The sequence below is a fragment of the Lactuca virosa genome, chromosome 3 (genome assembly GCF_052849685.1).
Source record: "Lactuca virosa cultivar CGN04683 chromosome 3, Lactuca_virosa_CGN04683_v6, whole genome shotgun sequence".
NCBI classification, from domain to species: domain Eukaryota; kingdom Viridiplantae; phylum Streptophyta; class Magnoliopsida; order Asterales; family Asteraceae; genus Lactuca; species Lactuca virosa.
In genome coordinates, this window is record NC_136428.1 from 307,210,108 (window position 1) to 307,282,196 (window position 72,089).

The 72,089-nt window shown below is 39.8% G+C and overlaps 2 long non-coding RNA genes across 2 annotated transcripts; one reads left to right on the forward strand and one right to left on the reverse strand.

Annotated features, from left to right (window-relative positions):
* Positions 1-10,886: 10,886 nt before the first annotated feature.
* Positions 10,887-13,134, reverse strand: LOC145167316 (uncharacterized). The gene is made up of 3 exons (XR_013741056.1): positions 12,578-13,134; positions 11,401-12,484; positions 10,887-11,033 (listed from the first exon to the last, which is right to left on the reverse strand). It is a non-coding gene; the product is annotated as an uncharacterized LOC145167316 (long non-coding RNA).
* Positions 13,135-13,165: 31 nt separating this feature from the next.
* Positions 13,166-33,565, forward strand: LOC145167317 (uncharacterized). Its single transcript, XR_013741057.1, has 2 exons — positions 13,166-13,474; positions 33,410-33,565. It is a non-coding gene; the product is annotated as an uncharacterized LOC145167317 (long non-coding RNA).
* Positions 33,566-72,089: the final 38,524 nt, after the last annotated feature.

The following is a 72,089-nucleotide window of genomic DNA, read 5'->3' on the forward strand; positions in this document are numbered from 1 at the left end:
ATTATTATTACTACAACTAATCTGTCTTTTAGAACTCATTAACACGTATATTTAGATAAATTTCTTAAATAATTATCAAGATGTATATTAAAGGTTTTTAATACTGCTTTTATGTTATTAATTTCTTGTTCTAATTCCAATAGTTCTTTATCATTATTTATATTTTTTAATTCTAATATCTTTTCTTGCAAGAGTTTTTTAAATATTTTTATTGAATTTCTTAATCTCTTAATAGCAGTAACTCTATTTCTATTTAAAGAATTGCAATTTATTTGAACTTTATTAGTCATAATTGTTGTCTATAATTTTGAAGTTCATTAATAAAATCAGATTTAGTAGGACTTGGTAAACTTGTATCACTAGTTTGGTCTTCTTGATAAAGAGGTTTAGGAATAGGACTAGAATAGTCAACAGTTTTTAAATTTAAAGACTTTGATTTTGAAAGCGAAAATTTAGAAGTACCAATTTCAGGAATAGAACTAGTAGAAAATCTAGATGAAGAAAAATTTGTAGAAGAAAAGTTTATATCAACTGAGCCATCATTATGCTCAATTATATTTGAAATTTGTTTTGAAGAATCTAAAGATTTTGGTTCAATAACATTTTGTAAATTCCAATTACATGATTGAGTAATTTCTGACCATTTAAGTCGTTTAGGCATATGAACTTTTGTATGATTAGTATTTGCTTCGTAAATAATTGTTTCATTTCTTGGATTTGACAAACGGGTCTTTGGTTCTAAGGTAGTTGTCATGGTTTTATAACAAACACGATAAATAATTGCTAAAGGTTTAGAGTTATTTTTAAATTCTAAATTCTTTGTTTCAACAGTTAAAACCAAAGTGTCTAAAATATTTTTGTCAAATAATCCTACGGAAAAATTCGGATAACAATTAAAATAAATTGGTCCATTTGCGATATTTGTTTCTGCCATAGCTAAAATAGAATTTTGAAAATCTGTATGTCTTTTATCTCTTAATATTAAGAGAACAGGAGCATCAACACCAATTCTAAAAAGAGGTTTGATAGCAATTTGAACAAGACCTAAATGAAGAAATTTATATTTTTGTCTATGTTCGAAAATAGATCTTGATGATAACAAATTTATATTTTGTTGGTTTTGACCAATGGATAGGGTTTGTTCAGTCATTTTAATTGAGTAACTTTGAAAATAATCAAAAGTCCCTATTCTATAAATTGTGTTTATATTTGTTTTAGGTATAGTCCAATCATTTAAATTTTGTTCTATATTATCAATAGTTTCTTCAATAGAGTTTATATGATTATCATCATAATCTTGTTCTTTATTCATAATATTTTTACCAGTATCATATTTTTTAGATAATATGCGTGAAAATCTACTCATATTTGATTAATTTTTTAGTTTAAAGATTTTATAAGAAAACTTACTTGTTTTATCTAGGATGAACAGAGAGGGCATCGGCCCAACGATGATTGTGGTCCGGCTCCGTGACTTACCATACTTGCACGTCTTACGCTAATCCAACCAATCACTGGTCTGGTCTCTGTATCATTCTTAACAAAACTCATAATTTTCTTAAAATTCTTCAAACAAAAATTAACCAAATAACAAACAGAGTTATCATACATACTAATCTCTGGCCTAAAACCTGGCTCTGATACCATTTGCTAACTACTAGTTAGCAAATGGTATCAGAGCCACGTTTTAGACCAGAGATTAGTATGTATGATAACTCTGTTTGTTATTTGGTTAATTTTTGTTTGAAGAATTTTAAGAAAATTATGAGTTTTGTTAAGAATGATACAGAGACCAGACCAGTGATTGGTTGGATTAGCGTAAGACGTGCAAGTATGGTAAGTCACGGAGCCGGACCACAATCATCGTTGGGCCGATGCCCTCTCTGTTCATCCTAGATAAAACAAGTAAGTTTTCTTATAAAATCTTTAAACTAAAAAATTAATCAAATATGAGTAGATTTTCACGCATATTATCTAAAAAATATGATACTGGTAAAAATATTATGAATAAAGAACAAGATTATGATGATAATCATATAAACTCTATTGAAGAAACTATTGATAATATAGAACAAAATTTAAATGATTGGACTATACCTAAAACAAATATAAACACAATTTATAGAATAGGGACTTTTGATTATTTTCAAAGTTACTCAATTAAAATGACTGAACAAACCCTATCCATTGGTCAAAACCAACAAAATATAAATTTGTTATCATCAAGATCTATTTTCGAACATAGACAAAAATATAAATTTCTTCATTTAGGTCTTGTTCAAATTGCTATCAAACCTCTTTTTAGAATTGGTGTTGATGCTCCTAATATTAAGAGATAAAAGACATACAGATTTTCAAAATTCTATTTTAGCTATGGCAGAAACAAATATCGCAAATAGACCAATTTATTTTAATTGTTATCCGAATTTTTCCGTAGGATTATTTGACAAAAATATTTTAGACACTTTGGTTTTAACTGTTGAAACAAAGAATTTAGAATTTAAAAATAACTCTAAACCTTTAGCAATTATTTATCGTGTTTGTTATAAAACCATGACAACTACCTTAGAACCAAAGACCCGTTTGTCAAATCCAAGAAATGAAACAATTATTTACGAAGCAAATACTAATCATACAAAAGTTCATATGCCTAAACGACTTAAATGGTCAGAAATTACTCAATCATGTAATTGGAATTTACAAAATGTTATTGAACCAAAATCTTTAGATTCTTCAAAACAAATTTCAAATATAATTGAGCATAATGATGGCTCAGTTGATATAAACTTTTCTTCTACAAATTTTTCTTCATCTAGATTTTCTACTAGTTCTATTCCTGAAATTGGTACTTCTAAATTTTCGCTTTCAAAATCAAAGTCTTTAAATTTAAAAACTGTTGACTATTCTAGTCCTATTCCTAAACCTCTTTATCAAGAAGACCAAACTAGTGATACAAGTTTACCAAGTCCTACTAAATCTGATTTTATTAATGAACTTCAAAATTATAGACAACAATTATGACTAATAAAGTTCAAATAAATTGCAATTCTTTAAATAGAAATAGAGTTACTGCTATTAAGAGATTAAGAAATTCAATAAAAATATTTAAAAAACTCTTGCAAGAAAAGATATTAGAATTAAAAAATATAAATAATGATAAAGAACTATTGGAATTAGAACAAGAAATTAATAACATAAAAGCAGTATTAAAAACCTTTAATATACATCTTGATAATTATTTAAGAAATTTATCTAAATATACGTGTTAATGAGTTCTAAAAGACAGATTAGTTGTAGTAATAATAATAAATTTTGGAATAATTTATTAAAGACCAGATGGAAAATTATTGCAAGCATTTCTAAAGAAATAAATAGAATTAAACAACTTAAAAAAGACGAAGAAATTAAATTAATTAATACTGAAAAGGACACATATAATTATAATATTCAAAAGGAAATAATATATTGCTTATCAAAAATGATTAAAAATAAAACTATTGTTATTAGTGCTCAACTTAGTATTATTAAAAATATATCTTTTAGATTAAATCAATCAACTTGTTAAAATGAATATTAATATAGATATTTCTAAAATACCATCATATGTTAATTTTGATTATTTAAAAGAAGAAGAATATTATAAAGATTATAATAATATAAAAAGAATTTGGCATGAAGAAAACTTTTCATATTATATAAGATTTTTACATTTTGGACTTTGGGAAGATTATGTTTTATCAAATCAAATTCACTCTCCGTTTTTTCAATGGTTCGAATTAATTTATGCTCCTAAACATAATATAGATTATCCTTTTAAAATGCAAACTATTTTTCCTGTTTCTTCAAAAACATACAAGGATGTTATTACTAATCAAGAAATTATTTCTGAGTATCCGCCAAAAAAGGAAATCATTATTGATAATAATTTTATTGCAACTCCTTTAGTTAAAGTTCCGAGTCAGATAACAAATGAAAAATGTTTTCAAAACATTATTTATCAAAATAATTACTCAAATGAAACTCTTTTAACTATTTCAGAACAACTAAATAGGATTGAAGAAAATACTATAAATTTACAATTATCAAAAGAAAATAAAATTAAAACAAAAATTTTTTATAATAATATAGCAAGTTCTAGTAATGTCAGCTTTATTCCTCATCAAATAAATGGAAATTTTAATCTTGGAAATAAAGATTTAATTGATGAATTAGAAAAAAGACTTACTAATTTTCGTATTTCAAAAAATGTATCTATAAATATGTTAAGAACAAATAATGACTCTTTTGACGAATCTGATGAAAGTAATAATGAAAGTGAATTAAATTTAGACAATCTTACTCAACAATTCATAAATGACAATGATGATATAAATCAGCTTACAAATGATTTTTCAAGATTAAATAAGATTAATTATTTTGGTAATAATCCAAAACCAACTATTAAAAATTATTGGAATAGACCTTCTCTTCCTGATATTCAAATTGAAGAAAGAGCTTTTCAATATGATCGTTCAGCTTACGATGGTACTTCTGTTTACGAATGGAATATCGATGGTAACTCTGAACATCAAATTCTTAATATTGTTCAAGAAATGACCATGGCAGCTAATGCTTACAAGTCTCACAATAATACTCAACTTCAAATTGTTAATATTATTATTTCTGGGTTTACTGGTACTCTTAAAGGTTGGTGGGATTTCTATATTACACCAGAAGAAAAGAATTTTATTATGAATGCCAAGAAAACCGTTATAAAACAAGAAAATAATTTACCAATTCAAACTCAAGAGGATGATATGGTTAATACTTTAATTTTTGCTATAATCAAAAACTTTGTAGGAGATCCTACTACTTTTCAAGAAAGAACTTCTGAAATTCTAATGAACTTACATTGTAGAAAATTAACTGATTTCAGATGGTACAAAGATAATTATCTCGTTAAAGTTTTTTCAAGACCAGATTGTAAAGAATCTTATTGGAAAGAACGTTTTATTGCTGGACTTCCAAAACTTTTTGCCGAAAGAATTAGACAAAAATTAAGAGAAAATTTTAATAATACAATTCCTTATCAAAACTTAACTTATGGAGACTTAATTAATTATATTAATAAAGAAGGATTAGCTATTTGTGCTGACCTTAGATTTAAAGAAAAACTTAAAAAAGATAGAATTAATAGTAAGAATGAATTAGGAAATTTTTGTCAACAATATGGTTATCAACCATTAACAGGTCCGTCTACTTCAAAAACCAAAAAATATAATAAAAAATCTTCAAAATATTTCAAGAAAAAGAAATATAATAAATCAGAAAAATATAAGAATTATAAGAAAAATAAATTTTTAACATCAAAAAACCCTTATAAACGATCTAATAAAAATTCTAAAAGAAAATCAAAAGACATTATTATTTGCCATAAATGTGGTCGTAATGGTCATAATGCTAATAATTGTTATGCAAAAACAAAAATTAATGAATTAAATATTTCAGAAGAATTAAAAGAACAAATTAGAAAAATTATGTTAAATTCTGATTCCGATTCTGATTCTAGTTTTACCGATTTTCAAGAAAATGATTTAAACATCTTAGAACAAAATACTTCAAGTTCGGAAGATTCTGATACATGCAAATATGTTGGAAAATGTAATTGTAATTATTCAATTAATGTCCTTACAAACAATGACAAAGATCTTTTAAAAAATTTGGATTCAATTAAAGATAAAAATATCCAAGAACTGTTGATAAAACAAATGCTTAATAAGAATGAAAATTCTATTTCAAATAATACAAAAATTTTTAATTTAAAAGACATATATGAAAGATTTTCTGAAACAAAACCCATTTCCATACAAGAACTTCAAGAAGAATTAAAATTAGTTAAACAAGACATAAAAGAAATTAAAGGCAAAATTATAATTCTTGAAAAGGGAAAAAATATTATTAATTCACAAAATAATGATAATAAAGATGAAAAGGTTATCGAAAGAATTATAAATGATCAGATTTCTCAAAAATGGAATACTCAAATAACTCTAGTAAAAAATAATTTTAAAATGGATATTACTGCTCTAATTGATAGTGGTGCTGATATGAACTGTATACAAGAAGGTTTATTTCCCACTCAATTTTATGAAAAAACTTCTTCTAGGCTTACTGGAGCTGAAGGAACCAGTTTAAAAATAAATTATAAAATTTCCGATGTTCATATTTGCAACAATCAAGATTATTGTTATAAAACTCATTTAATTTTAGTAAAAAATCTTACTTCTCCTTTAATTTTAGGAACACCTTTTATTACTAAATTATATCCTTTTATGGTTCAAGATGATGGAATTATTACTAAAGTTTTTGGAAAAGAAATTATGTTTAAATTTTGTGAACCTCCGTCTTATTCAACTATTAATATTCTTAATTATAAAACAAAACAAGCAAATTACCTTATCAATGAAATTAATGATTTTCGTATACATAATCAATTACAAGATAAGTATATTCAAGACAAAATTATAGCTTTAAAACAAAAGTTTGAAAATAATGTTTGCTCAAATATTCCAAACGCCTTTTGGAACAGAAAACAACATATTGTCAAATTACCTTATATTAAAACTTTCAATGAAAAGGATATTCCTTCAAAATCAAGAGCTATTCATATGAATAATGAATTAGAAGCCCATTGTAAAAAAGAAATTCAAGATTTATTAGACAAAAAATTAATTAGACCTTCTAAATCTCCTTGGTCTTGTTCAGCTTTCTATGTTATGAATGCTGCTGAATTAGAAAGAGGATCACCAAGATTAATTATCAATTATAAACCTTTAAATAAAGTTTTAGATTGGATTAGATATCCTATTCCTAATAAAAGAGATTTATTGAAAAAACTTTATGATTCAAAAATATTTTCAAAATTTGATATGAAATCTGGTTTTTGGCAAATTCAAATTCATGAAGAAGATAAATACAAAACAGGTTTTAATGTTCCTTTTGGACATTATGAGTGGAACGTTATGCCCTTTGGTTTAAAAAATGCTCCTTCTGAATTTCAAAACATTATGAATGATATTATCATTCCTATAAACAGTTTTTCAATTGTTTATATTGATGATGTTCTTATTTTTTCAAAATCTATTGATCAACATTTCAAACATTTAAATCAGTTTTATGATTTAATTTATAAAAATGGCTTAGCTGTTTCAGCTAAGAAAATGCATTTATTTCAAAATGAAATTAGATTTTTAGGACATAACATTGTTAATAATACTATTAAACCTATTATAAGAAGTTTAGAATTTTCTAATAAATTTCCTGACGAAATTATAGATAAAAAACAACTTCAACGATTTCTAGGATGTCTAAATTATATTCATGATTTTTTCAAAGATTTAGGAACTCTTTGCAAACCTCTTTATAATAGATTAAAAAATAATCCACAACCTTGGACTCAAGAACATACTAATATTGTTAAACTTATAAAACAAAAAATTCCTTCTTTACCTTGTTTAAATTTACCACATCCTTATGCTAATATCATAGTCGAAACTGATGCTAGTGATATTGGATTTGGAGGTATTTTAAAACAAAAATTATCAAATTCTTCTGAAGAACAATTGGTTCGTTTTTATTCAGGTGCTTGGAATAATACTCAAAAGAATTATTCAACTGTTAAAAAGGAGATTTTAAGTATTGTTTTATGTATTACTAAATTTGAAGATGATTTATTTATGAAAACTTTTTTTATTAAGAATTGATTGTCAATCTGCAAAATCAATTTTAGAAAAAGATGTTAAAAATATAATTTCTAAACAAATCTTTGCTAGATGGCAAGCATTGTTGGGCAATTTTGATTTTGATATTGAATTTATAAAAGGAGAAAGCAATTCATTACCAGATTTTCTTTCTCGTGAATTTTTGCAGGGAAAATGAGTTCATCGTCTTCCTCTAAGATTGAAGACAAGAAACCAATTAATCAAAAGCTTGTTCCTTTCTCAAGTCAGAATCGTTTTTCTCCATTAACTCCAATTGCAAAAAATTCTCAACTTTATTCAAATATGCTTCAATCAAAATTAGTCAATCCAAACATTTCTCCAGTTCAATCAATTAGCCCTTTTTCAAAACCTATTCCTTCTGAAACACAACTTTCAACAACTTCTAAACCTACAAATAAAGCCCCTTATGTTCTCAATTCAAATCTCTTGAAAATCCAAATACTTGAAGATTCTCAAATTCTTAAGCTCAATCAAGGTTTTCATGTTCTTACTGAACACCTCTTTGGCCGAGGAAAAACCTTTCATGAAAACTCTTACAAATCTCGAGAATATTATCAAACCATTCTACAAGAATCTGGATCTGTTCAGATTGATCACCGTTCTAATAATAAAGAAGGATCTATTGATTTTAGCAAAGCCCGAATTCTTAAAATCATTTCTCCAGAAAATTGGTCATCCAATCTTTCTTTCGAAAAACCCCTTTATCAATTTCCTGCTTATCCAAGATATTCATATTATGATTATCAAGAAGCTTGGACTAAAGCATTTTTTCTTCGAAACTATTCTCATTCATGGTTCATTTTCTTTGATAAAAATTTTACCTGTGAATATCCCAGATGGTTTGTCAATTGGTATCGCTATATGGGACTTGTTCCTAGTTGTTTACCCACTGAAATTCTCAAAGGCTTTTCTAAATTCAAAGAGCTATTTATTCAACAAATCCCAGAATTTGAATATTTGTTACAATTCACCATGTTATTTAAAGTTCCATGGATTATGTCCTGGACATTCTCTTATCAAGAAGCAACAGACTTCAATCCCCCTTGGCTCAATAGACAATTTCGTCTAAAATGGTGGGATAAAGTCACAATTTCTCAAGCAAACGAGCAAGCTGTTTTCAATCATTATCAATCAATGTATAATCAAAAGCCAGAAATTGAAGCAAATCTTATCAAGAGTCTATCTTCTCCAGATGCTAATCTTATTAGCAAAATTCGTGCCGCTGCAAACTCTTCCCCTGAAGATCTACAACAATTACTTCAAGAAATTCGCAATTCTCCAACTAATTCAGAACATTCTCCCACATCTGTCAAAAATAATTTTCAAGATGCTCAAGATCCTTTTGATGATCCATTTGCAGATTAATTAAGTTTTTAATTTTGGTGTTATACCTTCAATGTAAGTGAGATGATGCTAAATTATTGCATGAAAACAAACAACTTTTATAAAGATGAAAGAAGATGCTCCATTATCGCCAAAGAAGATTTCCATTATCAAAAAATGACAAAATATGATGCCAATTTGTCAAAAGCTTTAAAGTTTTGTCTGCCACATCTACACTCTGACAAATGCAAGTTGATTCAATAATTCTCAAGATGATCCGGTAATCCTTCGGTTTCCCGTCTCAAGATGTTTCAAGACTCCAAGACTCCTATATATTGAAGGGACATGTTTTAATGAAGACCATCTCAAAGTTCTCCAAAAATCTCTCTCATAAAACTTCTGTCAAATGTTTAGTTCATGTCTAAGAAAAGAGTTCTCCTATCTACTTCTAGATGTTCAAAATCTTTAGATTTTCAAATCATACTTGCTCCAGACGGATGCTCTGATTGTAATTTAAAAGAAGGTAATATATAAAGAATTTTATTCAATTATTGTCTTAACTCTGTTATCGCTATGACAGTCTCTTTTCGAGTTATTCTAACTATTAATTCTACAAGATTTGAAATTTTTGTTAAAATAATACTTGCATTTAATAATAATCAAATTCATGCTTGAAATATTATGTCTGATTCAAAGATACAAGCTAATCGTCATTATTATTGTAATCAATTAAAAGCTTTACAAGTTCTAATCCATAATCATGAGTTTAGAAGCAAAGATAGAAAACAGTTTTATAAAATAATGTACGATTTTTATCATCAAAAAATATCTGAAACTATTATGACTAATAAAGTTCAAATAAATTGCAATTCTTTAAATAGAAATAGAGTTATTAAGAGATTAAGAAATTCAATAAAAATATTTAAAAAACTCTTGCAAGAAAAGATATTAGAATTAAAAAATATAAATAATGATAAAGAACTATTGGAATTAGAACAAGAAATTAATAACATAAAAGCAGTATTAAAAACCTTTAATATACATCTTGATAATTATTTAAGAAATTTATCTAAATATACGTGTTAATGAGTTCTAAAAGACAGATTAGTTGTAGTAATAATAATAAATTTTGGAATAATTTATTAAAGACCAGATGGAAAATTATTGCAAGCATTTCTAAAGAAATAAATAGAATTAAACAACTTAAAAAAGACGAAGAAATTAAATATATATACCATGGCATTTTGTAGATGCACCATATATATATATATATATATATATATATATATATATATATATATATATATATATATATATATATATATAACCTTATACCATGTTTATTATCATCTTTTGTTTAGAACAATGAGTTAATGATACATTCCCTTCCTAGGTTACTAGGAATTTATAGTATAAGTATGTAAATCATGATTTGTTCTTCTGTTATTGTTATAGTATGTTCCTCGCTGTACTAGTTATAGTATGTTCCTCCTTGTACTAGTTATAGTATGTTCCTCCCTGTACTAGCTATAGTATGTTCCTCCCTGTACTAGTTATAGTATGAACTGAACCCTAAACTATACCTATTATAGTTTACTCGTATGTTCACTTGAACTGTATTTGATTTGAAAAAGACTCATTTATCTACTGAGTTATGATTGTACTTTAAAAACGGAGTTTTATAAACTATAAAGTAACATAACTTTAAAAGAGTTTTTGAAATGATCTGATCACTTATAGCACATAAGAAATCCTTTAAAATGATGTTTATCACAGATAACATTTACACAATTATCATTGTGTTCAACTTGTATTCCCCCCTTAAAAGCATTTAAAACATTTAAAAGATTGATTATAGGGGTATAAACTCACCTTATGTGGGTGATTCAACTAAAGATTCGCGTAAGGATGAGAAGTTCCACGAATGAATTCCCGAGACACAAACGAGTCCTAAATGACATATAATGACATGTATATGCATGTAATTAGTGTTTAAAACAACTAACATGAAAGGAAACAACCTTAGGGACTAGGAAACACTTGGAATGAAGTGTTAAAATCACATGTGATTGATCAAATGGAGTTTACGGCCAAAGGGATGAGTTCACGACCCAATATGGATGAATGGTTCACGACCCTATGAACTCATGAAGGGTTCACGGACCAACATGATGAGTTCATGAAGGTTTCACGGCCCTATGAAGAGTTCACGGTCGTGAACACTTCAAACTCATGAAGATTATGATGATCTTTGAGGAATCAAGGCTTGGATCTAGTAGTCTTTCTAGTATAACAAGATTAGGGATGAAACACTTACATTTTTTAGGCTTTAGAGTGTTCACGGTTGAAGCAGTTTGAGAGAGAATGGGTTGTGTTCACGGTTGGGAGGAGGAGAAGTGAGGTGAAAATTAAGTCACTCTAACATATATGGGAGGTGGTTCACGGTCGTGAACCTAGTTTGCTGCCGTGAACACCTTGTGAGTGGCTTTCTGGTTCGAATTCATCCTCCCTATCTCAAGCTAACTCTTCCTAACACTCAATCCTTAAGTGTACTAGGCTTAGAACTCCTTAGAATGACCCTTAACAAGGCTAAAAGGCAACATAAACAAGGCTGACCTTTGATTGGATTGATTGGCTTTACCGGATCAAAATTTTCGGGTTGTCACATTATTGCCTTCAAAATCTAAAACAAATACACACATAATACATACATGCATAAGAAGTTAGAAGAACCAACAATACAAGAAGCATTAAACAAATACATAATCAATACATCACACACACAAACATCCACATGCATAAATGGAAACTAATACAATACATTGTACTCTCAAAATCACTCCTAAATCTTTTGGTACACAAAATTCTTTTAAAAATTTGCATTAGGGGGGGGGGGTGTTTGGCTTTCATTTTAAAACAACTTTTGGACTCTTAACTTTTCCAAAAAGTTAAAAAAGTCCAAAAGATATTTGGCAAAATAGAAAAGTCCTTTTAAATCAACTTTTAGCCATGACTAAAAAGGAGCCTTTTTAAAAGTCATAAAATCCCATCTTTTTGTGATTTTTAACTTTTATCTCTTAAAAGTCTTAAAATTCCACCCAAACACAATTTAAATCCCTCTTTTTAGAAAAAGTCCTTTTTACAAAAAGAACGTTTAACTTAAAAAAGGAATCCCAAACGCACCCTAGATCACAAATAGCTGGAACAAGTTGTCTTACCCTCCCTCGCACTCTTCCTTCTACAAGGATTCACTCCATTCTCTCCATCTCTCTCACGGTGGAAGAAGGCACCACCGAAATTGGAGTTTTCCTGCCATCAAAAATCATACTCCCTTTGTTCTTCTTTATTCCTTTTCCTATCTAACATCAAATTCACAACAGCGTGAATCCTTGCTTCCATTCCTTGATTAAACACCAAAACCCAAACATCAAAGTTCATTCTTGGTACCTATCAAACAAACCAGACAAACACCTCAAATTATTGATTGTTACTACCTGCCGGAGGTCAAAACAGTTTCGTCGGGGACCTACTCCATTGAAAGCAAGTACCGGCGAGCCAAGGCGCTATCACCACCATCTTCGGCCTCTCACCACCACAGACAACCGCAATAGCCGACTCTGCCTCTGTTTCTTCGCAAGTCGCTACAGGAGGACCGACTCTCTTCCTTTTTTACAGTCGACCGGAGCAAGCCCTAACTTCAACAGATCGAAGACGCCTCCAGGTTCCTCCTTCTCTTCTCGATCAGATACAACCGATGCCCCTCCTTGTTGCGGTCGTATTTCTTCCCTGTCATCGAATCAATCAAGCACCGGAGGTGCTTCCCTCTCCGATTTCCCTCCCTTCACATTTTTCTATTGACGAATCGAGGGAAGGGACCGACGGGAATCTGCCAGAACCCCTCGCCATTGGAGCCAGCAACAACCATCTATCGATGTCCCTACCTGTGACTCACTTGATCATCGCTGGAGATCGAACCCTCATTTCCCACCGTTTCGTTGCCTCTGCTGTTCCCGATCAACTAAGGAGGGAGACATGTTTCCCCTTTTCCTTAAATACCCGATCAGACAAAAGAAACGAGACTTAAAAGCCCTAACTTTGATAAGTTGGACCACTTAGACGCAATCATTCCCTCCATGTGATTCTTTTTTCATAAAAGCCCTAATTTCATTTAACTTTGAGGAAATAACCATTTCAGCCCCTCCCTTGAATTATTTTAACCAAAGCAGTCTTATTTTTGGTTTATGAAATTGCCAAACAAACCCTAATAGTTTATATTTGTTACGAAATGGTCCCGAGAATACTTCAAAGTTCAAGGATTATGGATTTGCAGTTCACACAACAAGTTTCACAACAAAAACCGAATTCGAACAACTTGAACTCACGCTTCAAGGGTGAGTTTCTACGGCCCCTCTTTTACGGTTTTAATATTTGGGGGAGAATATATGTGTGTCTATTAAAGTTTGATGATTTTCAAGTTTTATATACAAAACAACATCTTACTTTGTTATTGGTCAAACGTTTATGAAATAACAATCTAAAAATGTGATAAATCACAAGCAAATCTATTAAGTTAAAGCAGATTGTTATAAGTTGATATAATTATACTTTATGTGAAATATGAATATAATTATTAAGAAAAATCACAAGATTATAAGTAGATTGCTATAATTACACAAGTGAATATTATGAGTCATAACAATGATGAATTTACATGTATAAGATAAAGTATCTCATGGAAGCATGGAACAATATAATAATGACCAAAACTATTATCCATGTATAAAATGAAAGTATATTGCCATAATTGATGGAAGACTAAATTCATGAAATTATATAATTATTAGTTAAAATTATAAGATTTAACTTTTAATATATATAAGGTTATGTAAAAATCAATTGAAAATTTATTAATATTTTTTATATTAATTATAATAATATAAGTTCATTATACTAGTTATTTATTCTTATCGCAATAAATAACATGATCGACTTCAGGACTTAAGAGTCGTTATATACGAAATAAATACTTGTCGAGTATTGTATTTAAATACTTTATCTTTATTCCAAATTAAATGTATTAAAAATATTCTCACATAATTTATATAAAATATGGGGAATGTAGATTTATGGTCGATCCAAACCTGGATAAATTCAAAATTAGCTATTATGCTAACACGACATCGAAACCGTATCTAGTATGATAAATTATTGAAATTATAAGAATTTTAGTTATCGACCGTATCTAGTATGATAAAATATTCATCTCCCTGTTAGAAGGAATTTTGTCCCGAAATTAGCACTCCGGGTTGAAACCGTATCTAGTATGATAAAATATTCATCTCCCTGTTAGAAGGAATTTCGTCCCAAAATTAGCACTCCGGGTGGGTTCTCAAGAGCTAAGGAAAAGATGTGGGTATTTCTGTTTCATTTGGTCATCACGTTCCCAGGTAAATTCAGGTCCTCGCTTGGCGTTCCAATGAACCTTTACTATTAGTATGCGACTTTGCTTCGTTCTCTTGACTTCCCTGTCCATGATTTCCACAGGTTCCTTAACAAAGTGGAGACTCTCGTTTACTTTGATTTCGTCAAGTGGAATGACGAGAGTCTCATCAGACAGACATTTCTTCAAGTTGGACACATGGAAAGCGGGGTGCACGTTACTGAGTTCTTGCGGTAGCCGAAGTCTGTAAGCTACCGGGCCAATCCTGGAAAGGATCTCGAATGACCCTATATACCTTGGATTTAGTTTCCCACGTTTTCCAAAATGCATCATTCCCTTCCAGAGTGAGACCTTCAACGATATGTGATCACCAACCTGGAATTCCAAGAGTTTGCGTCGTTTATTCGTATAACTCTTTTGTCGGTCCCGAGATGCTTTTAGTCGTTCACGGATCTGAACGATCTTCTCTGTCGTTTCCCGTATGATCTCAGGGCCGGTAAGAGTGTTGTTAGGCACTTGTCCTCTAGCTAGCTGAGTGTCACCTACCTCAGCTCAACACAGAGGTGATCTACACTTGCGCCCATAGAGGTCTTCAAATGGAGCAGCTTTAATGCTAGTGTGATAATTGTTATTTTATGAGAATTCGATAAGCGGTAAGTGGGTATCCCAAGCTTTACTGAAGTCTATCATGCAAGTTCTCAACATGTCTTCCAGCGTTTGAATAGTTTTCTTGCTTTGCTCGTCGGTTTGTGGGTGATAGGTTGTACTCATGTCGAGTTTGGTTCCCAAGGACTCTTGTAGTGATTGCCAAAACCTTGAGGTAAACCTACTATCTCTGTTAGAGATAATGGATATTGGAACACCATGTAACCGTACAATCTCCTTGATTTACGTTCTTGTTAGTTTCTCCATTTTGTCTGTCTCCTTTATTTGTAGGAAGTGCGCGGATTTGGTTAACCTATCGACAATTACCCATATGGTGTCAAGTCCACCAGTTTTCTTGGGAAATTTAGTTATGAAGTCCATGGTTATGGTCTCCCACTTCCACTCAGGTATATCCGGTTGTTGTAGCAAACCCGAGGGCTTTTGGTACTCTACTTTGACCTTGGCGCAAGTCAAACACTTGCCTACATAAGTAGCGATTTCCGCCTTCATGTTTGGCCACCAATATAGTTTCTTGAGGTCTAGATACATCTTGTCTGACCCGGGATGAACGGATTACTTGGTCTTGTGAGCTTTGTTCATGATAATGTCTCCGTACCAGCCGAATCTCAGTATCCAGATCCGATTCATGAGGTAATGAGCTTTGTCACCCTTGACCTCAAGGTTTTTATCCATTCCTCGCAAGTCTTCACTTGCGACATTCTCAGGTTTCAAGGCTTCAAGGTGCGCCTCCTTGATCCGAGTGGACATATGTGAATGGATAGTCATTGTCAATGATTTTACTCGGCGGCCCGAGTACTCCTATCGACTTAGGGCATCTTCTACCACGTTGGTCTTGCCCGGATAATAACGAATTTTGTATTCGTAATCATTTAGTAACTCTACCCATCGTCGTTGCCTCATATTGAACTCCTTTTGATTGAGGATGTGCTGGAGACTCTTATGGTCAGTGAAGATCATACACTTTGTACCATAAAGGTAGTGTCTCCAGATCTTTAAGGCAAACACTACTGCCCCTAATTCAAGGTCGTGTGTGGTGTAGTTGACCTCGTGAGTCTTAAGTTGTCTTGAGGCATATGCAATGACCTTTCCCCGTTGCATGAGTACGCAACCTAGACCCTACTTGGACGCATCGCAGTAGACCATAAAGTCTTCCGTTCCTTCTGGAAGGGACAAGATCGGAGCACTGCATAAAGCTTGCTTTAGCGTCTGGAAGGCAGTTTCTTGTTTATCCTCCCAGTTGAAGGTCACTATTTTCTGGGACAGGGTAGTAAGTGGCTTTACGATGTTGGAAAAGTTCTGTATGAACCTTCGGTAGTAGCCAACAATGCCCAAAAATCGGTGGATTTCTGTCGGTGTTCTTCACGCTTCCCAGTTTTTAATTGCTTTGATTTTGGAGGGATCCACATGTATCCCTTCCTCGCAGACCACGTGTCCCAATAATTCCACCTTTCGAATCCAAAATTCACATTTTGAAAACTTTTCATACAGCTTTTCCACACTTAGCGTCTCCAAGACTTGTCACAAATGTTGACTATGCTCTTCCTTACTTCGCGAATAGATTAGTATGTTATCGATGAACACTATCACAAAATTATCTAGGTAAGGTCGGCATACGCAGTTCATTAGATCTATGAACATCGCGAATGCATTAGTTAATCCGAAGGGCATCACAACGAATTCGTAGTGGACGTAACGAGTCCTAAATGTCGTATTAGGAATATCTTCCTCCTGGACTCTGAGCTGATGGTACCTCGACCTTAGATCGATTTTCGAGAAGTAGCTCGATCCTCTCTCCTGTCATCCTCTTACAAAGAGTGTTTGTTAGCCATTAGAGGTGTCACATTTGAGGCACTTGCTTTCACGAGTCAAAGATCTTCAAGGTGTTCTTGTTATTACTACATAACAAGTAAGGTAAACATCTAAACCCTATTATTGTGTAATTTTCGAATTATATACTAGGTTCTAGGGTTTTTGCTTTGGTATTCAATTTTCCTGTTCAACTAGTGAAAAACTTAGATCCAAAGCAATTAGGGTTGCATGATCACATAGGTTTGTAGTTATGCCCAAAACCCATCAGTGGTATCAGAGTCTAGGATGTTTTTCAGTTGAATTTGATGCATATGTGAATTGTCCAAAGGAGGAGGGAACAGATTTGTCAATCTGTTCATTGAACTCGACGAGTTCATTGCCTGACTCGACGAGTTGACTCGTCAGATGCCTGATTTTTCCATTTTGATATCTTGATTTGATTAAGATAATTACCTTAATTCGTTGATATTGCTTAAAATTGAATTTTCTGAAAAGGTAATGGTATATCCTTATCAAATAAATGATTTGGTTAATTTTTTTAGATAAAGACAAAATTAATTAATTAATTTAATTATTTAAAATTTGATCTAGTATTTTTGAAAAGTTTTAAAAATACACCCTTTGGTTTTATAATTTAAAATTTAATTAAATAGTTTAATTTTGAAATCTTAAATTCTAGAACCCTAGTATTTTAAAGGTTTAAATTTAATCAAATTAAAAGTTTAATTTATTAAAATGTTAAACCCTAGTATTTTAAAAGTTTAAAATACACCCTTATACTATTATAGAATTAAAAGTTTAATCTCTCTCTCTCTCTTTCTATATATATATATATATATATATATATATATATATATATATATATATATATATATATATATATATATATATATAAGAAAAGTCAGTCTTACCGTTAGTAGGCCTCATTCACGAAGCTGGTCTATAAGGGGTGTTTAAGGAAGCGACCTGTAAAATGACTGTCATTGGGTATCCATTCTTACCCACCGCACTCTTGACTAGTGGATGGTCGTTAGTCGAACGGGCAGGATAGGACACTAAACTCTCATTAAAAGTATAATGACATAAAGTAACTGAACCTTTTCTAAAATCCCATTCTTAGTTACTTTAGGAAAAATGTGAATTTGATGATAACCCATGCAATTGCACATTGCACATTATTGGTCGTTAGTGAAGCGTATGTGGTTAACTGGCACACTAATATGTGACCAATATTATTATCAATGGGTGTCTTGTAAATTATCATTAATCAATGGAGCGTGTGTGGTTAACCGACACATTGATTAGGTGATAAATGACATCGAGAGTACCAAACTAATTTTCATGGTTATTCACATCTCGTTTGTGATCCTCGGCATCCCAGTCACAAAGTGAGAGCATAATCGAGATTAAACATGCCATTGAATAGTTCAATGAATCTCAAAATATCTAGGAGTTTCATTAGATTGAAACTGGTAAATGCTTACCTACCTAAAATAGATTCGAATTTGATTACGGCATCCCTCTTCAGAATTCGAATCGAAAATATGGATTCTAGCCTTAATTTAAAAATTTTGGGTTAACAATTAAGGATTAAATAAATCAACTAACTTGAATTCTTTTCTCCCTTTATAGATGTCAAGTTCATACAACTATGGTCTTCCTGGAAATGGTTTTCCATCTCTTTCTGAAGATGATCTTCCACAAGTTGATCAAGGTGAAAGAATCTTCCCTTTTTCAAATGGTGGAACACAAGTTGATCGGTCCCGTGGCATACAAACTTCATTTACCCGAAGAGCTTAGCAACATTCATCCTGTCTTCCACATGTCAAACCTTAAAAAGTGCCTATCCGACAAAACCCTTGTGATCCCTCTTGATGAGATCGATATCAACGAGAACCTCAATTTTGTGGAAGAACCAGTCGAAATCATGGATCGGGAAGTCAAACGAACAAAGCAAAGTCGCATACCGATAGTGAAGGTGTAGAGACAAAAGAACATGGTTTGGCATGCGGAATTAAAGATTGCACAATGAACATGGTGATTTGGGTGTTCAAGAGATGTATTGATTATGTATTGTGTTACAAAAAAGGACATAGATCTAGTCTACATAAATAACACACACTTACACACTCAACTTTTACACCTCTCAAGCACACCTCTACAAGTGGAATAAACCCACCTTATATAGAGGTGTTTACATGTCTCTCTCTCACTCTCTATCTCACGAGTCAAAAGGCTAATGCACCACATGCAAGTGGGTTTTACAAAAGTCAAACATTACAAAGTCATTCATGGAAAACTTTGTACCCTAACATTCTCCCCCTCAAAGTTAGGAATGAATGACCCACTTCAAATCTTCCAAAATCAAGCAACTACGCGATCCGAGCCTCACGGGTGACACACGTCGAAACGAACTTCAATCTTCAATTCTTCGATGATTCTTCAATTTGGGCTCTAGGATGTGAGACCATACAAACCGAGCATCAACGAATGATCACAAGCTTCTCAAACTCCAAATTGATCACCAAAAGTTGAGCATAAAAGCACACTCCAAAAATCTTCAATAAAACCAAACCCATTTTGAAATGAAATCACTTCCGAATCTCCAATTGCTTCATTTTGTATACTTTAAAAATTCAAGGTCACTTCGGTCGTCAAATCCGCGTAATATGAAAAATTCAAGTTCGAATTTCCATATAAATTTCTCCCCATTTTTATAATCGAAATTTGATTATAAAACCTTCAAGGAATGAGAACGTGCTCTATTCAGAATTTTTCGTGTCAAAACTCCCCCTTAACATGTGGCATAAACTTTGTGCTTCAATCCGGAAAAACAAAAAAAATTCAATTTTTTTAGCTTCGTTCACGGACCGCCTTTGACAAAATTTCTCAAAAATGGGTAGAAATTGTCAATTTCAAAATTCTACAGTGACCCGGTGCGCCCAAAACAACAAAATATGCAAAACTCTCCCCCTTTTCCAAATCTGGGTAAAAAGCGTCAATTTGCACAAACTGCAGGGGCCTGAAATGCATTTTCTTCAATTTTCAGCAAAAACAGTCCTTTTTCGAATGTGGGTACGAACAGCCAAACATTCGAAGCCTCAGGGACTATTTTCGAAAAATCTGCCCTTTTTGCTCAAATCATACGAAGAGTAATCCAATCATACGAAACCTCAAACAATTTTCGAAATTTGGTGAAAAGTGTCAAAAATTCGAAACTTCATTTAATTTTTGAAGTGCCAAATATTCGAAGGTTCAGGGGCTGAATTCAAAATTTTTTGCTTTTTGATCAAATCATACGAAACTTTGATCATTCATACGAAGGGTTTGGAAAAAGTGTCAAATTATCGAAATTTCAGGGACTATATTTGAAACTTTAATGAGACCCTTCGTATGAATCATTCACTAACCCTTTGTACGAATTCTTATTCTTTCCCAAACACCTTTCGTATGAAATCCAACTGCCTATTTTCTCTCTCCTCTTCGTATGAAACTTCATCTTCCCCAATCATAGGAAAAATTCTCAACATACGAAGCATACGAAGCCTTATCCAGTGAACAGTAACCTCTTAATCATCCAACCTCTGAATCGACTGTAGAATACCAACATCAACAATCGACCCATCGTATCTTCAAAATCCAAACACAGGGACCCTTCGTACATTAACATTCGTAGTCGACTATCTGCAAACAATTTCCATTGAACCATGGCTTCGTTCGTTTTCATGAAATTCGACCCCTAGATTCCATCGATTCCAAATCAGTAAACCACATCAACATCAACATCGTTTGCCAAGAATCGATTTCACAGCCTTCGTTCTTAACCTTTGTCTCATGTCGACTCCAAAATCCATTCATCTTAAACCCATCTATCGACTCCAAACATTCGATCATACGCCCCAATTCCAAAATCGTTGTCATCAACAACAGAGTCCAACCCTTCGTTTCGTTTCTCACTGTCTCCCAACTGATACAAAAGAACAAACCCAGTCGACTAATTCTCCAATTTTGAATCCATTCATCTTTATCAAGCTTTCGAAACAATCGACTTCACGTTTAGGACTCTAGTCATCGAACCAAAATTATTAATCAAACAAGATCGATTCCTTCATAAAATCAATTCCGTTACTGAATCATACGAACCCATCGACATCATAGCTTTCGTCATCAAGAACAAGATCCATCCAACTTCAAAATTAAATCCCAAATTGAACTTGATTTCGACACACACAGCGTCAAAACAACCTGTATCTATCGATTTCATCATACGATTCACCGATTATCTTTTGAATTCCAACTTTTTCACAGTTTGACTTTTCGAAGTCAAAGATAAAAAAAACATAAAATTGATGATTCTCACAACAAATTTCAGATCAAAAAGTGTTTGTTAAACTGTTCTTCATCTCCTTCAATTGTTCATGACCATATTCATCCAAATCAAGGAAGAAATTGACGATTTCTTAGCTTCAACTTGATCACAATCGATTTGTAATAGAACGAAACTAATTAAATCGATTCATAAGTTTTGAATCACAAGCAGAAATCGAATATTAGGAATGAAGAAACAAAAACGAAATGTTTGATCATTAGAATCGGAACTCGATTTATGAACATCTGTATGTTCGTGAGAGCTGATGACGAATAGATTCACTCAAACGTAACTTTTAATGATTTTTGGGCTTCAATCATATTGATATCGGATCGATTTGTTTATGGGCTCAAAAAGGTTCATAACAGTAACAAATTCAATAATTTTGGGCTCAAAATACAATCGATGAACATTTAAGCAACGAAAATTGTTTTGGGCTTCAAATATCAGATTTAATGAACAGTAACGAAAATTTGATTTTGTTTTTGGTTGGGCTTGATAAAAAAAAAATTTATTGGATCATCAATGGGGTTTGAAACAAATTTGATCCAATGAAACAAACTGATCAAAAATAAAAAACGCAACGCACGAATTCAATGAAATTGAGAGAGATCATAGAGAGAGACTCACCAAAATTGCTCCAATTGTGACAAATTTTGCCAAACCGAGAATCGTTCTTCAAAAATCACCTTAATCTTGAAGACCCGCTCTGATACCAATTGTAGAGACAAAAGAACATGGTTTGGCATTCGGAATTAAAGATTGCACAATGAACATGGTGATTTGGGTGTTCAAGAGATGTATTGATTATGTATTGTGTTACAAAAAAGGACATAGATCTAGTCTACATAAATAACACACACTTACACACTCAACTTTTACACCTCTCAAGCACACCTCTACAAGTGGAATAAACCCACCATATATATAGAGGTGTTTACATGTCTCTCTCTCACTCTCTATCTCATGAGTTAAAAGGCTAATGCACCACATGCAAGTGGGTTTTACAAAAGTCAAACATAACAAAGTCATTCATGGAAAACTTTGTACCCTAACAGAAGGTCAGCTGGAATGCCAAGCGGGGACCTGAATTCACTTGGGAGCGTGAAGATCAGATGAAATAGAAATACCCGCACCTATTTCCGAGTCCATGATTGTAGTCTACGTTTGAATTTCGGGACGAAATTCCTTCTATCGGGGGGATGATGTGACAACCCGAACTTTTTTCCGTTAAAGTTAGCCGCTTTCTGTTAAATAAATTTTAAATTTTATTTGTTCCGTTAAATTTCTATGGTTTGGAAAATCATTTAAGTTTTATATAATTAATTTTATATATGAGTCGGAACCAAAATCACGCGAAAACCCGAGTTTCCTTAAAAAATCATCGAAAATTGACCTAACTGGTGCTCACGGCCGTGAAACCGATCACTGCCGTAAACCTGTTCACGGCTGGCCCCACCACCGACCATGAAAACCCCCTATATAAATGAGTATAGGTCAAGTCCCCGATAGCACTCTCACAGGCCCATAAATCATCCGAGTAACCACTAGAAAAGATTGTACAAATCAGAGAACGACTAAAAGCTTCAAGAGATAGACAAAAGAGAAACGCTAATAAGAGACGAAAACCTTTGGAGTTCCAGGTTGGTGACCACGTCTTGTTGAAGGTCTCACCCTGGAAGGGCATGATACACTTTGGAAAGAGTGGAAAGCTAAATCCGAGATACATAGGACCATTCGAGATCCTCGCTAGGATCGGTCCCGTGGCATACAAACTTCATTTACCCCAAGAGCTTAGCAACATTCATCCTGTCTTCCACGTGTCAAACCTTAAAAAGTGCCTATCCGACAAAACCCTTGTGATCCCTCTTGATGGGATCGATATCAACGAGAACCTCAATTTCGTGGAAGAACCAGTCGAAATCATGGATCGGTAAGTCAAACGATCAAAGCAAAGTCGCATACTGATAGTGAAGATCCGCTGGAATGCCAAGCGGGGACCTGAATTCACTTGGGAGCGTGAAGATCAGATGAAACAGAAATACCCGCACCTATTTCCGAGTCCATGATTGTAGTCTACATTTGAATTTCGGGATGAAATTCCCTCTATCGGGGGGATGATGTGACAACCCGAACCTTTTTCCGTTAAATTTAGCCATTTTCTGTTAAATAAATTTTAAATTTTATTTGTTCCGTTAAATTTCTATGGTTTGGAAAATCATTTAAGTTTTATATAATTAATTTTATATATGAGTCGGAACCAAAATCACGCGAAAACCCGAGTTCCCTTCAAAAATCATCGAAAATCGACATGACTGGTGTTCACGGCCGTGAACCCAATCACGTCCGTAAACCTGTTCATGGCTGGCCCCACCACCGACCATGAAAACCCCCTATATATGAGCTCCTACCCTCATTTATACTTTTTGGCCATGAACACCCTCTCTCTCTCTAAAGATCATCACCCGAAAACACAAGAAAACACAAGATTTCTCTTCATCTATCACTCTATCCACCTTGGAACTCGTTTTGGGGCATCAAAACATCAGCTTTTCATCAAAATAAAGTGTTGTTGTTCTTGAGTTCACGGCCGTGAACCCTTCAAATCTTCATATTTCATCAAGAACAGGCCGTGAACTCTTCAAACCTTCAAATACCGCGAACCCTTCAAGGGCAGTAAACAGTCACGGCCGAGATCAGATCACGGCCGAGAACAGTTCACGGCCGTAATCCCCTTCACGGCTGCAAACCCTCCCTAAGTAGTGAACTTGGCTAAAAACCCGCTTTCTCCGATTCAATCGAGTCCCGGTAACATTCCTAAACCAAAAGCAAGTGTTTTTCCAACACTATAAATAATGGTTTCGCTAATAAAATGCATATGTGTACTTAATTGATATTAGGATTCCGTTAAGTGCCGCGTACATCAACCCGAGGGTCTTCACTCCCAGTTTCGTTGTCCGACATTTCACGCATCCAACATTGAGTTCATACCCCTACACTTTTAATGATTTTAACGTTTTTACGGGGAGGATACAATCAAGACATAAATAAATAATGTGACTTATATAAACAGGGTTAAAACTCATGCGATTGATTCAAACCAAAGATTTTTATATTTTATAAAACATTTAGATATTCATCCCTTTTTGTATAATGCTGAGCATAAGGGAACTTTTCAACATAATCGTAGAGTTTCAGTATAAAACATAAATGGAATACATTAACGAACATATAAACTATAATAGGTATAGTTTATGGAACAATGACTTTATCAATGCACGAAACATAAATTCAATGCGAACAATCATATAAACTATATAGGGTATAGTTTATGGGTCATAAAAATAGTCATTTAAATTCAATGGATTCATTTTATTCTACATTTAATCGTTAGTATAACATTTTATGAGTGAGCATTCTTTGCGTACTTACTTAAGTACTAACAAAAGTCCTGAGATTATAACCAGAGTCTCCTTGAAGGAGAACGTGAGTTTGTGTATAGATCTATACGGGATTGACAATCCCGCACCACAACTGTTAGCTACAGTTAGGCCGGCAGGCCTGGGTGACAAAGTCATTTCGATTCCGACACCTGAAGAATGTCGTTCAGGCCATTCACTGGTCAAGTATGGTTATAACAACTCATAAATTTGGTACTAAATAATTCGATTAATGTACGAATGGTAATAACTTCAATTGGTATATTTTAATTAATGAAACTACTATACATACTGGTAGTAACCAGAGTTTTCCAACAGAACATTCTATACATACTGGTGATAGCTAGGGTTTTCGTACTTATAGATCACTGTAACAAACTCATACATTAGAAAATATTGGATTTTCTTGGAAACATATAAACATTTTTACTGATTCATTAACAGGTTTTTATCACAAAAACATGCTTATGAACTCACCAGCTTTTATGCTGATACTCTATTTTCAAAATCGCTTGTATTCTCAGGAAATCAGTAGACAGGTACCTCAACAGACTTTTGAGAAGACGAAGCATTTAGAGTCACGTATTTATATTTTGTTATACTTTTGATGTATATGAATACGAATCAAACAGATGTAAATACTTTTTATAAATTCAATGTAATGGTTGTGTTTACTTTGATTACTATGATGCAATTGTTGTGATACTACATATGACGTCATCCACCCCTAACGTTTCCGCCGTTTCGGTTTGGGGGTGTGACAGATTGGTATCAGAGCTCTTGTTTATAGTGAACTAAGTATACCAAACCTTACATGGTATACAACTGTAAACAGTAAAGGGGCCGAAGTGCTCTGAAACTAAAAATATACTTTAAAATATAAGTATTTTACAAGAAGTATACAAGTATACATATATACGAGAAGCTATAACACAGTAAGAACTCCATAAAAGTATTTAGGGCGAGTTGGACACTACGGTTAAACCTGAATAGTCATGTAGTCATATGTGGGGCCAATATAACCTGATCAACTATATTTGTCCGAGATATGACCAACATGTGTTTGGGAGTGACTGTGGTGTAACAACAAGTCTAAAACTCACCAAAACCTATACAAATGAAGAACATAGTTAAAATACTATAGGAATATTTTTATGGTTCTATAACACTGCACAAATAGTACTAATCGTCACAAATGAAAGACCTGCGACTCCTTAGTTATATTAGTAAACTTTTATTGTAGGTCTCTGTTATTGTTGTAGGATTAAGATATATCTTGTTCGAAAGTATCCGAGTGATGATCATTATAGAAGGCTTATCGTCATTTTTCCCTCGTATCTTTTAGAGAAAAGATGCCTCCCAGAAAGAGACCCAACAAGAAGAACAACGATCCTCCGCCTCCACCACCCCCTCAGTTCGATCCTGCCATGTTCTAGGCAGCAGTTGCAGCCGCTGTGGCTGCTGCGATGACGCAAATAAATCCTGGTGGCTCTAGCGGATCAGGAAGTGGTACCCATCCCTAAAATATTGATGGTGGTCAGGGACATCAGAAGGAGTGTTCCTACAAAGATTTCATGAACGCTAAACCCAAATCATTCGACGACAATGGAGGTGTCATTGCCCTAACCCGCTGGTTCGAGAAGATCGAATCAATTTTCGAAATCTGTGCATGTTCCGAAGCAAGCAAGGTAAAGTTCGCCGCTTGCACCTTCACCGATAGAGCACTGACTTGGTGGAATAGCCAAGTCAAATCCCTAACTCTGCCGGTAGCCAATGCCATGGGCTGGGAGATTTTGAAAGAGTTAATGCTTGTAGAGTATTGCCCGAGGGGCGAGATGCAAAAGTTGGAACACGAGCTCTGGAACCTGAAGATGAAGGGTTCTGATATTGTTGCGTACACAACTAGGTTCTGTGATCTGGCTCTTCTATGTACGGGGATGGTCACCCCAGAAAGCAAGAAGATCGAGAGTCACATTTGGGGATTGACGCCCCCAACGCAAGGAAATGTTTTGGCTGCTAAACCTCTCACATTCGACAGCGCCCAGTGTCTGGCACAGATGCTGATAGATCATGGGGTTGATCATGAAACAGTAGCAGCTGTTCCCGAACCACCAAAGGAGAGTGGTGAGAAGAAAAAGTTCTAGAACAAACGCAAGGGCAAGTCTTCACAGGAGCCCTCCAAGAAGCAACAAACAGTGGCAGTCCACGCTGCTACTGTTCCTGATGCTGTTCCCACTACTCCAACAACTCCCAGTCGTTATGCTGGAAACCTGCCCTTGTGAAACAAATGCAACTTCCATCATTTGGGAGTTTGCAGAGAAATGTAATGTGACAAGTGTGGCAGAAAGGGGCACACAGCTCGTTTCTGCAGGACACCAGTCCAACCAACCAATCAAGCCTCTGGAGCTGAAGTAAGCCAAGCCTGCTGTGGTTGTGGAGAAACCGGGCAGTTCAAGAGGAATTGTCCCAAGCAACAACTGCTGGCAACACAGGGAGGGTACTAGCAATGGGACAGGAGGAAGCAGTCACTGATCCCACCGTATTTTCGGGTACGTTCCTTCTCGACAACTCTTATGCATGCATTCTTTTCGATTCTGGTGTGGAGAGAAGTTTTTTTAGTCATGCATTTAAACATCTTCTCAAACATAAACCCCAACCTTTAACTGAAACGTTTACCGTCGAGATGGCTAACGGAAAGCAAGAGAACACTTACAACGTATTCATAGACTGTACCCTTACCCTAATTGACCATTCTTTTCCAATCGACCTTATGCCAGTTTCCATAAAAAGCTTCGATGTCATCATTGGCATGGATTGGTTGAGCCCCAATCGTGCTGATATCCTTTGTTACGAAAAAGCCATACGCCTCAATCTGCCATCTGGCGAAGCACTTATTATATATGGTGATAAAATCAGCTCAAACCGTCGTATCATTTCATGCATCAAAGACCAGAAATATCTGCGAAAGGAGTGCCATGCATTCCTAGCCCATGTCGTCAATGAGAGGCAGGAAGTTAAAGACCTTAGGAGTATCCCTGAAGTCTGCAACTTTCCTGATGTCTTTCCCGAATATCTTCCTGGAATCCCTCCCGAGCGCCAAGTCGAGTTCCGAATCGACTTAATCCCCAGAGCTACCCTCGTAGCCAAATCCCCTTACCGTCTAGCGCTGGCAGAAATGCAAGAGTTATCCAGCCAGCTCAATGAGCTACTCAACAAGGGATTCATCAGACCAAGTTCCTCACCCTGGGGAGCCCCGGTCTTGTTTGTGAAAAAGAAAGATGGATCCTTTCGGATGTGTATAGATTATCGTGAACTGAACAAGCTTACGATAAAAAACCGTTAACCTCTTCGATCAACTCCAAGGAGCCGGCTATTTCTCAAAAATAGACCTGAGATCAGGGCACCACCAGTTGCGAGTCCATGAGAGTGATGTTCCCAAGACAGCATTCCGAACTCGCTATGGTCACTATGAGTTTGTAGTAATGCCCTTTGGTCTAACCAACGCACCCACAATATTCATGGATCTGATGAATCGGGTGTGCCGCCCTTTCTTAGACAAGTTTGTGATAGTGTTCATTGATGATATACTTGTCTACTCTCAGAGTGAGGAAGATCATAGACAACACTTGAGGATAGTACTGGAAACCCTAAGGGCGGAGAAACTGTATGCAAAATTCTCTAAGTGAGAATTCTAGATCAGAAAGGTAACTTTCCTCGGTCACGTGGTTAGCGAGGAAGGCATACATGTGGACCTTCCAAAATCAAGGCGATTGAGAATTGGTCAGCACCGAAGACGCCTACAGAAATCCGTCAATTCTTGGGTCTTGCTGGCTATTATCGCAGATTTATCCAGAATTTCTCCAGGATTGCTAAGCCTTTAACCACCCTAACTAAGAAAGGTGTACCCTTCAGTTGGGAAGAAAAACAAGACACTGCATTTCAAACATTGAAGCATACCCTATGTAGCGCACCTATCTTGTCTCTGCCTGAAGGGACGGATGACTTCGTATCTACTGCAATGCATCCAATAAGGGCCTAGGATGTGTGCTCATGCAGCGAGGAAAGGTTATTGCCTATGCCTCGAGACAGCTGAACGTACACGAAGTCAACTATATAACTTACGATTTGGAGTTGGGAGCAGTGGTCTTTGCGTTAAAGATTTGGAAACATTATCTCTACGGAACCAAGTGTACTGTCTTCACCGACCATAATATCCTACAGTATATCTTCGATCAAAAGGAGTTGAACATGAGGCAACGACGATGGGTAGAGCTACTCAGTGATTATGAGTGCGAAATACGCTATCATCCCGATAAGGCCAACGTGGTAGCGGATGCCCTCAGCCGGAAAGAGTATTCAGGTCGTAGAATGAAGGCACTTACAATGACCATCCATTCCCATCTGTCCGCTCAAATCATAGAGGCTCAGCTGGAAGCCTTAAAACCAGAGAACATGTCGGATGAAGCCTTGAGGGGAATGAAAAAGAACTTAGAGATCAAGGGAGACAAAGTTTATTATTTCATGAACCGGATCTGAACCCCGAAGTTCGGCGGTTACAGAGAAGTTGTTATGAGCGAAGCTCACATTACTCGATACTCCGTTCACCCAGGTTCGGATAAGATGTATCTGGATCTCAAAAAGTTATATTGGTGGCCAAATATGAAGGCAGAGATCGCTACCTTCATGGGCAAGTGTCTGACTTGCGCCAAGGTGAAAGTGGTATATCAAAAGCCCTCAGGTCTACTTCAGTAGCCAGAAATACCTGAGTGGAAGTGCGAACGAATCACAATGGACTTCATTACCAAACTGCCCAAGACCCCGAGTGGCCTTGATAGTATCTGGGTAATCGGCGACATATTGACTAAGTCTGCCCACTTCCTGCCAATTAAAGAAACATACAAAATGGAGAGACTGACCCGAATCTACATCCAAGAGATAGTTCGTCTACATGGCGTGCCTGTGTCCATTATCTCTGATCGGGATTGCAGATTCACCTCAAGATTTTGGCAGTCACTGCAGAAGGCTCTTGGAACTAAGCTGGATATGAGCACAACTTACCATCCAAAAACCGATGGGCAGAGTGAGAGGACCATTCAGACATTGGAAGACATGTTGAGATCATGTGTTATAGACTTTGGTAAGTCGTGGGACACCCATTTGCCCTTGGTCGAGTTCTCTTACAACAACAACTATCATACCAGCATCAAGGTTGCGCCGTTTGAAGCCCTCTATGGCCGTAAGTGCAGATCCCCTCTATGCTGTGCTGAGGTGGGTGAAACATAGCTAACTAAAGGTCAAGTCCCCGATAGCACTCTCACAGGCCCATAAATCATCCGAGAAACCACAGAAAAGATCGTACAAATCAGAGAACGACTAAAAGCTTCAAGAGATAGACAAAAGAGCTACGCCGATAAGAGACGAAAACCTTTGGAGTTCCAGGTTGGTGACCACGTCCTGTTGAAGGTATCACCCTGGAAGGGCATGATACGCTTTGGAAAGCGTGGAAAGCTAAATCCGAGATACATAGGACCATTCGAGATCCTCGCTAGGATCGGTCCCGTGGCATACAAACTTTATTTACCCCAAGACCTTAGCAACATTCATCCTGTCTTCCACGTGTCGAACCTTAAAAAGTGCCTATCCGACAAAACCCTTGTGATCCCTCTCAATGAGATCGATATCAACGAGAACCTCAATTTCGTGGAAGAACCAGTTGAAATCATGGATCGGGAAGTAAAACAAACAAAGCAAAGTCGCATACCGATAGTGAAGGTCCGCTGGAATGCCAAGCGGGGACCTGAATCCACTTGGGAGCACGAAGATCAGATGAAACAGAAATACCCGCACCTATTTCCGAGTCTATGATTGTAGTCTACGTTTGAATTTCGGGACGAAATTCCCTCTATCGGGGGGGGGGGGGGGATGATGTGACAACCCGAACTTTTTTCCGTTAAAGTTAGTCGTTTTCTGTTAAATAAATTTTAAATTTTATTTGTTCTGTTAAATTTCTATGGTTTGGAAAATCATTTAAGTTTTATATAATTAATTTTATATATGAGTCGAAACCAAAATCATGCGAAAACCCGAGTTTCCTTAAAAAATCATCGAAAATTGACCTGACTGGTGTTCACGGCCGTGAACCCGATCATGGCCGTAAACCTGTTCACGGCTGGCCCCACCACCAACCATGAAAACCCCTATATAAATAAGTAAAGGTCAGGTCTTCGATAGCACTCTCACAGGTCCATAAATCATCCGAGAAACCACAGAAAAGGTCGTATAAATCATAGAACGACTAAAAGCTTCAAGAGATAGACAAAAGAGCTACGTCGATAAGAGACGAAAACCTTTGGAGTTCCAGGTTGGTGGCCACGTCCTGTTGAAGGTCTCACCCTGGAAGGGCATGATACGCTTTGGAAAGAGTGGAAAGCTAAATCCGAGATACATAGGACCATTCGAGATCCTCGCTAGGATCGGTCCCGTGGCATACAAACTTCATTTACCCCAAGAGCTTAGCAACATTCATCCTGTCTTCCACGTGTCGAACCTTAAAAAAGTGCCTATCCGATAAAACCCTTGTGATCCCTCTTGATGAGATCGATATTAACGAGAACCTCAATTTCGTTGAAGAACCAGTCGAAATCATGGATCGGGAAGTAAAACGATCAAAGCAAAGTCGCATACCGATAGTGAAGGTGCACTGGAATGCCAAGCGGGGACCTGAATTCACTTGGGAGTGCGAAGATCAGATGAAACAGAAATAGCCGCACCTATTTTCGAGTCCATGATTGTAGTCTACGTTTGAATTTCGGGACGAAATTCCCTCTATCGGGGGGATGATCCTGAACCTTTTTCCGTTAAAGTTAGCCGTTTTCTGTTAAATAAAATTTAAATTTTATTTGTTCCGTTAAATTTCTATGGTTTGGAAAATCATTTAAGTTTTATATAATTAATTTTATATATGAGTCGGAACCAAAATCACGCGAAAACACGAGTTTCCTTCAAAAATCATCGAAAATCGACCTGATTGGTGTTCACGGCCGTGAACCCGATCACGGCTGTAAACCTGTTCACGGATGGCCCCACATGAAAACCCCTATATATGAGCTCCTACCCTCATTTATACTTTTTGGCCGCGAACACCCTCTCTCTCTCTAAATATCATCATCCGAAAACACAAGAAAACACAAGATTTCTCTTCATCTATCACTCTATGCACCTTGGAACTCGTTTTGGGGCATCAAAACATGAGCTTTTCATCAAAATCAAGTGTTGCTGTTTTTGAGTTCACGACCGTGAACCCTTCAAGGGCAGTAAATCATTCACGACCGAGATCAGATCACGACCGAGAATAGTTCACGGTCGTAATCCCCTTCACAGCCGTAAACCCTCCCTAAGTAGTGAACTTGGCTGAAAACCCGCTTTCTCCGATTCAATCGAGTCGCAGTAACATTCCTAAACCAAAAGCAAGTGTTTTTCCAACACTATAAATAATGGTTTCGCTAATAAAATGCATATGTGTATTTAATTGATATTAGGATTCCGTTAAGTGCTGCGTACATCAACCCGAGGGTCTTCACTCCCAGTTTCGTTGTCCGACATTTCACGCATCCAACAGTGACTTCATACCCCTACACTTTTAATGATTTTAACGTTTTTACGGGGAGGATACAAGCAAGACATAAATAAATATTGTGACTTATATAAACTGGGTTAAAACTCATGCGATTGATTCAAACCAAAGATTTTTATATTTTATAAAACATTTAGATATTCATTCCTTTTTGTATAATGCTGAGCATAAGGGAAGTTTTCAACATAATCGTAGAGTTTTAGTATAAAACATAAATGGAATACATTAACGAACATATAAACTATAATAGGTATAGTTTATGGAACAATGACTTTATCAATGCACGAAACATAAATTCAATGCGAACAATCAAATAAACTATATAGGGTATAGTTTATGGGTCATAAAAACAATCATTTAAATTCAATGGATTCATTTTATTCTACATTTAATCGTTAGTATAGCATTTTATGAGTGAGCATTCTTCACGTACTTACTTAAGTACTAACAAAAGTCCTGAGATTATAACCAGAGTCTCCTTGAGGGAGAACGTGAGTTTGTTTATAGATCTATACGGGATTGACAATCCCGCACCACAACTGTTAGCTACAGTTAGGCCGGCAGGCCTGGGTGACAAAGTCATTTCGATTCTGACACCTGAAGAACGTCGTTCAAGCAATTGAATGGTCAAGTATGGTTATAACAACTCATAAATTTGGTACTAAATAATTCGATTAATGTACGAATGGTAATAACTTCAATTGGTATATTTTAATTAATGAAACTACTATACATACTGGTAGTAACCAGAGTTTTCCAACAGAACATTCTATACATACTGGTGATAGCCAGGGTTTTCGTACTTATAGATCACTGTAACAAACTCATACATTAGAAAATATTGGATTTTCTTGGAAACATATAAACATTTTTACTTATTCATTAACAGGTTTTCATCACAAAAACATGCTTATGAACTCACCAGCTTTTATGCTGATACTCTATTTTCAAAATCGCTTGTATTCTCAGGAAATCAGTAGACAGTTACCTCAGCAGACTTTTGAGAAGACGTTGCATTTAGAGTCACGCCTTTATATTTTGTTATACTTTTGATGTATATGAATACGAATCAAACAGATGTAAATACTTTTTATAAATTCAATGTAATGGTTGTGTTTACTTTGATTACTATGATGCAATTGTTGTGATACTACATATGATGTCATCCACCCCGAACGTTTCTGCCGTTTCGGTTTGGGGGTGTGACAACGACCCACGTTTTCGTCAAATTTAAAAGTTCAAGATTACTCAAGCCTTGTTGGCATGCAAACACTTAGATGGAAATTCTGTGTGTGCACATGTTCTTAAAATGAAGTGACGCCTTGACAGATTGGGAATGTTGGGTGTCGTTTTCCCAAAGGAGCTGGCTGTTAACTTGGTTCTTCACTCGCTTCCTGAGTCATATAGTCATTTTGTTGAGAACTACTATTTCACTGACAACGACGTGACCCATATTGATCTGACATATTTGCTAATTGCTGCTAAAGCAGAAATGATAAAGTGCAATGGTCAAGCAAATGTGTTTGAAGGATCAATCTCCCAAATTTCCATTGACCTTGACAATGGTTACATTGGTGTAACCCCCCGACTCCCAGGTTTATAACTTTACAGTTTTGTATCTACCTCAGAAGATCTACTCGACAAGTTGGTGCCTAGAATTGTCGAGTAGGGACGCGTTTGGCCACGTGGCTTAAGTGACCAACTCGACGAGTCGGTGAACCCGACTCAACGAGTTGGAGCTGGAATGAGAAACCCTAATCCTCGGGGTTTTGTACCCTATTTAAGGGTCACTTGCCCCCTTAGCCTCCCTTACAGCCCGCTTGTGAGTCCAGAAACCCTAAATCGCTGCTTATACTTCATTTCGGTGTGATATTAAGCTTGGAAGGTAGATTTTGGTGGGAAGAGCTTGAAGTGCAAGAAGTTGGAGCAAAGAGAGGTTGTGGATCCGAGTTCTACTTCATCTCAGCATCACCTTGAAGGTAACAGGTTGTTACCTTGTCTCTCCATTAGATAGATCTCTGTTTCATGGGGTTAGAACCTTTTTTTAGGGTATTGTGGTGGTATTTCCGATTTGGGGCAAGATCTGAGGTTGCAACTTCAGATTTGGACCCCTTTAGCCCCTTATTGTCATAAAGTCTCAGCCTTTGTCAAGCTATGGCCCTTCCCTTGTCTTAAGCTTCTTCTTTAGCTTGGTTTTGACTCTTGAGACTTTGCTTGCACATAAATTTTGCAACTTTACGTGATAACTAGGACCTAGGTGGCTAGATCTACCATTTGGAGCTTTGGAATGGCTCAAAATCATCTGGTCAAGAAATGGACTTTATGAACCCGACGAGTCGGATAAGGGACTCGACGAGTTAGGAAGGATTTTCCCGTTGTTTGGTTTATGCATGGACTCGGCGAGTCAGCAGAGGACTTGACGAGTCAGTTAGGGTTTCCCCGACTTCTGGACACGCATAGACTCGACGAGTTGGTCGGAAACTCGGGCAGTCAGTAAGGGTTTTATGACCTTCTAAACTCTTGCGGAACTCGACGATTTGCTAGCTGTACTCGACGAGTTGGGTCAACATGTACTGTTGACTTGGACCGTTGACTTTGACTTGGACCAAGGGTTGACCTGTTTGACCTCTAGGGGGTATTTTGGTAATTTGGGAATTTATGGAAGTGAGTCATCGGTGGATGTAGGTGTTGGATTTGGAGCTGCATTTGGTTGAGTTGACTTTATCGATTCGAGCTACTTGAGAGGTGAATTCTCCTCACAATATCAACAGGGTCTACGACACCAAGGCCGGCCCTTTATGATTTGCATCCTGGTTTAGGATGGTTGCTATGCTATTGATCTGTTAGATTTCATCCTGGTTTTAGAATGGTTGCTATGTTAGTAACCTGTTAGATTGATATATTTGTTATAGGATGGTTGCTATGTTAGAGATCAGTTAGATCGGTATCCTGGTTATAGGATGGTTGCTATGTTAGAGATCGGTTAGATCGGTATCATGGTTATAGGATGGTTGCTATGTTAGAGATAAGTTAGATCGGTATCCTGGTTATAGGATGGTTGCCATGCTAGTGATCGGTTAGATTTGTATGACTATCTGTTATTGCATGCTAGCGTATGATATTTATGTGCGCATGTTTGTTGGTTTGGGGAATTGGGTTGAGACAGGTTTCGCTATGTGCAGTAGGCCAAGACACCCAGGGCGGACCGGATAGACTGCAGGCCCGAGCTGGGCAAATTAGTCAAAGGCGGAAGGCCCGAGGAGCGGTCCGGATAGGCTGTAGGCCCCAAGGAGGGCGGTCCAGACGTGCCGAGGGTTCGGAGAGCGGTCTAGATAGACTGAGGACCGGGAGGCGGTCCAGTCAGACTGATGGCTCATTATGCATGTTGTATTTGTTATATGTTATTGATATGTATCATGGCGTTGGTATTTTGGGGGTAACTCACTAAGCCTTCGAGCTTACATTTATCGATTATTGTTTCTGGTACTTCTGATGATCGCGGGAAGACGAAGGCGTGATCGTACCGCTCCTCACACTTTATGATTTTATGATTTGATTCTAGGATACTCTGACAATATACTATTTTGAAAACAAGTTATGTAATAATCATGGGTTTTGAAATGTTTTAAAAAGTTTAAATTTGGCATGATTTTTATGGGTGTTACAAGTTGGTATCAGAGCCTTGCTTTGAGTGAATTGGACGAAACACTCACATGTCTCTAGTATCAAACTGAGGACAAGATTTTAAAACGATTTTCTTAAAATGTTGTGAAAATATTAAAGGAGGATGCAAGTGTACGATCAACCGGAGCTCGCGGATAGACCCCAAAATACCTTACGAATTATTTGATTTATGTGATGTGTTAGAACTGCATGCTAGTACTAGGCTAGGGATCTTCAGGAATTGCATGATAGAATTTCCTGATTATATGATGCCTGATAGCCTAGGGTTTTCCTTATATGAAATTGACATCATTACTGTAGTTGCTTAGTGTATGCATTACGGCTGTACATAATTAAGATCTTATAGCCTGAAAATGTTTGGTTTTGCCTTATTTCATGTTCTTGTTTGATGAAGGGCTTAGGGTTAGGATCAGGTATTCGAAAGTCTATAGGGTCCAACGTTATGTACGGTTAGCATACACGAGTGGTACAGGGTTGGTGGAAGTTTCATGGATGGGTTATTTGGATGACTCCGCCGGCTATGAGATAATTAGCCTTCCTCTAGGAGTGAGGACTGAGCGCATGCCATGCTTATGTATAGTTTTAGGGTGTTGTGATGATACTTGAGACAAATATGGGTAGGTGTGGAAGGTAGTATGGGCCCGTACTACTGAAAGCACAGGACCTATACGCATAGCAAATTACTCACAACCCCTAGGGTTTTGGTTGGGAGTTGGTTCCCGGATTGTTATGTGGAATATCTGATATCTTTTTGGTATGTTTTCAGCATGGTGGTTACACGGCGATTCGTGACTGGATCCGGGTCAGGATTAGGAGAGGGCGGACAGGAGGCACCGACAGCGCCCGAGACTATTGGCCAGATGAGATGGATGACAGGATCCGAGAGATCCTGCATGATGAGGTTGCTGCTATGTTCCGGGCTCAGTTGTCGGAGATGTTTGGGTCTATCAAGACCGCTATAGTGGAGTATTTCGATGATTGCTATGTAGCCCTCACTGAGGCGGCTGCCACATCAGCTGTATCGGCGGTAGGGTTGGGAGCCAGTCGGGCTTTTCAGTATCGGGACTTCGACAACACGAAGCCCCCTACTTTTAATGGGACTCATGACTCCATCAAAGACACGAGGTGGCTGTCGGACGTGAAGGGATGTTGCTTCACGTGCTCATGTCCTACTGACCAGAAGGTCAGATGTGCCCCGAACCTGCTGAGTTCCGGGGCGAAGTACTGGTGGAGACCGATGACTGGATCCTATTTGGATGATCAGAGAGCTGCGGTTACTTGGGAGCAGTTCAGGGATATGTTCCGTGCTCGCTACATTCCGTGGGTCGAGTGGGAACGGTTGACTCAGGAGTTTCTGGATTTGAGACAGGATCGGGAGACGGTGGCGAAGATCACCCGCATGTTCACTGAGAGGGCGATGTTCTGCCCGGAGTTTGCTTCTGAGCAGGCCCAGATGACACGCTATCTGAGCATGATCAAGACTGATATTTGACAGTTTATAGCGACCCAACATTGTGATACGCTTTTGGATTTACAGGAGGCCGTCAGGCGGCGGGAACTTGAGATTGAGCTACAACTGAGAGAGCAGGGTCGGGCCCCGACACAGACACAGTCAGCACCGAAGCGGTCTAAGACCCCTAATTCTAGGTCAGGGGGACATCAGGGTCGCACTTGTGGCAAGTACGGGAATGGAAACTCGGGGGTTTGTAGATCTGGTAGCGGGTGCTGCAAATGCGGTGAGGAGGGGCATTTTGTGAGGGATTGTCGACAGACGGCCCCAGTTCAAGATATGAGGATCTGCTACCACTGTCATCAGGCTGGTCACGTGAAGACCAACTGTCCACAGCTCACAGCCAGGCCGGCGCAGGCTCCATCGCCAGCTACACTGAGGATTACTGACGGGAGTCAGGGTCGAGCAGCGCCCCTGAGGGCCCAGGGACGCACCTTCGGGCTTATAGCAGAGGAGGCCAGAGCACCACCGGATGTGGTTGCTGGTATGTTTCTATCCCTTATGTTACTGGTTATATCTGTTTTATGCTTATATGTTTGTACCTGTGATTAGGTACGTTTTTAGTGAACTCCTTACCTTCTTTGGTATTATTTGACTTGGGGGAGAGTCAGTCGTTTGTTTCTCAGTCTTTCAGTAGGGAGTTCGGGTTGCCAGTGGGAGAGTTAGAGTGTTCGTTGCGAGTATCCATCGCCAACGAACACAGGGTTTCCACTTCTTCGGTCTACGGGGGTTACGTATTGGAGATTTTCGGAATATCTTTTCCGATAGACCTGATTCTGATTCCCATGGGGGATGTATGTGTGATTGTGGGTAAGGACTGGTTTAGCCGTTTCGGTGCCATGATTGACTGCAAGGGGCAGCGGGTAGTAGCTCGAACCCCAAGTAGGGATGAACTGATTGTTTACGGAGAGGGCACCATATTGGGATCAGGGTTTTGTTTGGCTGTCAGGGCTCGACAGTACATTCAGTACGGGTGTGCGGGTTATCTAGCATATGTGGTGGATACGCGGGCCAGGGATCAGGTTTCAGTATCAGAGGTCCCAGTAGTCAGAGAGTTTGCTGATGTGTTCCTGGAGGAGTTACCTGGAGTGCCTCCGGAGAGGCAGGTTGAGTTTAGGATCGACCTAGTGCCAGGTGTGACCCCTATCACCAAGGTGCCGTACCGGTTGGCACCACCAGAGATGTAGGAGCTGTCATCACAGCTACAGGAACTGTTGGGCAAGCAGTTCATTCTTCCGAGCGGTTTCCCATGGGGAGCGCCGATACTCTTCTTCAGGAAGAAGGATGGTTCACACCGGATGTGCATTGATTACCGGGAGTTGAACAAGTTGACGGTGAAGAACCGTTATCTACTCCCGAGGATAGATGATCTTTTCGATCAGTTGTAGGGGCATCTTGGTTCTCCAAGATAGACCTGAGGTCCGGGTACCATCAGGTCAGGGTCAGGGAGGAGGACGTGGAGAAGACCGCGTTCCGAACTCGATATGGACATTACGAGTTCGTGGTGATGCCGTTTGGGCTCACCAACGCGCCATCAGTGTTTATGGACCAGGTGAATCGGGTTTGCAGACCGATGCTCGATTGCTCGGTCATAATATTCATGGACGATATCTTGGTGTATTCCAAGACCCGAGAGCAACATGAGGAGCATATGCGGGAGTTATTGGGAGTTCTGAGGCGGGAACGACTTTATGCCAAATTCTCGAAGTGCGAGTTTTGGTTACGAGAGGTTCAGTTTCTTGGACACCAAAATCGAGGCGGTTATGCAGTGGGAGGTTCCGAAATCTCCCTCAGACATCAGGATCTTTTTGGGATTGGCAGGGTACTACCGGAGATTCATACATGATTTCTTCAAGATTGCAGTACCCCTCACCCGTCTGACGAGGAAGGGGGTGGATTTTTGGTGGGGCCCCGAGCAACAGAGGGCGTTTGAGACCCTCTGACAGCGACTATGCGAGGCTCCAGTCTTGAATCTGCCGGAGAGAGTTGAGGATTTTGTGGTGTTTTGTGATGCATCCATCACGGGACTGGGAACGATCCTCATGCAGAGAGGATGGGTGATAGCCTACCCCTCGCGACAGTTGAAGCCGCACGAGACGAGATACCCTACTCATGATCTGGAATTGGGAGCGGTGGTATTCGCTCTCAAGATTTGGAGACATTACCTCAATGGGGTCTGCTGTACCATCTACACGGACCACACACAAGAGCCTGAGACACATCATGGATCAGCCGAACATGAACATGAGACAGAACAGATGGCTAGATGTAGTCAATGACTATGAGTGTGAGATCCTTTACCACCCGAGTAAAGCGAATGTGGTTGCGGATGCTCTGATCCGCAAGTCAGCTGGATCTTCTACTCAAGTGACATGTATGAGAATTTCAGTGGATTCTCCACTTGTGGGCTTGATCAGGGAAGCCCAGGCTAAGGGTATGAGTTAGGAGAACTGGAAACTTGAGAGGATCAGGGGTGAGAACACCCGGTTTGTGCGGGATAGCCGAGGATTATTGACCCGTTGCGGTCGGGTTTGGGTTCCGGTGTCTGGTGGGGTCAGGCAGACTATTTTGGAAGAGGCTCATAAGTCTCGCTTCTATATTCACCAAGATGTACCGGGACTTGCGATTGAGTTATTGGTGGCCGTGCATGAAGCGGGAGATCGCTTGGTATGTTGAGAGGTGCTTGACCTGCAGGATGGTCAAGGCCGAGCATCAGAGGCCGCATGACCAGATACAGCCTATGAAGATTCCCATATGGAAATGGGAGCAGATCACGATGGACTTCATCACCAAGCTGCCGAGAACGACGAAGGGGTTCGACACTATTTGGTTCATCGTGGATCGATTGACCAAGAGTGCTCATTTTCTGCCCATTCGGGAGAGCTCATCGGCCGAGAAGCTGGCCGATGTGTATATACGCGAGATTGTTGCTCGTCATGGGGTTCCGGTCTCTATCGTCTCAGACCGTGATGTTCGGTTTACCTCCTGATTTTGGCAGAAGTTCCACGAGGAACTGGGCACACGTCTGCACTTCAGTACAACCTATCATCCACAGACGGACGACCAGAGCGAGCAGACTATACAGACTCTTGAGGACATGTAGAGACCCTGTGTTATTGACTTTGGTGGGACCTGGGACTCCTACCTACCCCTTGCAGAGTTCTCCTACAACAACAACTTTCACTCCAGTATTGGAGCTCCACCATATGAGCTGTTCTATGGACGGAGATGTCGCACCCCAGTCTGTTGGTGTGAGGTGGGTCACAGGGTGATGGGTCGGACCGAGGTAGTCCTGCAGACTACCGATATGATTCAGTAGATTAGACAGCAGCTGCAGACCGCACAGAGTCGGCAGAAGAGCTACGCCGACCGGCGCCGATCCGAGTTGGAGTTTCAGGTCGGTGACATGGTACTCCTGAAGGTCTCACCCTGTAAGGGTGTAATCCGCTTCAGGAAGAGGGGGAAATTGGGTCCCCGATACATTGGACCGTTCTGGATCATAGCCAGGGTTGGCAAGGTGGCATATAGACTCGAGCTACCAGAAGAGCTTTGTCAGATCCACAACACTTTCCATGTTTCGCAGTTGCGAAAGTGCATTCTAGATGAGGAGGCAGTAGTATCACTAGATGATATTCAGGTCGATGAACGCCTTAATTATGTGGAGAGGCCCGTGGCCATTCTGGAGAGGAAGGTGAAGGTTCTACGAAACAAGGAGATACCTTTGGTAAAGGTGCAGTGGGAGCATCGAAGAGGATCCGAGTGGACTTGGGAGCCGGAGGTTGAAATGCAGGAGCATTACCCGGAGTTGTTTGCCGCAGCCGACTTCGGGGACGAAGTCTAGTTCAAGTGGGGGAGAGTTGTAACACCCCGACTCCCAGGTATATAACTTTATAGTTTTATGTCTACCTCAGAAGATCTACTCGACGAGTTGGTGCCTAGACTCGTCGAGTAGGGACGCGTTTGGCCACGTGGCTTAAGTGACCAACTCAACGAGTCGGTGAACCCGACTCGACGAGTTGGAGCTGGAATGAGAAACCCTAATCCTCGGGGTTTTACACCCTATTTAAGGGTCACTTGCACGCTTAGCCTCCCCTACAACCCCCTTGTGAGTCCACAAAACCCTTAATCACTACTTACACTTCATTTTGGTGTGATATTAAGCTTGGAAGGTAGATTGTGGTGGGAAGAGCTTGAAGTGCAAGAAGTTGGAGCAAAGAGAGGCTGTGGATCCAAGTTCTACTTCATCTCAGCATCACCTTGAAGGTAACAAGTTGTTACCTTGGCTCTCCATTAGATAGATCTCTGTTTCATGGGTTTAGAACCTTTTATTAGGGTATTGTGGTGGTATTTCGGATTTGGGGCAAGATCTGAGGTTGCAACTTCAGATCTGGACCCCTTTAGCCCCTTATTGTCATAAAGTCTCAGCCTTTGTCAAGCTATGGCCCTTCCCTTGTCTTAAGCTTGGTTTTGACTCTTTAGACTTTTCATGCACGTGGACTATATGAAGTCGACGAGTCGGATAAGGAACTCGACGAGTTAGGAAGGGTTTTCCCGTTGTTTGGTTTCTGCATGGACTCGGCGAGTCAGCAGAGGACTCGATGAGTTAGTTAGGGTTTCCCTGACTTCTGGACACGCATAGACTCAACGAGTTGGTCAGAAACTCGGCGAGTCAGTAAGGGTTTTATGACATTCTGAACTCTTACGGAACTCGACGAGTTGCTAGCTACACTCGACGATTTGGGTCAACATGGACTGTTGACTTGGACCGTTGACTTTGACTTGGACCAAAGGTTGACCAGTTTGACCTCTGGGGGTATTTTGGTAATTTGGGAATTTATGGAAGTTAGTCATCGGTGGATGTAGGTGTTGGATTTGGAGTTGCATTTGGTTGAGTTGACTTTATCGATTCGAGCTACTTGAGAGGTGAGTTCTCCTCACTATATCAACAGGGTCTACGACACCAAGGCCGGCCCTTTATGATTTGCATCCTGGTTTAGGATGGTTGCTATGCTATTGATCTGTTAGACTTCATCCTGGTTTTAGGATGGTTGCTATGTTAGTAATCTGTTAGATTGATATCCTGGTTATAGGATGGTTGCTATGTTAGAGACCGGTTAGATTGGTATCCTGGTTATAGGATGGTTGTTATGTTAGAGATCGGTTAGATCGATATCCTGGTTATAGGATGGTTGCTATGTTAGAGATCCGTTACATCGGTATCCTGGTTATAGGATGGTTGTCATGCTAGTGATCGGTTAGATCTGTATGACTATCTGTTATTGCATGCTAGCGTATGATATTTATGTGCACATGTTTGTTGGTTTGGGGAATTGGGTTGAGGCAGGCCCTGCTGTGTGCAATAGGCCAAGACACCGAGGGCGGACCGGATAGACTGCAGGCCCAGGCTGGGCAAATTAGTCAGAGGCCGAAGGACCGACGAGCAGTCCGGATAGGATGTAGGCCCCGAGGAGGGCGGTCCAGACGTGTCAATGGCTCGGAGAGTGGTCCAGATAGACTGAGGACCGGGAGGCGGTCTAGTCAGACTAATGGCTCATTATGCATGCTGTATTTGTTATATCTTATTGATATGTATTATAGCATTGGTATTTTGGGGGTAACTCACTAAGCCTTCGAGCTTACATTTATCGATTATTGTTTCAGGTACTTCTGATGATCGCGCGAAGGTGAAGGCGTGATCGTACCGCTCCTCAAACTTTATGATTTTATGATTTGATTCTGGGATACTCGGACAATATACTATTTTGAAAACAAGTTTTGTAATAATCATGGGTTTTGAAATGTTTTAAAAAGTTTAAATTTGGCACGATTTTTATGGGTGTTACAATTGGTAGTCCAGAAAAGGTTTCTCTTCCCAATGGAAAGGGATCGGACAAGGTCTAACCGTTTGACCATATGGTAAAGAGAAAGGCCAATTCTGAGATAGTCTCATGTGTTGTTCCTGAAGAGTCCATATGTTTCTATTGTCAATTGAAGGGACATTGGATGTGAAGCTGCCTTGTCTACCTAAAGGATCAGAAAGATAAGAAAGTCAAGTTGTATGACTCTACTTCAGGTACATCCACTATATAACTCTATTAAGTTCCTATTCATAGATAGTCATACAGATCTAACATATCACTAATCATAGCATCATCCTCTATACCAGGATAATGATCTAACATATCACTAAACATATCATCATCCTATAACCAGGCTACCGATCTAACAGATCACTAAACATAGCATCATCCTATAACCAGGATACAATCCAAAAATGGCCGACCTTGGTGCCTTAGACCCTGTTGATATAGTGAGAAGAACTCACCTCACAATGCCGAACTGTACTGAAATCTCCGACTGCTGACTCACCAAGAATCCCAAACTATCACAATAAATGAACACTAGGTCAACAGTTGAATACCAATCTTGGCTAAGAATCCAACATATGTTAATAGTTCATTCTATCCTTTCCTTAAGTTGGGCCAAGGCCCAACTCCAATTCCTTAATCCAAAAGCCCAATATACAAGGCCCATAATTGGCCCAATTTCCAAATTGGGCCCAACTCTCTAATTGGGCCTCATTCTAAGGTCCATTTCCATATTTGGCCCAAAACACATCTATTCAGAAAGTCTAATAAAGGTCCAAACCAACTGGCCCAAAGATGGCCCAATCCCGAAGCCCAAATCACAAAAGCCTAACAGAAGACGTACGATGGGCGTACTCTGAAGCTACGAGGGGCGTACGCGAGCCTCACGTTGACTGGAAAGCGGGGACGTTGACTGCGTACGCGGGGCGTATTGCCCTCTATGCGGAGGCGTACCCTCGTTGAGTCCAAAACCCTAATAAGTGCTTAATGGCTTAAGCACTTAAGCCCATATTTCAGATCCATCGACCAAATGTGTCTTAGAACCATAAAGTCTGAAACTTTAAGGCTTTGAACATTCAGAAAGTCCTTAATGCAAGGTCTTAATCTATTAAGACCTTTCTACCACTTGCATGAGACACTTCTAGCCATTGGGACCTCATTTTTATCACTTAGAACCCTTCCCAGGCATCGGCTTTTCCGGCATCGGGCGCTGCCCAACATCGAACCCTATTCGGCATCGGGCCCCGCCCGGCATCGATCAGATCTCGGAATAAATGTGAGCATAATCAAATAATACACATAACCCTAAGTATATATCATTAACATCTAGACATTTCCTCGGGCCCCGCCCGACATCGGACCGTAATCCAGAAACATACTAGTGTTCCTCGGGACCACCTCGGCATCGGACCGAAGTCCGGAAGCATACAAGCACAAACACATGCAAGAATCACAAAGACATCAAGCATACAAACATTCCTCGGGACCGCCCCGACATTGGATCGAAATCCAGAAAAGCATATAAACCTACATCAGGCCCCGTCCAGCATCAGACCGTAATCCGGAACTACTACTAACTAACGGGCCGACCTTGGTGCCTTAGACTCGTTCCTACTGGAGTAAACTCACCTCGAATGCTAGCTGTGAAATCTCGTGTGAGGAATCACTGACGGCTGCTCCAACGACTCTTCGACTATCAATTTCACAATAACACTTAATCAAAAATCTGAGGAATCTCTGGAAGAATACCCACTTGAGTCGACCATTCTCCAAAAGCTATCATTATTGGACCAAAAACCCACATAAAGAGGACATAAAGAGATCTAATGAACCAATAGCCAAGATAGAAACTTGATTACCAGAAAATGTAGCAAATGGAGTGTGGCTTCTGGATCTACTATTTCCCTCTTGAGCCCTCTATCTTCCTCTTCTTCCACAAGCTTCAAAAGCACACAAAGATCACTCAAAATGGCTCACACTCTCAAAGAAAGCTCTAGGGTTTCGTGGATTAGGTTTTGGGACAAGGAGGCTGGAAATGAGGCCAAAGGGTGGGGGTTAAGGAGCTTAAATAGGGTGCAAAACCCCAAAATTAGGGTGGCCGATCTACTCGCCGAGTCGAGGGCTTTTGACTCGTCGAGTAGATAGCTTAAACCCCGCGCATAATCTGCCCTCTACTCGATGAGTTAGGGCCACCAACTCGTCGAGTTCCTCTTTCAAAATAAATAAATAAATGAGTTTAATGCATACCAGGAACCAAGCGTTACACTATGGGCCTCTCGACATAGTTCAAGATCTCGTCCACCTGAATGTCATCTAACGACACGACCAAATCCTCATCTAATATGCACTTCTGTAACTGTGAAACGTGGAAAGTGCTGTGAATCTGACTGAGCTCCTCCGGAAGATCCAGTCTATACTCCACCTTGCCAACCCTAGCAATAATCCTGAATGGCCCAATGTATTAGGGACCTAATTTTCCCCTCTTCCTGAAACGGATCACACCCTTCCAGGGTGAGACCTTCTGTAACACCGTGTCACCGACCTGAAACTCCAACTCTGATTTGATGTATCATCTCGGTAGTCTGTAGAATTACCTCGGTCTGACCCATCACCCTATGACCAACCTCGCTTTAACGTACGGGGGTACGACATCTCCGTCCATACAACAACTCAAAAGGCGGAGCACCACTGCTGGAGTGATAGTTGTTGTTGTAGGAGAACTCTGCAAGGGATAGGTGGGAGTCCCAGCTCCCACCAAAATCAATGACGCAGACCCTCAACATATCCTCGAGGGTCTGAGTGGTCTGCTCGCTCTGGCAGTCTGTCTGTGGATGGTATGCGGTCCTAAAATGCAGTCTCGTGCCCAGTTCCTCATGGAACTTCTGCCAGAAACGGGAGGTGAATCGCACATCACGGTCTGAGGCAATAGAGACCGGCACCCCATGGCGAGAAACGATCTCGCAGATATATACATCGTCCAACTTCTCGGCCGATGAACTCTCCTGAATGGCCAGGAAATAGGCGCTCTTGGTCAATCGATCCACGACGACCCATATAGCATCATATCCCTTCGTCGTGCTTGGCAACTTGGTGATAAAGCTCCTATCTCTTCTCTAAAGGGGCGCACACTCGCTGTCTACTAAATGAGCTCACGAAACGATCTGCTTCCATTTCCATGCGGCCTCTTGTGCTCGGACTTGACCATCCTACATGTCAAGCACCTCTCGACGTACCAAGCGATCTCTCTCTTCATGCATGGCCACCAGTAGCTCAAACTCAGATCCCAATACATCTTGGTGGCTCCCGGGTGAATAGAGAAACGAGACTTATGAACCTCCTCCAATACAATCTGTCTGACCCCACTAGACATCGGAACCCACACCCGACCGCAACGGGTCAACAACCCACGACGTCCTGTACAAATCGGGCACATCTAATCCTCTCAAGCTTTCAGTTCTCCTGCCGTACACCCTCAGCCAAAGCTTCCCTAATCAAGCTCACAAGTGGAGAATCTACCGATATCCTCATACATGACGCAGGAACGGAACATCCATCCGACTTGCGGCTCAGGGCGTCCGCCACCACATTCGCTTTACCCGGATGGTAAAGGATCTCGCAGTCATAATCGTTGACTATGTCCAGCCACCTGTGCTATCTCATATTCAAGTTCGGTTGATCCATGATATGCCTCAAGCTCTTGTGGTCCGTGTATATGGTATAGCAGACCCCGTAGAGGTAATGTCTCCAGATCTTGAGGGCGAACACCACCGCTCCCAACTCAAGATCGTGTGTGGGATATCTCGTCTCATGAGGCTTCAACTGCCGTGACGCGTAGGCTATCACTTGTCCTCTCTGCATGAGGACCGCTCCCAAGCCTGTGATGGATGCATCACAGAACACTACAAAATCCTCAACTCCCTCTGGGAGATTCAAGACTGGAGCCTCGCAAAGTCGTTGTCTGAGGGTCTCAAATGGCATCTGCTGCTCAGGGCCCCATCGGAAATCCATCCCCTTCCTTGTCAGACGAGTGAGGGGTACTGTAATCTTGGAGAAATCCTGAATGAATCTCCGGTAGTACCCTGCTAGTCCCAGAAAACTCCTGATATTCGAGGGAGATTTAGAGACCTCCCACTGCATAACCGCCTCGATCTTGGCCGGATCGACCAAAATCCCCTTCTGGTTAACGAGGTGTACAACGAACTGAACCTCTCGCAACCAAAACTCACATTTCGAGAACTTGGCATAAAGCAGTTCTTGCCTCAAAACTCCCAGCAGCTCGCGGAGATGCTCCTCATGCTGCTCTCTGGTCTTGGAATACACCAATATGTCATCTATAAACACAATTACCGAGCGATCGAACATCGGTCTGCATACCTAATTCATTAGGTCCATAAACACGGCTGACGCATTGGTGAGCCCAGACGACATCACCACGAACTCGTAATGTCCATATCAAGTCCGAAACACGGTCTTCTCCACGTCCTCCTCCCTGACTCTGACCTGATGGTACTCGGACCTCAAGTCTATCTTAGAGAACCAAGACACTCCCTGTAGCTGATCAAAGAGATCATCAATCCGTGGTAGTGGATAATGGTTCTTGACCGTCAACTTGTTCAACTCCCTGTAATTAATGCACATCCAGTGTGAACCATCCTTCTTCTTGACGAAGAGAATCGGTGCTCCCCACAGAGAACTGCTCGGACGAATGAACTGCTTGCCTAGAAGCTCCTGCAGCTGAGATGACAGCTCCTGCATCTCAGGTGGTGCCAATCGGTACGACGCCTTGGCGATAGTGGCCACACCTGGCACAAGGTCGATCCTGAACTCGACCTGCCTATCCGAAGGCACTCCGGGTAACTCCTCCAGGAACACATCAGCGAACTCCCTGACGACTGGAACCTCTGAAACTGAGACCTGATCCCTGACTCGTGTATCCACCACATACGCCAGATAACCCGCACACCAGTGACAAATATACTACTGAGCCCTGGCGGCTGAACAGAACCCTGGACCAAACCTGGTGCCCTCGCCGTAGATAACCGGTTCTCCCCCACTTGGGGTTCAAACTACAACACGCTGACCCTCGCAGTCGATCATGGCACCGAAACGACTCAGCCAGTCCATACCCACTATCACACAAACTTCCCCCATGGGAATCAGAATCAAGTCAATCAGGAAGGATACCCCAGAGATCTCCAGAATGCAACCCCGATTGACTGAAGAAGCAGAAATCCCGTGTTCGTTGGCGATGGAGACTCGCAACGGACACTCTAGCTCTCCTAAGGGCAAACCGACTCCCTACTAAAAGATCGAGAGACAAACGACCGACTCGCTCCAGAGTCAAACAATACAAGAGCAGGCAAAGAGTTCACTAAGAACGTACCTAACATAGGTACAAACATATAAGCATAAAATAAATATAATCAATAAGATAAGGGATAGAAACATACCAACAACCACATCTGGCGCTGTCCTGGCCTCCTCGGTTGTGAGCTGGAAGGCGCGTCCTTGAGCCCTCGGGGGCTCTAATCTACCCTGACTCCTGTCAGTAATCCTCAATGTAGCTGGCGCGGGAGCCTGCGCCGGCTTAGCAGAGAGCAACGGACAGTTCGTCTTCACGTGACCAATCTGATCGCAGTGGTAACAGATCCTTATATCCTGAACCGGGGCTAACTGACGGTAATCCCTCGCAAAGTGCCCCTCCTTTCCGCACTTGCGGCACCCACCACTGGATCGACAAACCCCATAATGACCCTTCCCACACTTCCCACAAGCGCGGCCACGCTCGCCTCTAGACCTAGAATCGGCGGTCTTGGACCACTTCGGCGCCGGCTGTGACTGCGCCGGGGCTTGCCTCTGCTCTCTCAACTGCAGCTCAATCTCAAGCTCACGCCGCCTAGCGGCCTCCTGTAACTCCAGTAATGTATCACAACATTGGGTAGCAACAAACTGTCTGATGTCAGTCTTGAGCATGCTCAGATAACAAGTCATCTGAGCTTGCTTGGAAGCAAACTCCGGGCAGAACATCGCCCTCTCAGTAAACATCCTAGTGACTTCCGTCACCAACTCTGTACCCTGTCTCAAATCCAAAAACTCCTATGCCATCCGCTCTCGCTCAACGCGCAGAATATAGCGAGAGCGTAACATCTCCCTGAACTGATCCCAAGTAACCGCAAATCTCTGCTCATCAGAATACGACCCAATCATCAATCTCCGCCAGTCCTTTGCTCCGGACCTCAGCAGGTTCAGAGAACACCTGGCCTTCTGGTCAGTAGGACATGAGCATGTGAAGAAACATCCCTCTACGTCATATAGCCACCTCATGGCTATGATCGGGTCCTGAATCCCATCGAAAGTCGGGGGCTTCATGTTATCGAAGTCTCGGTACTGGAAAGCCCGACTGGCCCCACTATCTGCAGTTGCAACGGCTGCGGAAGCTGCAGCGGCAGCTGTCTCAGCAAGAGCTGCATAGCGCTCATCGAAGTACTCAACCATAGCGGTCTTAATAGACCCAAACAACTCCGACAACTGAGCCCGGAATAGAGTAGCAACCTCATCATGCATGATCTCCCGAATCCTGACATCCAACTCATCTGATCTCATCTGACCAATGGTCTTGGGTACTGCTGGTCCACCTTAACTGCCATCTCCTGATCCCGACCTGGATCCGGTCATAAATCGCCTCGTAACCACCATGTTGAAAATATACCAGGAATATATAAAACATTCCATATAATAACGGGGAACCAACTCCCAACAAAGCCCTAGGGGGTGTGACTTCCTTGCTATGCGTATGGGTCTTGTACTTTTAGTAGTACGACCCCATACTACCTTCCACACCTACCCATATTTGTCTCAAGTATCATCACAACGCCCTAACAATATACATAAGCATAAGCGATCACTCAATCCTCACTCCTAGAGGAAGGCTAAATATCTCATAACTGGCTGACTGACCCCGCACAACTCATCCATGAAACTTCCACCAACCCTGCAGCACTCGTGTATGCTAGCCATACATAACGTTGGACCTTATAGACATTCCAATACTTGATCCTACCCTAAGCCCTTCATAAAAAAAGAACAGGATCGAAACTGAGAGGTTTTATGCATGGACTCGGCGAGTTGGGAGATCAACTCGTCGAGTAGAATCGAGACATTTTGGACGCGGATCGAAACTGACTCGGCGAGTCGGAAGGCCCGACTCGGCGAGTCATAGCTATTTAGATAGAACTCTAGTTTCGGGGTTTGCCCCCTATATAAACATCTTTATACGCCTTTGTAGCCTTCCTTAACGTCATAAGAGAGCATTTACGGCCGCAAACACTTGGGTGTGTGAAGTAAGAGCTGTGGGAGCTTAAACCTTGGGATTGTGGAAGGAATTCCAAGCTTGAAGAAGAAGTATCAAGGGGAAAGCACTACATCTAACATCTAGTTCGTTTTAGGCATTGAATTGAGGTATGAATCTGTTACCTTAAGCCTAGATTCTACTTGAGAGTTATGACCAACTTTGAGGAAATGGAAGCAAGGTTGGATCTGGACCTATCACAAGGATATGGTTCCAGATCTGGACCTTCTTAGGTCCCAAAAGTCATAAAGTTACATCTTTTTATGAGCTCATTCCATCTCCATGCATGAAAACCTTGTTAAGGGTTAGTTTTGAGTATTATGGCCATGGTAGGCCTTGCATGCATGTAAAGTTTGCAACTTTACGTGTTAACCACACTAGTAGAGTATAGATCTGAAGTTTGGGACCTTGAGTCCCACTAGAAAAGGCCGTAAACATAAGGGACTAAGGGGGACTCGGCGATTCGTGCAAGAGACTCGACGAGTCGAGAGGGTTTTCCCCATTCACGACAAAGGGTTCACGGCCAAGGGTTCACGACCAAGGGTTCACGGCCAAGGGTTCACGGTCAAGGGTTCACGCCAAGGGTTTACGACCAAGGATTTACGGTAAAGGGGGTTCATTTGGTGGATTACGGCCATGAACATCAAAGAACTCGACGAGTCCCTTTGGTGACTCGACGAGTCGATGAGTTAAGCAGGGACCCGGCGAGTGACTGATTGTACTCGTCGAGTCAAGGTCAATATGGACTGTTGACCTTGACTATAGACCTAGACTTTGAACAGGTTTGACTCAGAGGAGCCTTAGGGGTTGAGCTAAGATAATTTACTTATTAGTTATAGGCAGTTTGTGAAGAGCAGCAGGACATATCTGAATTTAGTTGCCGATTCAGCTTTGTGAGGTGAGTTTTCTCACCATAGCAATGGGTCTAAGGCACCAAGGCCGGCCCATTTTACGTTAGTTGGATTACTTGCTATGTAGAGGTGTGATATGTGTGGATGCATGGTATGCGGTAGAGATAGCCCTTTAGGGTTAATGGTATGTGGTTTGTGTGGGGTATGCTCTGCGGGACTCACTAAGCTTTCAGCTTACCATTTGTGGATTTGTTTCAGGTACATCGGAGCCCAAGGGCAAAGGCAAGGCGTGATGATGCGGCGTGCACTCTATCTCTCTTTTCTGATACGGGTCGGGGGACACTCTAATGTTTTGAAAATAATAATGTTGTAATGATGGTGGTTTTGAAAACAATTATTGGGATTTTCATGTTTTATGAAATATGGTTGACTAATTAAAAATGAAAAATTTCTTTGTAAAATTTGGGTCGTTACAAGTTGGTATCAGAGCCTTGGTTTGAGGGATTCAGGCATACCCTCGGGTGTGTCAGGACTCAAACTAAGGAAATGGCAAATTTGTTTTCAAAACGACATAAAAAGTTTTTTTTAGAAGGAAAAGTTGAGAGTGTAACGCGCGTGATCAGCCGAGCCAAGTAAGTAGTTCCCCAATATGCTAGACATGCAATTTTGATAATTGAATTGGATGATCGTATGGAATTTTCTATGTGTATGCTTTTAAAATTATATACAGTTAGGAGCTTATAGCGTTAGAATGATCGATTTGGCCTTATTTCCTGTTCCTTGTCTGGTTGTGGTCCTAGGGTAGAATCTTTTATTCGAAAGTCTATTTGATCATCTTCTGTGTATAATTTGCATGCATAAAGGCAACCTGTTATGATTGGTCTGTTTGATGTGGGTAGAGAAAATCTTAGAACAGTCTAGGATTTGGGTTATGCGGTGGTTGGTAGTATACGGTTTATTTGGAACGAGATGGAGTTATCAGGTCGAGCCTTGGGGAAAGGTACGGGTAGGTGTGGAAGGTAGTATTGGGCCCGTACTACTTGAAGCACAGGACCTGTACCCGAACCAATGTTAGATCTGACGACTTCAAGGAGGACCGGTGTGGAGAGATCCGTTTTATGGAAATCCTGATAGTTATGATTTATGACATTCCAGTTCAGCATAGTGGTGACACGTTTCGGAACGGGAGGATCAGGATCATGATCTGGATCTGGGAATCGATCGGGTGACACTACAGACGGCATAAGTGAGAGGTTGCGCGAGATCATTGCAACCGAGGTTACGAAGGGTATCGTTGACGCTACCCCAGTGATTTTTGGGATGGTCAAGGAGGGAATAATGGAGATCATGGAGGAGAGACTCAGATCATTCAGGACTGAGATTGCTGCGGGCCAGTTGGGAGCCCCAACTCCCTCGTTCTGGGAGTTCAAGGCGTGTGGGGCGCCAAAGTTTTTCGGGGTCAGGAACCCCATTGTCAGCCGACGCTGGGTGGCGGATATCGAAAACGCCCAGCGCACTAGTTCTTGCCCGGATGTGGCGAAGGTTAGGTTTGCTTCTTGCATACTGAGAGACAGAGCCCAGGATTGGTGGGGCGAGGTTACTAGACAAGTGGAACCAGCCGGGGTGGCTGAGATGACGTGGGCCGAGTTTGTTCGGCGATTCGATCTGGAGTTTGCACCACCCATTGAGGTGCAACGACTAGTGCGAGAGTTCCATGATTTGCAGCAGACCACCGAGACGGTGGCGGAGATCACCGCCAAGTTTCGGGAACGAGCTTTGTTGATTCCGCAATGCGCTACCGATGAGGAGATGAGGCGGACCCGATATCATTCCATGCTGAGGGACGATATTCGGGAATTTGTGAGCTTTACGGGGTGCAAGACCCTAAATGAAATGGTGGAGAAGGCTCGAGAATGGGAAATGGAGCTGGAATCCCGCATGAAGCGGAAGCCTGAGCAGGTTCAGGCAGCAGTAGGACAGGCTAATAAGCCTAAGACGATAGACACTCCCAACAAGGGTCAGAAAGGTCGGGGTCGATGTGCCAAGTGTAACCGGGTACAGAGTGGAGCTTGCCGTATCGCAGGCTCGGGATGTTATGCATGTGGCCAGCAGGGCCACATGAGCAGAGACTGCCCCGCGAAGGGCTTAATCTATTTTCACTGCAACCAGACCGGCCATAAGCGGGTCAACTGTCCGAAGTTGCAGGGAGGAGGAGGAGCGGTGGCGGCGCCTGCGCCCGCCACAATGAGGATTACCGATGGCTGCTCTGTTAAGGCGGATGCTCCAGCAGTAAAGAGCCAGGAATTTCAGCTGACTACCGAGGTGGCGCGGGCAGCGCCAGACGTTGTGGCTGGTACGTATTTATTCTTCTCTACCCTATGGATCTGTTTCGCTTATGTGTACTATATGCTTGTATAGGGACCTTTTTGGTCAATGGTATGTCTACTCACGTCTTATTTGATTCGGGTGCTACCCGATCGTTTGTATCTCTTGCGCTTAGCAAGAAGTTTCGGGATGCGTCGGGAACCTTAGATTCCCTGCTCGAGGTGGAGATTGCAGATGACCGCACCATTAGTGCTGCGAGGGTGTATCGAGATTGTGTCCTGAATGTGCTTGGTGAGAGATTTCGTGTCTTCCTAGTCCCGATACCGTTGCGAGGGCTGAAAGTGATTATCAGAATGGATTGGTTGGGGGCCAACGGGGCCGTGATTGACTGTGAGCATCAGTTGGTGAGGGTTCGAACCCCAAGTGGGGGAGAACTGGTGATACATGGTGATAGGGCATCGCAGGGGCCGACCCTCTATTCGGCTGCGCGGGCTAGGAGGATCCTACAGCAGGGTTGTTCAGGATTTCTGGCATATATCTCGGATACAAGGGTAGAGATCACGAAGGATGTAGGCAGTGTGCCAGTTGCTCAGGAGTTTCGGGATGTTTTCCCCGAAGAGTTACCAGGGGTGCCTCCGGAGAGGCAGGTGGAGTTTCACATCGATTTGGTGTCGGGTGTCTCCCCGATAGCAAAGGCAGCATATTGGTTGGCACCACCCGAGATGCAAAAATTATCTACACAGCTTCAGGAGCTGTTAGACCGAGGGTTCATTCGTCCGAGCAGTTCCCCGTGGGGAGCACCAATCCTTTCCGTGAAAAAGAAGGATGGATCCCACAAGATGTGTATCTATTATAGGGAACTAAACAATCTAACGGTGAAGAACCGTTATCTGTTGCCAAGGATCGATGATTTGTTCGATCAGTTGCAGGGTGCGTCTTGGTTTTCCAAGATTGATCTTTGGTCGGGATACCATCAGATGAGGATTCGGGATGAGGATATACCGAAGACGGCTTTCAGGACTCGGTATGGGCATTATGAGTTTGTAGTGATGCCGTTTGGGCTCACCAATGCCCCAGCAACATTCATGGACCTTATGAATAGGGTGTGTAGACCGATGTTGGATCGGTCGGTGATCGTTTTCATTGATGATATCCTAGTCTATTCTAAGACTAGGGAGCAGCACGAACAACACTTAAGGGAGGTGCTGGAGACCCTAAGGGCGGAGAAGCTGTATGCCAAGTTCTCCAAGTGTGATTTCTGGCTGCGAGAGGTACAATTCTTGGGGCATATCATCAACCAGGAGGGTATTTCGATTGATCCAGCCAAGGTTGAGGTTGTGATGCGGTGGGAAGTACCGAAGAATGCATAAGAGATTTGTAGCTTCTTGGTTTTAGCAGGTTATTATCGGAGATTTATTCAGGACTTCTCCAAGATTGATGTGCCATTGACACGACTAACCAAGAAGAATGTGATGTTTCGGTGGGGTACGGATCAGCAGTTGGCTTTCGAGACATTGAGACGGAGATTGTGTGAAGCTCCGATCCTTATATTACCTGAGGGGTTAGACGATCTGGTGGTGTACTGTGATGCATCGATGACACGGTTAGGTGCAATACTGATGCAAAGAGGGCACATGATAGCGTACGCCTCGCGACTGTTAAATCCGCATGAGGTGAATTACCCCACTCATGACCTGGAACTGGGGGCAGTGGTGTTTTCCCTCAAGATTTGGAGGCATTACTTGTATGGAGTGCGGTGTACCATTTACACCGACCACAAGAGTCTGAAGTATTTGATGGACCAACAGAACCTCAACATGCGACAGAGAAGGTGGTTAGACGTGCTAAAAGACTATGATTGTGAGATCCTTTACCATCCAGGGAAGGCCAACGTAGTGGCTGACACTTTGAGTCGTAAGACGACGGGTTCCCCGATTAGGAATGTGTGTTTGAGAATGACAGTGATCTCTCCATTGTTGGAGATGATCAGAGAGGCTCAGGTTGAGGGTGTGAAGAAAGAGAATTGGAAGGTAGAGAGAATCCGAGGACAATATCCTTTGTTTGTTAAGGATAGTCATGGTCTCTTGACATAGTGTGGCTGGGTGTGGGTACCGGTGACCGGGGGAGTGAGACAGAAGATATTAGAGGAAGCGCATAAGTCCAAGTTCTCTATACATCCAGGAGCTAGGAAAATGTATAGGGGCTTGAGGTTGAGTTATTGGTGGCCCTGCATGAAGCAGGAAATTGCTTGGTTTGTAGAGCGGTGCTTGACCTGCAGAAAGGTCAAGGCCGAGCACCAGCGGCCTCATGGTAAGGTACAGCCACTACCCATTCCCATGTGGAAGTGGGAGGAGATCGCGATGGACTTCATTACGAAGTTGCCAAGGATGGCAAGGGGTGTGGATGCCATATGGGTGATTGTGGATAGACTGACGAAGAGCGCCCATTTCATACCGATATCAGAAAGTATATCCGCAGAGAAGTTGGCGGATATTTACGTGCGTGAGGTGGTGGCTAGACATGGGGTTCCTCTATCGGTAGTCTCTGATCGTGATGTTCGGTTCACATCCAGGTTCTAGAAGAAATTCCACAAGGAGTTGGGCACTCAGCTACATTTTAGCACGGCATACCACCCCCAGACCGACGGTCTGAGTGAGAGAACGATCCAGACACTGGAGGATATGCTAAGGGCATGCATGTTGGATTTTGGAGGGAGTTGGGATACGTATCTCCCACTGGCAGAGTTTTCGTACAATAACAGTTATCATGCCAGTATCAATCGAGCTCCGTTTAAGATGTTATATGGTCGGAGGTGTAGGACCCCGATTTGTTGGGATGAGGTTGGGCACCGGGTCATGGGGAGCACTGAGGTAGTGCTCAAGACCACCGGATTGATTCAGCAGGTGCGCGACCGGTTGCGGGTCGCGCAGAGCCGTCAGAAAAGCTATGGCGACCGACGGCGATCAGATCTTGAGTTTCAGGTGGGGGATTTCGTGTTGCTGAAGATGTCGCCCTGGAAAGGGATCATCAGGTTTCAGAAGAAGGGAAAGTTAGGGCCTCTGTATATAGGCCCGTTCAGGATCTCGGCCCGGGTGGGCAAAGTGGCATATCGCTTGGATCTGCCAGAGGAGCTTAGCCAGATTCACAACACATTCCACGTGTCGCAACTTCGAAAGTGTGTCACAGACGAGGCTGCGGTTGTCTCGTTGGGTGATATCCAGGTGGACGAGAGCTTGAACTACATTGAGAAGACCGTTTCCATTCTGGATAGGAAGACGAAGGTTCTTCGGAATAAGGGGGTAAGACTGGTGAAAGTGCAATGGCAGCATCGGAAGGGTTCCAAGTGGACATGGGAACCAGAAGAGGAGTTGCGAGAGCATTACCCCGATTTGTTTGGGCCAGCAGACTTCGAGGACGAAGTCTAGTTCAAGTAGGGGAGACTTGTAACACCTGGTTCAGGTGTTGGTTGGAAAGTTGCCAAATTGGGGAGGTTTTATGCATGAAATCGGTGAGTTGGGAGATCAAATCGTCGATTAGAGTCGAGACATTTTGGACGCGGATCGAAACTGACTCGGCGAGTCGGAAGTCCCGACTCGACGAGGCATAGCTGTTTAGATAAAACCCTAGTTTTGGGGTTTGCCCCCTACATAAACATCTTTATACACATTTGTAGCCTTCCTTAACGTCATTAGAGAGCGTTTACGGCCGCAAACACTTGGGTGTGTGAAGTAAGAGCTTTGGGAGCTTAAACCTTGGGATTGTGGAAGGAATTCCAAGCTTGAAGAAGAAGTATCAAGGGGAAAGCACTAGATCTAACATCTAGTTCGTTTTGGGCATTGAATTGAGGTATGAATCTGTTGCCTTAAGCCTAGATTCTATTTGAGAGTTATGACCAACTTTGAGGAAATGGAAGCAAGGTTGGATCTGGACCTATCACAAGGATATGGTTCTAGATCTGGACCTTCTTAGGTCCCAGAAGTCATAAAGTTACATCTTTTTATGAATTCATTCCCTCTCCATGCATGAAAACCTTGTTAAGGGTTAGTTTTGAGCATTATGGCCATGAGAGGCCTTGCATGCACGTAAAGTTTGCGACTTTACGTGTTAACCACACTAGTAGAGTATAGATCTGAAGTTTGGGACCTTGAGTCCCACTGGAAAAGGTCGTAAACATAAGGGACTAAGGGGGACTCAACGAGTCGTGCAAGACACTCGGCGAGTCGAGAGGGTTTTCCCCATTCACGGTAAAGGGTTCACGGCCAAGGGTTTACGGCCAAGGGTTTATGGTAAAGGGGGTTCAGTTGGTGGATTACGGCCATGAACATCAATGAACTCGACGGGTCCCTTTGGTGACTCGGCGAGTCAATGAGTTAAGCAGGGACCCGACGAGTGACTGATTTTATTCGTCGAGTCAAGGTCAATATGGACTGTTGACCTTGACTATAGACCTAGACTTTGACCAGGTTTGAATCAGAGGAGCCTTAGGGGCTGAGCTAAGATAATTTACTTATTAGTTATAGGCAGTTTGGGAAGAGCAGCAGGACATATCTGAATTCAGTTGCCGCTTCAGCTTTGTGAGGTGAGTTTTCTCACCATACCAATGGGTCTAAGGCACCAAGGCCGGCCCATTTTACGTTAGTTGGATTACTTGCTATGTAGAGGTGTGATATGTGTGTATGCATGGTATCCGGTAGAGATGGCCCTTTAGGTCTAATGGTAGAGACAACCTTTATAGCTGATGGTAGAGATAGCCTTGTGGCTAATGGTAGAGATAGCCTTGTGGCTAATGGTAGAGATAGCCCTTATGTCAAAAGGTAGAGATAGCTTTATAGCTAATTGACGTGTGATATATGGTAGAGATAGCTTTATAGCTAATGTGATATGTGGTTTGTGTGGGGTATGCTCTGGGGGACTCACTAAGATTTCAACTTACCGTTTGTGGATTTGTTTCAGGTACATCGGAGCCCAATGGCAAAGGCAAGACGTGATGATGCGGCGCGCAATCTATCTCTCTTTTCCAATACGGGCCGGAGGACACTCTGATGTTTTGAAAATAATAATGTTGTAATGATGGTGGTTTTGAAAACAATTATTGGGATTTTCATGATTTATGAAATATGGTTGACTAATTAAAAATGAAAAATTTCTTTGTAAAATTTGGGTCGTTACAAAACTAAACATTCTCGGGCTATAAGATCTTAGTTATATACGACCGTGATGCATACACTAAGCAACTATAGTAATGATGTCAATTTCATATAAGAAGAACCCTAGGCTATCCGACATCATTTAATTTCTATCATAAAATTCTTGAAGATCCCTAGCCTATCACTAGCATGTTGTTCTAACATCTCACAATATCAAATAACAGTATGGTATTTTGGGGTCTACTTACCGGCTCCAGCTGATCGTACACTTCGTATCCTCCTTTAGTATTCTGAAAACCATTTGAAAATCATTTTAAAAATCTTTTCCTTAGTTTGAGACTGTATTCGCACGAGTGTTCCTCCAATTCACTCAAACCAAGGCTCTGATACCAACTTGTAACATCCATAAAATTCAAGCAAATTTAAAACTTTTTCAAGCATCCAAAAACCATTAGTTATTACAAAATGTTTTCAAAATAGTTTCATATCAGAGAATCCCATAAATCAAAGTCATAAAATATGAGGAGGTGCACGATCAAGCCTTCGCCTTCCCACGATCATCCGAAGTACCTGAAACAAAATCAACAACTGTAAGCCCGAAGCTTAGCGAGTTCCCCCAAAATACCAACGGCATACAATCAGAACAATATCATAACAAACAGCATGCATATAGAGTCTACAGTATGACCGGACCGCCTTCACCGGGCCTTCATGTGACAATCCGAAATTTCTATCTTGAACAATCTTTCAAATTCAATCACAGTCAGACTCGTTTTTGCTAACTTTTGGCATTATTCAGGGTCTATTTGAATGTTCTAAGTCTAATACATTCAAGATTTAAGTTTAGGAATGAGATAACTTAAGTCATCGTTTAGCATTCGGGCCAAAAACTCCAACTTGAGGAGTGTATGGCCGTACACGTGTGTACAACCGTACACATGGGTGTACGGCCGTACACCTAAGTGTGGCAGTGAACCCAAACGTATATAAAGGTTTTTCCATCATTTTCTCTCATTTCTCACACTTCCACCTCAAGAAAATTCGATTCTCTCTCAAAGTTCATCAAGTTCTTCACCCTAACCTTCAAAGATGTAAGTATTCCTCTCATTTAAGTGTTGGTACATAACTTTATCTACTGAAGATCCATGTTTTCATCCATGAAATCTTCTATTTTGGTTAGATCTTCATCTTCACCAAGAACACCAAGAACACACACTTGTTCTTAGTGATTGTGAACCTTTTTGAGCCTCCAGATCGTAAGTACTCCTTCCATATGCTTAGTACTTGATAGGAACACTAGATTAACACACTAAAAACGTCCAGAACTCAAGAACATAAGGAGTGTACGGCCGTACACCCATGTGTGACCGTACACCCCTCAAAACACCCCTAAAGGGCCTCCAAAGTGCATTTCTAACTTCAACACTTGATGAGCAATTGTCCCACAAGCTTCCCTATATGGGCTTATTTAGTCATAGACATCATTCATTATCTTATTAATTATTGTTGATTTTATATCATTTTATGGACAAAAGGTACTTAATTAGCTTAATATTTCAATTTCAGCAATAAAAGACATGCTCGGGTGAAAAAGGAAGAGGATTGAGTGATTGGAAGCTTGGAGATTGAAGACTGAAGAAAGATGGATGTTGATGGACAGCTTGACCCCTCGTCAGTGTTTTGGCCATATATCATGAACCGTAACTCCGATTGACGAGATTCAAAATGTTCTGAAAACTAGACACAATTTCGGACGACTTTCGTGTTTTGAGAAAATGTTGATTCCAAGAGAACTCGACGAGTTGGGCCCAAAACTCGACGAGTTGGTCAGAATGTTCCCGATTCGAAGATGCCTTGCCGTACACGCTGTATACGCGGATTATCGAAAAAAACTCGACGAGTTGGTGGTGAAAACTCGTCGAGTTGGCCCTGTTTTCATAATTTATATATAGAAATGCTTCTCATTCGAACCCTAACACTTTCTGGAGGCTAGCTGCGATTATTGAAGACCAGAAGGGTTCTTGAAGCTTCAGTTTTCGAGATTGCAACATAAGAGACAATTTAGAAGAGAATCAAAGGCAAATAATCATTCTTCTTTTCTTAATATTTGTTTTGAACCATGTTTGAATCATTAGATTTTGATTTTAGGTTATTACTTGCTGTAGATATGAGCTAAAAGCTTTTTACTTCTGTTTGGATGAGATAATCTTATGAACATGGTTTGATTGAGTGGTTGGATTAATATTAATTTGGTTATTTATCTTGTTAAGCTTGTTAAAGATCCTCATGTATTGATGATAAATATTTTCTGTTAGTAAGTGAGTTATTAAGTTGTATGAACATCTTCTTGATTACTTGATTCATATAATTTTGAGAATACAAGATTGTATGCCTAGGAATAGTGAACATGAAACTAGGGTTAACTAGAAAATATGTAAATCAATGTGTGAGCATGTGTGATGAACAACCACATATGAGTTGATTGAATTGAACAAATTTGATTAGCTATTATTACAAGTCTTACTTGATACGAACTGAACACTAGGAAACTTGTTAGTTTAATCAACTGGCCACTGTTTGAATTAACTTGTCTACTAAAGGATTGTAATAGTGAACATGAACCCAATCATATTAGGAATCGGTAACCATTGACATATTGATCCATTGCACTTGCCACGAAATCAACCATAGGAATAAGTGAATCAATTCTAAACAGAAGTCTCTTTTATCATTGAATCTAGTTGTCCTTTCTTGTTCTTCTTAATTGTTAACTGTATTTTGTTTGAGTGTTAATTGATTGTTTAAGTTTCTAGTCTTGCAAAACTAGAGAAACCCCCTTTTATATTGTTTTATTTAGATAATATTAGCATTTATTTTAATTGTTTACCGTTCCCTGTGTTTGATACCCTACTTACCTGAACTAAACTACTAATCGATAGGTACACTGCCTTTTGTGTGTTTTTTTTGTTTAAGTTAGTAGGATTAAAACTAGTACGTTTCACACACATCAAATTTTTGGCGCCATTGCCGGGGAACGGTTCTAAAATTTATTTTAATTGCTAGTATTATCGATCCTTTGTGTGAGATTTATCTCATATAAAGTTACGAGTATTTTTTTGTTTTAATATTTATTATTTATTTTCCAAATCTCGATGCTTTTGATGCTTTTCTTGAGGAAGTAGTACAGGAAATCGAGCAAGAAGATGAGGAATATGACTCAGATGATGATTTGAAGGAATTTGGAAGATGGTTAGATAACATCTTGCCTAATAAACAAGAGCTAGAGTTAAAAGATGAAGAATTTAATCCAGAAAGAGATTTGGCGGAGCTGGAAAGGTTGCTAGCAGAGAGGTCGGACGAAGAACAAGAACAAGCTGAGTTGCAGGAACCAAGCTGTGGTTTGACCATTACCACGACATGGCCCCCTGTATTTCCAGTTTGTGTTTCGAAGCATGGGGTGACGATTCCAACTTTGGAGAAAGTTCTGAAGCGTGATCCATTTCTGATTAGTATCCAACTGGTCCCAACCCTTATCAAGATTCTTGGGTTTTATATATTCAAGCTCGTTTGGCTAATTTTAGAAGCAAATAGCCAAATTTTACAAATTGGTCCACCAAAGAAGATATTCAATGCAACGGATGGATTGGCATTGAGTTTATTGGAAGTTTATTAAGTTGAGAGTCCAGCTAAAGACTCGCACAAAAAGAAGCGCTTGCGGGAGGCAACCCGTCATTAGAGTTTGCTTTTCTTTTTCTTTCTAAACTTCTAGTATTTAGGGATAATTTAGGATTTTTATTTTGATTTTTTTTATTACTTGGTATTTGTTTTTGATCTTTTCAGAATATAGGGTGAGGGATAGAATGAATGAATAAAGTGTGAGGAATAAAACGTGGGATCGAGTCTAAAATGAGAAGAATGGGAGAATTGAGTCTAATTACGAGTCCGGTAATTAAACAGCTGAAGGGATGTGCTTTTACTGAAGAAAAATGAGGGGGAATATTGCTATAATAATCTCCTCAAATCCCAGAAACGAACCTGAAGCAAGAGATAATTTTTTTCACTCAGTGAAGAAAACTCGTCGAGTTCCATTCAGATACTCGACGAGTCCATTTGGAAAAACCCGACTGTTATCGACTTAACTCGGCGAGTTCACTCTGGACTCGACGAGTTACTCTTTCTCTTACCTTCAAGTTGGTGATTGGATTACATTTGACAAGGGCAATTGGCTATACTATTAAAGATCAATTTCCGAGAATTTCCAAGACCTTTTTCCTCTATATTTTGGAGCCTAACCACACGAGATTTGACACCCAAGGCGTGGATGAGCTGTTCCCATGTCTAAAGTCAGCTGAAGATGGAACTTAACAAGAAGAATATCAACCTCACAACTTCTATCCCAGGGGAGTCTGTTCCAATTCTCTCTTTACTTTTATGTTCTTTAATTGTTTTAACATGCAATGGGGACATTGCATAACTTAAGTGTGGGGTAGGGGGTTGATTACATTTAGTGAAAAGAAGAAAAAAAAATTAGAATCTTTTGAATCCTTGGTTTGAAAAAAAAAATTGCAAAAAAAAATTTGCTAGGGTTAATTCAGATAATTTTGGTAAAGCATATAGGGTTCCATGCTATTATTGTGTTTGATGATTCTATGAAGACCCAAATGTTTAGTTGAGCCAATATACGTTATAGTGCATTTGTGGCTCCCTTTATTCTAGTGAAATCATGAGACAAAAACACGACCTCGCTTAGTTTGAGGATTGCAACATGTTTAGCATCGTGTACCAGAAATGTATCCAGGAAAGCTCAAGTAGTTATTGCACATAAGACTAATGCCTTTAACCAATAAAGGATGAAGTTAAATTCCCTTGCTTAAGCATATGTTTTTCTAGGTTTTTAGTTTTGAGTGGAAAAGTGCGTTGAAAAAAGAAAAAAAAAAGAGAAAAAAAAAGAAAAAAAGTTAAAAAAAAAAGAGTGATGAAATGTTTGAATAAAGAATCTACACAGCTATGAAGACAAAGAAGAATATCATGAAGAAAAGCTACAAAGTATAAAAGATTCAATCAAAAGTAGTATTTATTTTTATTGTAATTTTCTTTTCTAGGTTATTTTATCATATGTATGCTTGGGGATTTAACCAAAAATGACTTGAGGTTAAGAAAGTTTTCTGAGGATGGATTCGGAGGGATGCATAAAATGAGCAATGTTCAAAAGAAGTGGGCGAGTGTTTATGAGGATTGTAAGTATTTAGAATTGAGGGGGGTCCTTAGGAAAAATTTTAGACACAAATGCATGCGTTGCGGTCTTGGCATAATGGCTGGGTTCAATTTGGGTTGTCTTATATGATATTTTGATATGGGCTTATTTAGTCATAGAAATCATTCATTATCTTATTAATTATTGTTGATTTTATATCATTTTATGGACAAAAGGTACTTAATTAGCTTAATATTTCAATTTCAGCAATAAAAGACATGCTCGGGTGAAAAAGGAAGAGGATTGAGTGATTGGAAGCTTGGAGATTGAAGACTGAAGAAAGAAGGATGTTGATGGACAGCTTGACCCCTCGTCAGTGTTTCGGCCATATATCATGAACCGTAACTCCGATTGACGAGATTCAAAATGTTCTGAAAACTAGACACAATTTCGGACGACTTTCGTGTTTTGAGAAAATGTTGATTCTAAGAGAACTCGACGAGTTGGGCCTCAAACTCGACGAGTTGGTCAGAATGTTCCCGATTCGAAGATGCCTTGCCGTATACGCTGTATACGCGGATTATCGAAAAAAACTCGACGAGTTGGTGGTGAAAACTCATCGAGTTGGCCCTGTTTTCATAATTTATATATAGAAATGCTTCTCATTCGAACCCTAACACTTTCTGGAGGCTAGCTGCGATTATTGAAGACCAGAAGGGTTCTTGAAGCTTCAGTTTTCGAGATTGCAACATAAGAGACAATTTAGAAGAGAATCAAAGGCAAATAATCATTCTTCTTTTCTTAATATTTGTTTTGAACCATGTTTGAATCATTAGATTTTGATTTTAGGTTATTACTTGCTGTAGATATGAGCTAAAAGCTTTTTACTTCTGTTTGGATGAGATAATCTTATGAACATGGTTTGATTGAGTGGTTGGATTAATATTAATTTGGTTATTTATCTTGTTAAGCTTGTTAAAGATCCTCATGTATTGATGATAAATATTTTCTGTTAGTAAGTGAGTTATTAAGTTGTATGAACATCTTCTTGATTACTTGATTCATATAATTTTGAGAATACAAGATTGTATGCCTAGGAATAGTGAACATGAAACTAGGGTTAACTAGAAAATATGTAAATCAATGTGTGAGCATATGTGATGAACAACCACATATGAGTTGATTGAATTGAACAAATTTGATTAGCTATTATTACAAGTCTTACTTGATACGAACTGAACACTAGGAAACTTGTTAGTTTAATCAACTGGCCACTGTTTGAATTAACTTGTCTACTAAAGGATTGGTAATAGTGAACATGAACCCAATCATATTAGGAATCGGTAACCATTGACATATTGATCCATTGCACTTGCCACGAAATCAACCATAGGAATAAGTGAATCAATTCTAAACAGAAGTCTCTTTTATCATTGAATCTAGTTGTCCTTTCTTGTTCTTCTTAATTGTTAACTGTATTTTGTTTGAGTGTTAATTGATTGTTTAAGTTTCTAGTCTTGCAAAACTAGAGAAACCCCCTTTTATATTGTTTTATTTAGATAATATTAACATTTATTTTAATTGTTTACCGTTCCCTGTGTTCGATACCCTACTTACCTGAACTAAACTACTAATCGATAGGTACACTGCCTTTTGTGTGTTTGTTTTTTTTTTTGTTTAAGTTAGTAGGATTAAAACTAGTATGTTTCACACACATCACTTCCCTATCATTAGAAAATACTTTTGTGCACTTATTACCATGAGTGTGCGGCCGCACACTCCCTGGCCGTACACCCATGGCCGCACACTCCTCATTGTGACCATATACTCCCCTTAGGTAAATCACATGTGATTCTAAAACTTAGTCCAAGTGATTCCTAGTTCCTAAGATGGTTTCTTAGCGTATTTAGATGTATAAACACTAATTATATTCATATTTGTGTGATTATATGCTATTAGGACTCGTTTGTGTTCAAGATTTCATTTGACACTTAGCATCCTACACCGGTCGTATATTTGAATAACTTACTACAGATGAGTTCATACCCCCGTATTTTCATAGTTTTTACTGTTTTAGGGGGGGGGGGGAATACAAGTCTAACACAAAGTTTTTGTGTTATAAACAAGTGTTTTTCTAATATCTTATCAAAATGGATTTTAGTTATTATCAAATCAGATGGTTTTAAATGATAGTTTCTAAATGACATCAATTCAAAATATTAAACTTCTTTTAAATATTTTTATAAACTTATATTTTTCCCAAAAATCATACTAGTATACATATATTTATATAAATAAGATTTAAAAGGTTTATGACTGATAACCCACTTTGGTTCCTTTTCCTTGTTTGGATGTGGGATTACAAGTATCTGTTATTTGTCCGAGTGTCATTTAAATTTTACTTATATATATATTAGTATATGTATACAAGTATAAAAGTTTGTTCATTAAGTTTCAATTACCCTTTGTAACATGTTGAGCAAGGGGTTACATTCATGAATACTCGTTTTACAAAAACAAAAGGTTGATTCAAAACTAGTCAGGAGTATACATTTTTTTTAGATATATGTTAAGGATACTAATTCAAGAACATAAAATCAGTCAATTACTTCAGAATGGTTGAGTTTTTCATAACTATTATCCATGTAACGTTTATATGCTTTTATGAGTCAAGTAGTACAGGTTGTTTAATTCATTTAAACAATATAGTAAAGTCCTGACATTATAACCAGAATCTCCAGCCGGAGATCGAAACAATGTGTGTATAGATCTATATTGGGATTGACAACCCCGCACTCGGACTGCTAGCTACAGTCAGGCATACACGCCTGTGAGTGACAAATTGTTATCACCATGTTATCAGCGCACTCATAGCGTTGGGTCAGGCCATCTAGTCAGTATGGTTATAATAACTCATATAAAAGATATTAACAATACGTTAGTGTATAATAAATTAAACTCATATACATTTTCAAAGTACTAGTTTACAAGTATTGGTTTACAGTATTACATTCTAGTTTACATTAACAGTGTTATGTAACAAGAACTACTTTTCTTATATAACAGAAAATATAGGATTTTCTGGAAACAGTTTATATATATTCAAGAAACAGAAAACATTCTTTTAAACATAAATACTTATGCACTCACTTAACTTTATGTTGATACTTTCTTTTTAAATTACTTGTATTCTCAGGGAACCAGTAGACAGGTACACCCCAAGCTTTTGAGAAGATGGAGCTATTTATGTTTTGTCTCTTCTTTTGTACAACTATTTAATTTCAGTATACAATGATGAAACACATGTAAATATTTATACTTTTTAAATACAATGGTTGTTTGTACTCTGATTACTATAATGCATGTGTCATGATACTACAAATGAAGTTCTCCACCCCTGGACGTTTCCGTCGTCTGGTTTGGGGGTGTGACACTTCAGTCTATCTGACCCACGCTCAGAACCTTCATCATGTCTGGTCCGCCCTACAGGGACTTCAGCTTGTCTGGACCGTTCTCCGGGCCTTCGGCCTGACTAGTACGCCCCGATGGGCCTTTAGTCTATCCAGGCTGCCCTGGGTATGTTGGCCTAGAGCACAAAGCAGGACCGCCTCAAACCATCACCAATCATACAATAAACACATAAATATCATACACTAGCTAGCATGTACAGATAGTCATACAGATCTAATAGATCACTAATTGTCACACCCCCATACCGGAATTGCGGAAACGTTCGGGAGTGGATGACTTCATGTATAGTATCACAACCATTGTATTACAGTAATCAATGTAAACATAACTATTACATTAATTAAGTAAAATATTTACATCGGTTTGATTCATGTTTATAGACATCAAAAGTATGACAAACTAAAAGACGAGACTCTATACGCTCCGTCTTCTCAAAACTCCAGAAGGTACCTGTCTACTGATTTCCTAAGAATACAAGCAGTTTTTAAAGAGTATCAACGTAAAGCTGGTGAGTTCATAAGAATGTTTTTGAGAGGAAAATCGATTAATGAATCAATGAATGTATCCGTATGCTTCCAAGAAAATCCATTATTTTCTAACATGTGTATTTTGTTACTGTATCTCATTTCGTAATATTTCATATGTCTAGTTACCATTGAATGTGTTGAGCATTGTTTGATTGTATAAGAAACCTCTTTTTACATGAAAAACCTTGGTTATCACTAGTATGTATAGTAAGTTCGGAAAGCTCTGAAAACTTTAATATGTATAGTAGTTCTATTACTTTATAATAAATCTAATTAAAGTTATTACCGTTCGTACATTAATCGTATATTCTTAGTACCAAATTTATGAGTTGTTATTACCGTACTTGACCATTGAATTGCTTGAACGACGTTCTTCAGGCGTCGGAATCGAAATGACTTTGTCACCCAGGCCTGTCGGCCTAATTGTAGCTAACAGTTATGGTGTGGGATTGTCAATCTCGTATAGATCTATACACAAACTCACGTTCTCCCTCCAGGAGACTCTGGTTATAATCTCAGGACTTTTGTTAGTACTTAAATAAGTACGCGAAGAATGCTTATCATAAAATGCTATACTAACGATTACATGTGGAATAAAATGAATCCATTGAATTTAACTTGCTGTCTATATATCTCATAAACTACACATTATATAGTTTATATGTCTGGTTGCATTGAATCTATGATTTGTACATTGATATCTTAATTGTTCCATAAACTATACCTATTATAGTTTATATGTTCATTCATGTATTCAATTCATGTTTTACATTGAAAGCTCTGTGATTATGATGAAAACTTCCCTTATGCTCTGCATAATACAAAAGGGATAAAATATCTACATATTTTATAAAAGTATAGAAACTATATGATTGTTTCAATTGCATCCGTTTTAAGTTTATTGAAATCCTTTTTGTATAAGTTTCACAAAATCATTTATGTTTGACTTGTATTCCCCCCTGAAAACGATAAAACAGTAAAAACATAGGGGTATGAACTCACAGTTAGTTGTGTGCAAATGTCGAATCAACGAACTGGAATGAAGACCCTCGAGTTGTAGCGTGTGGCACTTAACGGAATCCTAATAACAGTTAAATACATATATGTATCTAAATTAGTGATTTCGTCAGATAAAGTGTTAGAAAAACACTTGTTTTTGGTTTAGGAATGTTACCGAGACTTGATTGAATCGAGGAAAGTGGGTTTTCAGTCTAATGTACCACTTAGGAAAGGTGTGTACGGCCGTGAATGGGGTTTACGACCGTGAACAAGTGTACGACGATGAACAGGGTGTACGACCGTGAACCGACTCTTGAATGGTGTACAGCCTTTGAAGTGTGTACGACCGTAAACTGGTGTGCAGTCAATGAAGATTTGCTGATTTGAAGGGTGTACGGCCATACACTCAAGAACAAGGTTGTTGTATTCGATGAAAAACGTGTTGTAGATGTTCCGAAATGGCTCCCAACGGTGATTTTTGGTGATTTTCGGAAGAATGAGGGTGTTTTTGGGGTGTACGGTCGAGATTTTAGAGAGAGAAGGAGAGAGTGTCCAGCCAGAAAAGTGTAAATGAGGGGTAGGGTCTCGTATTTATAAGGGTTTTCGTGTTCGGTGGTGGGGTCTACCCGATGCTGGCCGTAAACAAGTGTACGGCCGTACACGGGTTTACGGCCGTAAACTCAGTCAGACCAAGAACCGTTTGATTTTTCAAGAAGATTCAGGTTTTTCGCGCATTTGTTGGTTCTGACTCGTATATAAATTTAATTATGTAAAACTAAATGATTTTCTAAACCAAGAAGTTTGACGAGAACTTAATAAAATTCAAATTTTATTAACGGGAATTGGTTAATGAAAACGGAAAAAGTTTCGGGTTGTCACATCATCCCCCCGTTAGAGGGAATTTCGTCCTGAAATTCAAACACTGAATACAAATCATGGACTCGGAAATAGATGAGGGTATTTTTGTTTCAATGAATCTTCACGCTCCCAAGTGAATTCAGGTCCCCGCTTGCATTCCAGCGAACCTTCACTATCGGGATACGGCTTTGTTTCGTTCGCTTTACTTCCCCATCCATGATTTCTACGGGTTCCTCTACGAAGTGTAAGCTGTCGTCTAGTTCGATCTCATCGACGGGTATCACAAGTGTCTCATCAGACAGACACTTCTTTAGGTTCGACACGTGGAAGACGGGATGTACGTGGCTAAGTTATCGTGGTAGGCGAAGTTTGTATGCTACGGGACCGATCCTAGCGAGGATCGCGAATGGTCCTATGTATCTCGGATTCAGCTTTCCACGCTTTCCGAAGCGTATCATGCCTTTCCAGGGCAAGACCTTCAAAAGAACACGGTCACCAACCTGGAACTCCAAGGATTTTCGTCTCTTATCGGCGTAGCTCTTTTGTCTATCTCTTGAAGCTTTTAGTCGTTCTCGGATTTGTATGATCTTTTCAGTAGTCTCTCGGATGATTTCTGGGCCCGTGAGAGTGCTATCAGGGACTTGACCCTTGACTAGCTGTGTGTCACCCACCTCATCCCAACACAGAGGGGATCTGTACTTACGACCATAGAGGGCTTCGAACGGCGCAGCCTTGATGCTGGTATGGTAGTTGTTGTTGTAGGAAAATTCGACCAAGGGTAAATGACTGTCCCACGACATGTTGAAGTCGATGATGCAGACTCTCAACATATCTTCCAATGTTTGAATGGTTCTCTCACTCTGCCCATCTGTCTGTGGATGGTAAGCTGTGCTCATATCCAGCTTAGTTCCAAGAGCCTTCTGTAGTGACTGCCAAAATCTCGAGGTAAACCTGCTATCTCGATCGAAGATAATGGATACAGGCACATCATGAAGGCGAACTATTTCTCGAATGTAGATTCGTGTCAGTCTCTCCATTTTGAAGTTTTCTTTAATTGGCAGGTAGTGGGCGGATTTAGTTAGTCGATCGACAATTACCCAGATGGCGTCGTGCCCACTCGGAGACTTGGGCAACTTAGAGATGAAATCCATAGTAATACTTTCCCCTTCCACTCAGGTATTTCTGGCTGCTGAAGTAGACCTGAGGGCTTTTGATATTCTACCTTCACCTTGGCGCAAGTCAGGCACTTACCCACGAAGGTAGCGATCTCTGCTTTCATGTTCGGCCACCAATAGAGTTGTTTGAGGTCCAGATACATCTTATCTGAACCTGGATGAACGGAGTATCTAGTCTTGTGAGCTTCGTTCATGACAACATCCCTGTAACCGCCGTACTTCGGGGTCCAGATTCAGTTCATGAAATAGTAAACTCTGTCTCCCTTGACCTCGAAGTTCTTTTCCATTCCTCTCAAGGCTTCATCCGACATGTTCTCTGGTTTTAAGGCTTTCAACTGAGCCTCTCTGATTTGAGCGGATAAATGGGAATGGATGGTCATTGTCAGTGCCTTCACTCTACGACCTGAATACTCTTTTCGGCTAAGGGCATTGGCTACTACATTGGCCTTTCCGGGATGATAGCGTATTTCACACTCGTAATCACTGAGTAGCTCTACCCATCGCCGCTGTCTCATGTTCAACTCTTTCTGATCAAAGATATGTTGTAGGTTCTTATGGTCGGTGAAGACAATGCACTTGGTTCCGTATAGATAATGTCTCCAAATCTTTAACGTAAAGACCACTGCTCCCAACTCTAGATCGTGAGTTGTATAATTGACTTCGTGTGTTTCTAGATGTCTCGAGGCATAGGCA